Below are 72,089 nucleotides of genomic sequence, written 5' to 3'. Positions count from 1 at the left end.
ATAACTGCCCTGTGGTAGGTATTACAACTGACTTGTAATAGTATAACTGCTCTACGGTAGTACAACTGATCTGTAATAGTTTAAGTGCCCTGTGGTAGTACAACTGACCTGTAATAGTATAACTGCCCTGTGGTAGGTAGTACAACTGACCTGTAATAGTATAACTGCCCTGTGGTAGGTAGTACAACTGACCTGTAATAGTATAACTGCTCTACGGTAGTACAACTGATCTGTAATAGTTTAAGTGCCCTGTGGTAGTACAACTGACCTGTAATAGTATAACTGCCCTGTGGTAGGTAGTACAACTGACCTGTAATAGTATAACTGCTCTGTGGTAGTACAACTGATCTGTAATAGTTTAAGTGCCCTGTGGTAGTACAACTGACCTGTAATAGTATAACTGCCCTGTGGTAGGTAGTACAACTGACCTGTAATAGTATAACTGCTCTACAGTAGTACAACTGATCTGTAATAGTATAACTGCCCTGTGGTAGGTAGTACAACTGACCTGTAATAGTATAACTGCTCTACGGTAGTACAACTGACCTGTAATAGTATAACTGCCCTGTGGTAGGTACAACTGACCTGTAATAGTATAACTGCTCTACGGTAGTACAACTGATCTGTAATAGTTTAAGTGCCCTGTGGTAGTACAACTGACCTGTAATAGTATAACTGCCCTGTGGTAGGTAGTACAACTGACCTGTAATAGTATAACTGCCCTGTGGTAGGTAGTACAACTGACCTGTAATAGTATAACTGCTCTGTGGTAGTACAACTGATCTGTAATAGTTTAAGTGCCCTGTGGTAGTACAACTGACCTGTAATAGTATAACTGCCCTGTGGTAGGTAGTACAACTGACCTGTAATAGTATAACTGCCCTGTGGTAGGTAGTACAACTGACCTGTAATAGTATAACTGCTCTACAGTAGTACAACTGATCTGTAATAGTATAACTGCCCTGTGGTAGGTAGTACAACTGACCTGTAATAGTATAACTGCTCTACGGTAGTACAACTGATCTGTAAAGTATAACTGCCCTGTGGTAGGTAGTACAACTGACCTGTAATAGTATAACTGCTCTGTGGTAGTACAACTGATCTGTAATAGTTTAAGTGCCCTGTGGTAGTACAACTGACCTGTAATAGTATAACTGCCCTGTGGTAGGTAGTACAACTGACCTGTAATAGTATAACTGCTCTGTGGTAGTACAACTGATCTGTAATAGTATAACTGCTCTGTGGTAGTACAACTGACCTGTAATAGTATAACTGACCAGTGGTAGTACAACTGACTTGTAATAGTATAACTGCTCTACGGTAGTACAACTGACCTGTAATAGTATAACTGCCCAGCAGTAGTACGACTGACCTATAATAGGATTGCTGACCCGCGGTAGTACAACTGACCTGTAATAGTACGACTTTCCTGGATGATCAAATGTTCTCACAACAACAACAGGTTGTTGATAATCAACACTAGACACATCATCGCCATATTGACTGTAGCCCATGTTGGTATAATTTCTCACTGAATCACTGGGCATCATGTTTCTTGAAATGTTGTGAAGTGACGCCATACTACGTGACGTCATTATGACTGTCTACTTCGAAGAGAAGTTGATTGGCTGTAACCTCTCTGTACGTAGTGGAGCATTGGACTTTAGCTTCACATATTCTCCATATTTATCATCAACATTGAAATTACCACTTTCCTTTCTTCTGTTTTCACGAAACTCTGAAGACTTCCATTCTTCGACAACACGATAGTCATTAGCAACTCGTCTCTCGTTATTTCCACGACTCTCGTGGGAAACACGGATCACTTCATCGAAACGACTCTCTTTAGCTTCACGAGTTTGATTCGCTGATACATCAGCATTTTGAAGGGTTTCATGAGATATTTGTAACCTGTTCTATTGCCAACATTACTCTCTTCAACAGACCCATGATCTTCTAAGCCTAAAATATGAACTTTGTCAGTTTTTACGTTATATTCAACTTCGCCCTTGTTTGCACCACTATCAATTTCGTCCACAGTGTTTTCTCTCATAGTTTTAGTAAAAGTTTTACTGTATATGCCTCCTTAAGCAGACTCTTTTCCATGAGATGTTGAAACATGTTTATTTTAGAAAAACTGGTCGTTTTTATTAAAAGCGCTTTATCGATAGTGTTTTTACGCAGTTACGATAACGGTAATTATAGAGTTGGTAGCAATTGCCAAACATCTGGGATGTGACCACCATTTTCAGCCGGTGTAAGATAGAGGACAGTTTTCATTATTTTCTAAAGAATCTTAAACAAAATTGTGTTAACAACTTACCTCTCGAAAAAATATCTTGAAATAATTCTCTCTAATAAACTACCATTAAAGTTTGAAAAAGAGATAAACCAATAGCAATTACAAGGGGATACAGATCTTAAATTCTCCTTTTATTATTCCGTGCAGTCATTCTCGAGACTCAGTTCAACAAGTAAATATTGACATAGAAAAGATATCCTTTTTCCAAACTTCAAAATGTGAAAGTAGCCATATTCTTTGCAATATTGTACATTCATCCATGTTCTAGAAAAGTGGATAGAAACACGAAATTTGCCGATTCGAAACGAAGCATTTTTTGATAAATTTTAAGTAAAAGTTTTCGATAATTGAAATAAAGGTTTAGATTTGCAGACTCACAGATTAGGCTTCGGACACCGGCAAGAAAAATGTAAAGTCATTTCATACATAGGCAGTACAAAACTACGAAACTAGATTATTTACGATAATAGTTATCGTTAATAGACGATGAAATCATTGCATATTTCATTCGTTAAGGAAAAACATGTACGCCGAACGGTGGAAGATTTTCACATAAAAATAAGCATTCAACAAAGTCTTGTTTAAAGTTTAAAGTTTGATGTACAAGTACTGACCTGTAATAGTTTCACTTTCTTAGTAGATGAGAAGTTCTCACAGTAAGAACAGTTGTTGGTTTTGAACATTAAACACATTATAATCATGTTGACCAACATAGTACACCTTCTCACCAGTGTGTTTATTGGCTGTAAACTCTTTCTTTAAGTCATGGAACATTGGTCCTTATATTCACATATCCTCCATAATTATCATCAATGTTGCCATCATTGCTTTCCTGTTTTTTTGTTTTCATGAAACTCCAGGTTAGACTTACATTTCACAACATGGTCCTCGTTAAATACACGTCATCGGGAAAATAGAATTAGCTACGTCACCTACACGAAACGATAAGGTTTAAGCTGAGAAATAATGTAAAACATTTACGTTATCAACATAAATATAAACTAATTGATGGTTAAGTACTACAGTTGTAAAGTAACTTTGAGCATCTTTAAGTTTGTGTTGTAGATTTGTTCTATCATAATCGCAAATGAATGTTTTTATGCAGTGCGGTGTTTTGAAATTAAATGAGATATGATCTTCGCACTTAGCATAAAAACATTCACATGACATTCATTTCACGAGAAAACATGAGCCCAACAATATTGACCTGCTCACCACTGTGTGACTTCATAGCTCAGTGGTCAGAGCACTGCACCGGCACCGCAGAGGTCATGGGTTCGAATCCCGTTGAGTCACCTGATTTTTTCAGGTCCTGAGACGATTGCTTAAATTGTCCAGCTAAGTGCGAAGATCATATCTCATTTAATAATCGCAAATATCCATCAAATTTTATTTAAAGAAAACGAAGTTTCAACACCCTACATGAACTAAAATGAAATTTTTCCACCTTTACGATTGGCAACAGGGGTTTTATCGAGTAAAGATTGCTGCATTGATGGAGCCAACGACAATAATAAAATCTTCTATAGTGACTGATATCTTCATTATCAGTGTCTGTCTCAAGGCTCATCAAAATACCTTCAATTTCACACAATTTAACAGCGAATACATCCTACCCGAGATATTTCATAAGTCAGTTTTTTGATATTCATGTTCACCATGTTTAAGCTTTTTCCTTGAAAATTGTCGGCAAAAGAAATTATTTCTATTTTGAAGTTCTAAACTTTACATTGAGATATGATTTGGCTAATATCACCAACATATAAAATGTACATGAATATTAAAAGCCAAACATTTTACCACAATGTATTAATTTGTAATGCATTCATTTTTGTCTAAGCTTTAAGTCGGGAATAACTATAGAATCACAGTGTAAATGTCGCACAAGTGACGGCAGAATCACCCAGTACTTAATTCTTATACTCTAATTTTAAGGATATGAATTGACATGTTGCAATTCCTAAAATCACTTCAGACCACTTGCGATGCACTAAACGCGCGGTAAATACAAAAAGCTAAACAACTTTACAGTTTATCTAAATTTTTAAATCTCATCAACAAAAAAACAAACAAACAACATTTGTATGCCGGCCAGTATTAATCCCCGCCAGGGGGGTTGACCGGTCCAGGAACTTCATACAACACGCCATAATTCTAATTTTGATATTATCATCTTAACTTCTTGTTTAGATCTACTGAATGAAAACTGTAAGAAGTCGTGGCTTTTCATGATTTTTAGAATTGGAAAGTATTTTCCTGTTCTTGTGTCTACCTGTCGTAGTAAAATGCTTTAAAGTCAAAGCAAACAGAGTCGACAAAGTTTCAAATATTCAGACAAAGATGGTGCATTGTGCAATTGACATAACCAAACTGAGTATGTCGGAATTACGTAGAACATAAAGATACTGATGACAAGTGTGAACTATAATAACTAACCAACGTAACATGAAGTGTTTAAGAGTTTGAAAATATTTTCATGCTTTCATGAACATTTAACAACTATGATAAACGTTCTACTTTGTCAATTTTGAAATGTTTGTTTTTAGTTACATCAATCCTGTATTATGACTATTGTGCAGCAAGATATGAAATGAAACAACATACCAGAAACAAGAAACAAGGTATGTTTCTCATTTCAGGGTGATAGTTCAACAAACTTTTAACAAAAATTGTGATTCACTTTTCCACCTTAATACACAATTTCACACCCTGAGATTCATGACCAGTATAAAATGGCCTTTCAGCCTAGTTTATCAACAAAAGAATATCATGCCTTTAATAAAGTGAAGACAGTACATACATGAGCATTGCATTCATATTCAAAAACTGACAAAAGTCTGTTTTGATCAATGATAGTTGCCCCACAAAAAAAACATTGTTGCAATATCAGTTCATCATTGATAAATTTAAACACAAACCTTCATTTTCAACAACATAAACAACGACAAAATATGACAAAATATACGGTTGAAATAACCAAATCATGTTGCAATGACAGGAATGTCTTCAGGAAAACTGACCTGAAATCAGCAAATACTTGATTTAAGAAAGTAAAGTGCAGTTATTGTTTGACAAATATATACTGGCACATGATACATGCTTAAAACTCATCAACTATATAAATAGTCTTCAATACATCACAAGTGTATGATGTCAATCACCAACAATTTGCATATAAGCCATTCACCTTTCCTTGAGCTTGAAAGATATAATCACAAACAGAGCATCCTAAAACACTTCTCCAATTCTTTTCCAGAATTATATACCGAAATATACATGAAAAACATCATATGACATACAGTCACCATTTTTAGTGGACAATAATGTTGCGAACTTGCGATAAATAAATGATTAAGGAGACTGAAACTATTGCATTCAAATGACACTTGGTAACACCTTTCTGATGTCAAAACTTTTAAAATTACCAATACCAGCGAATATCACACAATTCTCATGACATTTTTTATTTTATCTGTGCATTAATCATGTCACATGATAACTTCCTTATACCTTCCCTTTGTTCAAGCTTTCCTTCATACAAAACCAGGAAAGGAGCCAGTCATAACTATGTAAGTCATAACGTTATAACCAATACGGCAATACTTACTAACCCTGAGAATCATTCTAAAATCCACAAATAACAAAACCTTTAAAAAATTCGCAACATAAACTGATATTTCTCGTTTGTCTAAATTAAAAAATGGTTATAAAACTATTTTCATTTAAGTTCATTTCGTAAATATTTATTATATTTCTACTAACAACGATGTTTCCATTTAAAAAATTAACATTCATGTTGCTAGTCCCCAGTCCACTTTAGACTCACCAACATTACCTTATTTATCTTCAGTTGAAGTCAGGATTTTCTTCTCCATTTCTAATAAGATGACCCATGTCCTCCCTCCCGCCCGCCTTTATTTCTTTCATAAGTAGTAGGTTCGGCAAAAAGGAAGAAGCTCAAATCGAAACCATCGAAGCCATATTCTTCGCCAAATTCTACATAAACCAAAGTTGTCACCCGATTCAAATAAATTCCCCTTGTCGAAATCTAAGAAATTGATCAGGAAATCATGAAAGAAAAACATTTATCACTCAACAACAATGATTATTTATAATGACCAATGACATCACCCCACGTTTCGATAAATTTACAAAAAGTTTACTAAGGTTTGTTTAATTTTGTTGCTCTTAATGTCACAAGGTTACACAAACAAGTTACAATAATGTTCATAATTAAATATTTAATTGCGACTCACCCCATCATGCATCACCCCACACCACAATAAACGCGCTATTGTTCATTTACAGATCAACAGTAGAAAAGCTGTACTGCAATAATGGTTAACTTAGGTGATGTCTTTCCGGATTTCGAGGCTGAAACGAACAAAGGTCCCATCAGATTTCACCAATTCTCAGGAGACAGGTTAGTGTCAATGACTCGAGTTATTTTCTTGCACAATCATAATCCACTTCAATTCACACGCACTAACGATCATCAAGCTAACTCTACACAATTACTTGATATAATTCTTGTCTGAACATAGAAGTGATTGTAACATACACTGTTTATGTCAACTCTTGAGAATTACAAGGTAAATCCTTCCAGCAATTTTGAACATTGAATCGTGAACTCTGTATTGCGAATTTATAATAATCGTGGAAACTCCTTTTGACATAAGCACATTTCAACGTTTCGTGAACATTTTTTTGAGTAAAGATATTCTCCTACCTTGACAAGATGATTGCTCTTGTCGTTAAATCCCCATATGATTTGAGTCCTTGTAATAGATAGCATTCGTGACAAAACATTAAAAAAACATTGTCGTATTTGACATATTTATATTATACAAAATAAAACTATTAAACCAAGCTTTGAAATGAATATGAAGTAATGAAAGTACTCAATTAATTTACTCAGAAACTGGTGTCTGTAAAACTTGACTATTTTTTCTTCTGTACCTTTATATTAACCACAGATGCAAATATAGTTCTATAGCTGTATTTAGTCTTAAAATACAGCTCGATCACTAATAATTATAATTTTTGAATACACGCTTTTCATGATATGTAGCGACGGAAATCATGTTGAAGATAAGGACATTTCTAAAACAAGTTCTTAGCTACAGTAGGAATTTTCGCAAAAAAAGTGCGCAAATGTTAAATTAATGAATAAATTCTAAACAAATTGATACCTGTAAAAATAATATATAAATGAACATAAGTTAAATGAGTACATAGGTTTTAAATGATGCATATATATGTTCTTCTCCACAAAGAGTAATCATTTAGTGCCACGTAAAAAGTCTTTGAAGGAGACATTTTCGAGAAGTCCCAAATTTTCTAAACCATCTTTTAATCTCATGCAAACATAATACGTCTCGTTTTTCTTGGTCACTGCAGCAACTCCATACGCAAATGGTATCTTTTTGTTGTTCTCATCATAATAATACACTAGGCAACCAGAATCTCCACGCCGGAGGAATTCGTTATCACTCTTTACTGCCACTACGTTACGAAACACTTCTTTTTTGTTGTCAAAAACGCTACGACTGAGGTCAGCAATGACGTTCAAGCCAAACTCGTCGCCAACTTTATAAACTTTCTCATTTTCCTTCAATAACAAATTATCAAACACAACATTGAAAGAACTCGGCATCTCTATTTCAGCCGCAGTAAATTCACTTTCTTTGTCATCAATTAAGATTGCCATGATGTCGGTTTCAAGATCAAATGAGTAATGAAATAGCTCGCCAAGAGGTATTTTTATGCTGTTTTTATGAGTATAAGAGTACTTGTTTTTTTGTAGAAATTTCTCAAATGCCAATTTATCATTTTCAATTTTGTCTCGAATGTAAAAGAATTGATTATTCATTTGTTCTTTCGGAACTTTTCCATATCCAACATGAAGACAAGTCAACGCGTAATGTTTTCCATCTTTACAGCTGAACAGAGTCAACGTCCCACGGGATTTTTCATTAGGCTCATCATCGCGCTTTGAGTGAACCATGATGCTGGATAGTGGCCGAATTATTATTTCGTCTGACGGGTTGACAAAACGTAATTCAATGTATTCTGAAGCATTCTGGTTTCAAATCAATCCCTCTCATTTTATTGTCCACTTCGAGGTACAAACGAAGATAACGGATCTCTTTGTTCGTTTGGTCTATGCCATATTTGCAACAAAGCCAAGAAAAACTATGAATGGGAAAACGTCATGGTGTTCGACAAAAAATCAGCATGATGGCGGCTTGTCAAGCAAAATGAATCAAAATTATACTAAATCTGATAAAAAATCATTACCTTTTCAATTTTTCATGCACACAATCTTTAATTTTGCAACCTTTGGTTAAAAACGTATTTTTGAAGTCACTCGTGTTGGGACTGGGAGCTTCATCTACGGAAAAAGACATATAGTAACTCTTGACCATGCACTGGACAAAAAATAAAAAACAAGTAAATGAAACTTACATTTCATTTTTGATTCAGAAGCAGCTTACGTGTTTATACTGACTTTATAATGCAACATGATATAGCTATGAAAGTTGAATCAATAGCTTATAAAGTCACACCAATTTTAAAGGAAGGAATTTATTCAATCTTTCTTTTTTCTGACTACATGCAAATTAGCTAATGTCTCCACATGGTCATCGTGTTATTTCCTGAATGAAACGTTTCAAATTTGATATTTTTTCTATAAAACTGCTGTAAAGAAACGCTTTGCTGTCTTGAAGAATTGAAAAATGCCATCTTTTTAAATTAATTGCTCGTCATCGACCAAGCGTGTTATCCCACAAATAAATTATAAAATCCTTCTTTTAAAGATGAAATGAAGAGAAAACGGACTATTTTTTTCAAAACTGATCAAATTTGATGTGCTTACTTTTGTGAGGTATTGCAGACGACAATTCCTTTTCATCGGTATAGCCTTTGCCGACGCTGTCACCTTTACGCAAAATATAAACACAGATTTGTCAGAGGCCTTATCAAAATACAATAATAAAATAACCCAACGTAGCTCAAATCACCTTCAACATATTGTATAGACCGTTTTAAAGAGATGCGACCTTAAAGGAAATTTTGGTCACAACGACGTCATGTCGTAAAGATAACTTTAAATTTCGACAAGTCAGGGAAGAAACAACAGTTGTTTTAGTCCAGAAAACCACACAATGAATGGCTTGCAAAACCGGCAACTCTGACTATTTTTATTTCTCAAACGTCAAAGTAACTATATATGAAAGTCATCTCTGAAAATCTTAAGTCTTTATTATAATCACAGCTATATAATCATGATTTTTTTAACTAATGAATACTTTCTAATTAGCAAAAATAATAGACTCGTCCCTTTAAAGAATGATGCAATGATAAAACTGTCACTGTGGAAGAACAGCATTTGTCAGGTATGTCTTGTAATTGATCTAGTGGACAGTAATCTTAGCTAAGTAAATCATGATTATCAGCGAAGAGTGAAGACCTTCTAGTTTGAAGTTTAGAAAATGATAAAAGGATATGTGACGTTACACAAAGTGACATTTGTATGATGTCAAATATTATACAAGCTTATACATACATATCTATAAAATGCAAAACAGTTTGAAAATTAAAAGTTCAGTGACTGATATGTATATAGCTATAATATATATATTGGCGATTTTAATTTCGTAGCTAATTTCCAAAATATTCAACTGCGTTTAAACTTCCGGCAACGAAATCTCACACCGTCGTATAAACCATATATATACATACAACAGCTTGACTGTTCAAACGATAAAAGTTGTATTATAATCTGGATTTAAGGTTTGCATGGTAATGAAATCCATTGTGGAATGATAAAGAAAAGAAAATCCCTATTTCTGCGGAAATGTTTTGCTCGCCGTATCGCCATTGCTTATAAATTAATTCTTTAATGTTTTTTTTTGCGATGGCGAAAAATTAAGACCCTGTTAAGAATTAGTTTTGTAAGAAGAGGTAGAAATAAGATAGAGAAACAGACTCTTGGTGATTAAATCAAATATTGACGCTATATAATTTTCTAAAATTGTTATTATACACTATAAGAATTCAAAATTCAACACAATATTTTTTACTCTGTTACATACTCTTAATAAATTATACAATCAATTAAGTGTATAAAACTTACAAAAAAGTTTCCAGTCTTTTATTGTTTCATAAACTTTTAAATTCTTCGCTGCTGTTTGTTCACTGCGGATTTCAGAACATTCTAAAGACGTAGTCGAAAAATACATATATTTAAAAGATGTAAGCAATTTCAAAAGACCAGCAGGAAAGAGATCAAAAGAATCTGGGGGCTACTATTCAAAAATTAAGTCACAAACGTCATGTTTTTTTCTCAAACCTAAAAGTATTTATCTGAGTTCGTATTTATCTTTACCAATTTCTTTAAACATCTATATAACTAGAAGGACTTCACTCTTCAGTGACAACCTTAAATTTTGCTATATAATCGTAATTTACTCAATTAATAATAGCTACTTTCTAATTTGCTAAAATAACCCCTCCCTCCTCTCCCTTGCAATTATAGGAATACAATAATAAACTTGATTTTGAAAAAGAGCTACTTTTGTGAGGAAATACATTTAAATTGCAGAAAATTCCAGGTAATTTTCAATCTAAAATTATCTAAAATGGTAGCCTTTGATGTTCTGTTCATCAAGTAGAGATGTTTTTGTTGAACATGAACGATTCTATAATCATAGGAAATATCAAACACTAACTACATGTAAATATCAAACTCAGACGTTACATAAGTTAGCTACTTCGAGCAGACTTTAACGAACGAAGTTACGAATGTGTTCTGCCTGATTTCTAAATACCTTAGCTAAGTCATGGCAGTTATTTGTTCACAAACCTCAATTATGCATTAGTTATGTATAATTATTAAGTAGTGTCTCTTTTGTTTGACGAATGACAACCCAGGCAGTGATTCTGTAATGTTGCATTTTGATTCTTGCGAGAGTTGAAATTAAGGTTGAACATAAGTTTTCAAGAAGGAATTAGGTTTAGACAATTTACTAACATTTTTGTTATTTTTGGATACCTACGACACTCACCAGGTTTTTGCCAAAGTTGATTTGTTAAAGAACTTGTACGCATTAACATGATAGTTATTGCCAGGAGACATAAATCATATTGCTAACCAAAAGTTAATAAAAACTGGAAAAAAGTTATTCTTTATTATTCATGTATAGTGACAACGTTTTGCTTATCAATGATCGAACAAAAACCAAAAATCATACAACTTGGTCATTTATAATTATGAAATAGACAAATAACATGTATAGTAACGACAATTCAATCGTTAAGTGCTCTAAAATTATTTACGAAGAAAAACGGATGGGTTATTCTCACTTTTTCTATTATCCTCGTTTCATTTATGAGAAAAAAATCAGAACGTCAGCGGTAAGATATGTAAGGCTTTCATTTATGTGATATATGGTTAGTTACAGCTTGTTTTTTGCTCAATTAAGTTACATATTCATAATTATTGAACTATTGGATTATTACATTATTGATAAGGAATATGAACTTTAGGGAATATAAATTATTACGTTAAAATAAAATTAAATGCGGAATGCCATCTTTCATGCGGAACATTGTCAACGTGCCAGTGGATCGCATGTAAGGAATATCATCGCGTTCCACTTCGAGTCACTTGTTGGAGAGAGGTCGAACCTTCCACACCTTTGACGGGTCGTTTGGTCGGAATGCGATGTACTTTGAAGCTTGCCAACCAAGTTTCTCGTTGATTTCTTGTTTCATATTATGATCAGTTATTCCGTTAGCGTAATCAACGACCATGTACAAGTGAAGATATGGCATCTGGTCAGTTGGACCCGCTGTTCCACATTTTCCACAAAACCAATCAAAGCTGCAAATGTGGAAAAATCACGGAAAGATTGAACAATAAAGCAGAAAAATATCTTCGCGTGGATAAAAACTCAACTGGAATTGAAGGAATATCAAAAAAACACAAATAGTAAGATTTACCTTTTCAATTTCTTATGCACGTCATTGCTCATTTTGAAATCGTCGGTGAGAAATTTTTTTTTGAAGAATTGAAAGTCATCGGTACCTACATATCCTCAGATAGTTGCATAAAATTAATATCAACGGTTAAACATGCAATCCATAGTAAATAAAGTGTCGATTTTACCTGTAATTTCCGATGTCAACGGAGCACCAGTTGATGTGACTGGATTCTTTTCTATCAATACAAACTTATGATTTTTAGTTGTTCTGAGTGTGCACTGTTTTCAAGTCTAAGATATTTGCCATATTTGGTATGACGGCATCCATGTTTTTGATACCCAGCCGCGTGTTAATAAAATATAGTAATTTGGATGTGGTTTCCCGTTCGGGTAATTAGTATACAGATCAGTGACAACAACGCGCTGAATGCAATATTTGTTTTATGTTTTACCACGCGTGCATAAAGGTACCAGAGGGTATAAATATGCTATAAATACTGCATTTTATACTCATCTGAAAGGTAAAAGTTGTTAACATAATTGAAATTTAGTTTTTTTAACATATTTTAGTATGTGGTATCATATTTGATACCAGCGGTATTACAGTAAACTACATTAATGTAAATTGCTTTGCAATGTAAATAATAAGGTTTTATTGAACATTACTTTGTTCAGGGGAAAAACTTTTTACTTATAAAACTATTTGTTATTAATACATCGTAAAACGTTTATATAATTAGCTTCTATAATAAATGAAAATACTAACCTTGGTTAAGGTCCATAGGTTCTGCAATGTAGAGGAAAATAAATATTATTTTCACATTGACTGAAGACATGTCAAATTAACTACCTTATTGTTGAAAACTGAGACTATATAGACAGAAAAGCTTTCATAAAATTAATTAATTTTTCTTCAATTTATACAAAAAAAGATGCACAAATAGCAATAAACATTATCGATATTGTTATATTGCATGACTATACTACGAACAAGGAAAATATAACTGAGCTGTAAAACTTTTCAGAGAGCTGTACAAATATACTACACAGAGCTGTCACTAACTGACAATACTATTGGTTTATTATTGATCTTTTCATTTTCCTCGACAGTTCCCAGTAAAAAGTTGATCACGTGCTAGAGTTGCATAGTTGAGCAATTTTATTTCTGCAATAATTACAGTGTGCAAATTAACGGTGTGCAATGTGCAATTTGCACATCGTTTTAGCTAAAATGAAAACAGTTGCACATCACTTTTTCAAACGATGCGCAAAAATCTGCGGTTTTAAAGAAAAACACTGTCGTAAATCATGAATTTGTTCACGTTTAAAAATATTAATTTGGCAATTAGCGCTATATAATAATCAACGTAATATCGCTTTATGCCTATAAAGAAACACTTTTGTCAAAAAAATTGCACATCGTTTTTTCTGAACTAATTCGCACACTGCTAGGGACATAACAAAGTATACCAGGCATGCCAGATAATTTACAGTTGCAGTCAATCTGAAAGAACAACGTTGAAAAAAGGGGAAAAATCTTTAAAATGTTGTACTAGAGAGTACATATAACAAAGTATAAAAAAAGGAAGGCACTTACAGTTCCTTGTATTTCTGAAAATATGGTGGAGCCCTACACAAAACAGAAAATTTTAGTAATTTAAACATGCCATAAGTTTTCAGTTCGTACATGTCCTTAGTTTTAATTTAACATTAAACAAAAACAACAAACATATTTTTGTCATACATCTTCCACAAAGGGAACAAGAAATCCACAGTATTATAATGTTGTTACCTGTTTATCAATGATGGCATCAATGCTTTCAGCTACATCAAAGTAAATCTATAACATAAATAGAATTAATTAGAAATACTTAGGACTAATTTGTGATAATTAGAATTAATTGGAAGTAATTATGAATAATTACAACTAACAACTAATTAGCAATATTTATTACAACTAATTCATAAAAGAAAAAAGTTCACTCATCACATTACAACTAAAAAAAGCATAAAAACGGATTTTCTTTTTAAATTTCTTAATGGAACAGTGTGAATATAGCTACGTACCTCATTATTTGCATGTTTTACACCACTTCTCCTCCATGGAACATTGGACAATTGACCAGTTGGGAGATGACTGCTCATACTAGGAAAATATGAAATATTTAACTTAAATTATATGTAGAATGATCATAAATGTGTAAACTAAAACAAATTTAACTAAATATTGTAGTAAGTTGTATATAAATAACAACGCAAATATAGAAATGTTTAGTGGTTTTACAGATTTGCTTCATATTTATATCTGATCCTTATATGAGCAACAAATAGATCACTACATAAAAACATGGCTTGTATGTTTACCATAAGGAAAGTTCTTACTTGCTATCTCCAGTCACTTTATTAACAACATTTCTAACTATACTAGGAGGTCTTATCAACTCTTTAAGTACATTTGACTCTGTAGCAAGAGGGAATCCATTATCCAACATCTCTTCCAATAACTGAAGAATATAAAGATATAATATCATATTTTACATCACACACAACAGAAAAAAATTGAAATTCATCTATCAAACAGCTGGATTCTCTACAAAATATACTAATCTCAAACCTCATATACAATGACACAATTTTCTTTAATGATTGTTTCAGTACAGTCAGAGAAATATTCTTTGATTAAGTCAACCACTTGATGAAGAAATTCAATCACAAACAAAGGTGGAACTGGAAAGGAATGTTTTCAATTCATCAATAATAATAATCATTAAAGTGTTCACCACATGTTCATGATATGAAGGCTAAATTATTTTTATCTACCACTAGGAATGCCTAATGCAATGTCCTTTGTTGAGTGATAACACTTCTTTGCAATGTAATGCATACTTTTTAAATTAAAACTAGCAATCAATCTCTTGATTGGATTAGAGGCAATTGATTCAAAATAATCATTAATAAAACATTAACTAACCTTCAATGTCGGAATTATCGCAAAAAAATTGCTTTGCAACTTTTTTCGAATAAGTTCGTACCGACCCCCCCGTTCCGATCGACCCCCCCCGATTTACTTTCCTCTCGCAATTTTTACAATGCACATGATTATGCCAATATTTTTTATTAATATTAAAAACTATAAACTAAAATCCTCGCATTCGTTCTCTTCCAAATCGGAAAGCGTAGCTGCTGCAATATCAACAACGTTTGTAGATGACGCTGACTTTGATTGCCTTTCTGCTGGATACTTTCTTGGTTTTGCACCATTTGGGCGTCTAATCTTTTGCTCTAGCCAATATTGAAGAGCTTCCTCCGCATTGAATTCAGCTAGCGGGCATCCTTCTTCACCAATTCTTAGCTGAGCGTCGAGTCGTTGTGTACTCAAACGATTTCGCAGAGTTGTCTTAATTCTGTTCATTCGGCTAAATAAACGCTCCACCTTGGCATTCGTGAGTGATGTTATGAGCAACAATTCAATTATATGCAGTACATTTTTGCACTCTTTTTGCATTATGACATTTTCCCAGATGCTTTGCCATACATTTACATATTTTTCCTTTTTTTCTGCTCCAACTATGTAGCTTTTGAAGTGGCACTAGCAGAAGAAATATTCAGTTATCCAACTGTATAATACGAAAGCAAAACGATGCATTTACTATTCAAACCTTCAAACGATTCCATTCTGAGACGACTTTGTCAATGTTGCATCCATTCTGAACAAGTAAAGCGGGGTAAAACTCTTTCAGTTCTAAAATTGCCTTGTCGCCATACCGCTTAAGTGCTTCGTCGTCCTTGGGCCACATTGCAAAGTCCAATATGACTGGCAGATTTTTAAACACCACACTTTCTCGGAACTCTTCAAATCTTCCTTGCACACTCCTAGACACTGCATTAATCATTTTTTCATAAGTTTTCGTTACTTTCCTCCGGGACGCATTAAACCCTTTTAGCTTTATTTTTTGGTAAGAAACATCTTCAGAAACAGAAAAGGCAATGTTACGACATAAAGTATTACATTTACAAAACACTAATTACAACATTTAAAAGTACCTGCTTCATCTTCATCGTCTTCAAGTTCTTCCACTTGATGCCTGGTAATTTTTTGACGTTTTGTCAAAGGTTGGTGAGGTTCTACTGTGTAAAAAAACATTTCAAGCGTACGTAAAGTCAGGGACTCATTCATCAATTACTTACCGTCGTTGGACGTTGTGGCTTCGCACTCCTTCAAAAACCGTGTAAAATTAATAAGTTTTTCGGAGTCGTCCTGAACGCATTTATTGATCAATTCTTTTAGTTTGACCATAGTCCACTCAAATTCATTAATGCGCTTCACCGCTTTAACAGGGTCGTGAACTTCCTTTTGGAATCCCAGGCTAAGAACCTAAAAATAAAAGTCACAACTCTTAATTTTGCACCAGATTATATATGTTGTGATGAGACAGCAAATCTGAACATTGAAGCGTTATACTAATTACCTTCAAAGGCGTCAAAATGTCAATGTATACTGTCATCAGCATAGGATACTTTGCATACGTCCATTTTGACAAAAAAACCTTCAATTCTTCTCTTTTTGCTGGCACCGAATCTGTTTGGGACAATGACTCAATGTGTAGCATGTATGCGCCATAATTGGCAACAAAGGTCTCCATGGCTTTCAACTTGTGGGTGATCCATCTCGTTCCAAAGGCTTTGGCTGGCTTTGCTATGCTCTTTTCGAAAATCTCGGTGAATCCCTTCAATTCGCGATAGCGCTTTGCCGACTTTTGGTACAAGTCATACAATTTAGTCAGGAGCTCATCCACTTCGTCAAATTCTGATTAAATGAGTAATGTATATATTATGAACACATTATTCTGAAATTCAACATCTTAAACAAAAGAAGTGTCTAATTGTTGTGACACCATACCTGTTCCTTTAAATGCGTCTTTAACAGCCAGTTCAAGGCGATGGTTGAAGCAATGAATAGTAGGCAGCCATGGTGAGTCTTTGCGAAGTTTGGCTGCAAATCCGTTTATGCTACCCAAATTTACCGAAGCTCCATCCACGTTTAGCGCTGCCAGTTGTCTTGGGAAATTGTTCATGTGAAACCGGGAAAGCAATCCTGTATCATCTTCTTACGGCCATCTGCACTTGTTGATGTAGGTGATTCAATTGCTAAAAACCTTATTTGAGGGATACCTGTCCATTGAAAAAATAGAAATAACACATCTAAAGACAAGAATCGAAATAATTCAGTTCAGTGTATTGCATTTACCTTCACTGCTTATAAAAAGGAGATACAAAACTTCCTGTTCAGAAACGCCTTTGTCAGTGCTGCCGTCGGTCAACAAAGAAAAATAGCGTGTTTTCTTCAATTCAGACATCAGCTTCTGCTTGAGTTTGTCAGCAATTGAATCAGTGATGTTTGCCATAGCACGCTCGTTTCGTAATTTGGAACTGCGAATCATTCCGTTCATTTCGTTTAACGTAATGATGCCCTCACTATCGCTATAGGGTCTTTCTGAAGTGGCTAAATAGTAGGCAGTGTTGAAACGAGTAATCATTACTTTCCTGTCAATCTCTGCCATTTTCATCAAACCTCTTCCAATTGGAGATCGTTCAACAACTTGTGCGCCAAAAGTTTCGCCCAAGGACTTCTGATCAAAAAGACGTTTTGCATGTTGATGTGCTTTACCTTGGACATGTTTTTTCAAACTATCTAATTTGACAGATGTTGTCCCATCTATCCATGCTTGCGAAAAACCAGCTCTTTAAGAAATTGTTGAGGAGAATTCCACACAGACAGAACATTTTAACGCTTCTACTTTTTTCTTATCTGTACTAAGACTTTTGATCAATTTAACGTTTAAATCTCGCTCCCAATTTTCTACAGTCTTGCTTTGCTATCGTTAACGTATGCAGTGTGTATTTGTTTGTGACTTTGTCACTTCGCGTTTTCAGATAATATTGAAAATGTTACGTTTCATATTACAATTGACAGCGATGTTTTTTAAAAAGTTGCGACCATTTTAGGATAAATTCCTGTTAGTCACATTCCTGAGGCATGATGTAATAGCAACGCTTTGAAATTATGCAAATAGTGCAAGAAACTTGATCATTTGATATTTCTTTTGACGTATTTTAAAACTTAGGGACTGGTCGCAAAGCATAATAAAAACACATCCATCACAGCAATATAAAAAGAGTGCTTTCAGTAAGCAAATTTACATTAAATAACAAGAAATGCGAAATGAGCTTCGCAATTTTACGAAATTTGCTTCGCAATATTTTGCCAAAATCGAAATCACTTCGCAATTTGCGATTTGCGAAGCGCTAATTCGGACCTTGACCTTAATATAAACACAAACCTTCATTTTCAACAACAGAAACAAAGAAGAGATCATGGCGAAATATACTGATGAGATAACTGAATCCTGTACAGGAGGAATGTCTTCTGGAGAATTAGCCTGAACATAAAAGATGATATTTAATTTGTTTAGGATCATTTTTGTCAGACAAATATAACATGAAAACCGTTCAAGAAAGTACCTTAAAACTTCTCAACCAAACAAGAACAAACAACAATTTACACATAAATTCATTTACCTTTCCTTGAGCTTCGAAGAAATAATCACAAACAGAGCATCCCAAAACACTTCTCCAATGTTTTTCCAGAAATATATTCCTAAATGTACATGAAAAACATCATATGACCTAGTGACACACAGTCACCCATTTGGTGTAAAGTTGTGATAACAAAAAAATTGAGGAAGCTGAAATCATCAAAATGGCATCATCTAACTGACTTCAACACTATTGAAATTACAGATATCAGGTAATATCTCACGATTTTTATGACATTCTTTATTTTTTCTGGGTATTAATCCTGTCACATGATACTTCTCATAATCTACCTTCATTGGCTTCTGACATTGTTCAAGCTTTCCTTTAATATCTTACTGAAACTAATCTCATTTTACCTCATTCAAATAATTGTAAAGTACTTCTCACAATAATCACAAGCTGATACGTACAAAACCAAGAGAAGAGCTTTGAGAGCAAACAAATATAAAACCAATACATACTGTCACTATCGACTCACCCTGAATGGTTGATGATAAACAAACTGTGAATCGTTGTAAAATCTACAGATAATAAAACCTATAAAAATGTATTTCTCCTTTACTTAACTAGCTTAATGGTTATAAAACTATTTTCATGTAAGTTCATTTCGTAAATATTTATTTATATTATTGCTAACATTTAACCAACATTTAAAAGCGATGTTTCCATTTAAAAAAAATTAAGATTCATGTAATCATTTTACTTGTCCCCAGACCACTGAAGACTCAACGGCCTTTACCAGCTGGCTTACCCAACTTATCTTTAATTATGGTCGTGAAGATTTTCGTTTCAATTCCATGATCTTAATTGATAACAGGGCAATGAATTGGAAAAGTCCCAAACAGTTATAAAATATAACGACGGATGAAATACCATGCACTAGGTACAAGGAGAGATGTTCTGTTTTAGTCGATTTTAATCTTGTTTATAAAAACGTATTTCGAGATAGGAATGGACCGTGACTTCCTTCAGTTTTTTATGCACATGCTACAGAGTCTCCGAAATCTACAAACTTGCTAAAACCTTAAATATAGACTGCATTCTAGAAAATAATTTTGTTCAAATCCTGAGTTTAATAAATAAGTCTCATTCTACTCGCTACGAACGGATCGAGAAGCTCTTTCGTTTCTCTGGAAACCAAAATATCAACTTAGTTGACTGTACCAACGAAACTAAAAACCTCTGTGTTATTTTATTACTAGCAAGTTTGTGTTTATGAAAAGGAAAGGAAAATGGAGAGTGAATTTCTGTAAAGAATAAAGAATTTTGAAGCATTCATTTTTGTACCAACTTATTGTAACAAATAATTATGGAAGTATCAAAGTATGAAATGAACGATAAATACAAAGTTATTTGCAAAGTCCATTTCATTATCAGGTATTGCTGACAACTTGATTCTATTGCTGTATGAAATCTTTTTTAACTTATCATTAACAACAAAGCGTATGTCACTTAATTTTATCAGCTGCTTTTCCACCCAAACTGAAACTCGCAGTCTGGCACTGTAAAGTATTTACTTTGCTCTAATGTTATAAAATAGATTTGACTATGTTCTCGTGGAGTTTTAAGAAAACATATATTAAAGAATAATTTTCTACTTCTTTCCAGCAACCCAGTAAATACCTTTGCATTGATGCAAGAAAAGAGAGGGTCATAGCTGAGCCATCAAAAACACAATTGGTGACAAAAACTGGTTCACGTGATCTTCCATTTAATGTTAAACTAAAGCATTCACGAAACAATGAACGACCAATCAAACATATGATTAAAAAAGTGAGCATGTATTTTCATTTACACTACGATACTCTTCAGTATTAAGAATTACAGGTCGATCACGGTTTGTGTCAGAAAACGATAATCAATGATTGATTAATGGTTATTGATTACACATTTAAGTGTAGTGTACAAAGAAAAGTTAAAAACAAACGACAAACCCGATTGCTAATTACAAAATAACATTTCTATTTTGTTTTCTTCAGACGACCGACCCCAACAGCCATTGCAAGTTGAAAACAAGACTAGCAACAGAATATGTTTGTAGTCTTCTCCCAGATAAACCACCACAAGATCGTCCCGTATCTCGACAAAATAGTTTAAGAAAAATGGACCGTTGAAGACTCTCTTTTTCCCGGCAAGATTTCTTTCTAAGCCTAGCGTTGCCAAATGTCTAGGCATCCAAAATGTAAATTCCCAAATTGAGGATTACGCTTTTCTTGAAAAATCTTATCGAGGGCCTTTTTGGAGAGCTAAGTAATTTTTTATTAGCATCTCTATATCGAGATGAGCAGATATTTCTACAAATGAAATGTCGCAAAGTTTTATCATCATGTTGTTTAGCTTGGATTTTTTGTGCTATTCACTTCTAGATTGCTTCAAGAACTCTTTCGATGGTTTTCAAGTTTATGAAAACGTCCAAAGTCCGGATGTACCAAGGTGTTCTTCAGCCAGCCAACGAATCTCTCAAAACATTTTGACCGTTGATCTTCGTAGGCTGTTGCTGGCAGAACAATGTGAGACAACTCAACTAGATCATGGTGATGGTGTAAAAGGGCATGATATAAATGACTTTGCACAAAATCAACGAATCATTTCTGTAAATGAAGAAGCAAATGACAATGTTATTGATATTCATGATTCTAATGCTTCCAAACAGGCAGCTGGTGTTGTTGTTTGGACTGGTCAACTTTCTAAAGGTGAAAGGGATTTAGATAACAGGAAATCATGTAACACAGATCCTTTAGATAGAATCTATGATATTCATATAGCAGATATTCATAATGTTAGTTGCTTACATGATGATAACGACAATCATCTAAAATCAACTCACTGTAATGTGGAATTATCTTCCGGTGATAGCGTAAAAATCGACGATGATGTTTATAAATATCTAATCATTAAAAAGTTATCAGTTTCTTCAAGAACGGGCTACTTTTTGACAGAAAATGACTTTAATTTGCAGGAGAATCGTGCTTCACAAAACAACACTAAATGCAGAGTAACAAACATGTCACTTATTAATTCAACAGAAGAAAACAAAGATGACTCTTTACTACTCCAAGTTCCAAGAAGAACATATTGAACATGATCGTTATTCAAACTTAGATCGACAAAATACTAACTACTCAGAAATGTTACAAAAGAAGTGCACAATACAATCGTCAAATTCAAGAAACACCATTTATTCAAGGAAAAAAATACCAAGCGTCAATCAGACGAGGACAGTGTCCACGCGAGAGATATTTGGAAAGCTTTGGTGGACGGTGGCTATGACGTTTCTAGAAAAAAAATCTCAAAATACAAAGTTGAGTTGACAGATTCAAGACAAAAATCCGCACCCTCGAAACGAAACAGTTTTATAAACCATCAAAAGACAAATCCTGTTCTTCGAAATAAGTCTGCAAATTACAACAAGGAGAGCATTGAAATTCCTGTGAATAAATGAATGGGTTGCTTTTTGCCAAATGATAAACACTTCAATGTTTTGTCCCCAAAACTAGATGACAAAAAAGAGGTACATAAAGCTAAAATGTGAGGTTGATATTTTTTAGTTTATGAGTTTAAATCAGCTCAACAAAAAGACTTGGAGAGTGAAATGACCATCTGCTTCACTTTTTGTAGTAAGAACAAAACAAAGGAACTTTTAAAAACGGTGAGACAATTCAGCTTGAAATTATTGCAATAAGGAAACCCGTGAATAAGCTGTCAAGGTAAAACTTTAAATTGAAAAACAAATAATCAGTAAATTTCATAGAATATTTACAAACCTTGTTTTTTATTTAGAAATGAAAAAGTCTCCGATTTCTCTCCATGGAAGTTTGAAGTCAACACAAGCCCGAAATTTGGTCATTTTTTGTACTTTGCATATGGTTTGAATGTGAATCAAAACAGGTATAATGATTTGTATCTACTGCCATCTGTACTTAAAAGAAAATATCTTTTGATTTGACGAATTTGGGGCTTGCATTTAGGTTGTCTATACAACTACGGTGCAAAATAAGATCACGTCTTTGGGGATTGCTATTTGGCAATAGACTTGTTTTTAATAAACGAGGTCAGAAATAACAGAAGCAGTGTCTTTAAGAGAGTTTTCAAATCAATTTTATTGCCATTAAGTCTTAGGTGCATTTGGTAGTGACATGGGCTTTCCAAACGTAGTCCAAGATCCTGAATGTTCCGTAGAAGGTTGCGTTTATGAACTATCGTCAGAATATCTATCGCTTTTGAATATATGTATTGGTTCTCCAAAGGTAAACCAACCAATTTTAAATTTTCCCTTGACACTTAATTTGCTAGTCCTCTGTCTTCTTTCAATCAGCCTAACGAAAATTTTTTGCAATAATAACAGGGAATCAGCATTTATATACGTGCAGGCAATATATCCAATACAAAAGTTGAAAATTCAACCATATACTGTCCAATTTGAACAATCAAATAAGCAAATATAATGTATAAATCTATATCAATGATTATGCTTCTCTAGCATTAATGGAGATTGGCTCTACCGGTTTGGATGTGTGAAAATCCTGCTCAATTTGAGCATGGTATATGTCAACAATGTGTTGCTGCAGTTGTTTATGTTGCTCAAGAAAAATATATCTCGACAGGTGAGTGAAGCTTTCAAAACTTCCAAATGATTTTAGTGATGATGTGGATGATTCCCTTGGTAGTACAAAGTGTGGTGAAGTGCAAAATTATGGTTTTGTTAGTGGCAGAAACCATCCTATACACAAAGATGCAGTTTTGACCCGCAGTCAGTCCCTTGTTCTTTTGATGTCATCTGTCATCAAACACCAACTGACAGATGAAGCATTAAGTGACTTTCTGAAAATCATGAATTTGTATTTACCAAATGTTGAGCCTGAAACAAAGTACCTCTTTAACAAGAAATTCAATCACCAAAGTTTTGTGAGGAGTGCTCCATTTTACTTTGGCCCAAGTGACATGTGTGAAGTAAATAAAAAGTGCTCATGCAATGTGCAAAGAGATGTGAAAAGTGCAAAGAACAATAAATCTTATTTTTCTTACTTGTCGTTACAATCACAACTTGAACTAATTCTTCGGAATGATACTGTTGCCCAGTGTGTACTTAACTAACCTGTAAAGCATCATGATAATGACTTTATAACTGATGCCACGGATGGACATGTGCACAAAAAACTTAAGGAAGTTTATGGTTATGGACCAAATGATATTTCTCTGCTGTGGAATGCTGATGGTATTCCTGTATTTCTGTAGGTAATTGTCTTTGTTTAATTGCACGTTTGTTCGTATTGCATTTGATTACGTAATGCATCTGTTGTATGAAGAAAAGAATAATCCAAACTTCATAACGTAGTGATATTCGAAGCTAGTGATTTGAGCATTTGCAATTTATGTAAAATGTGCAAATCATTTATAGTGTATGAATAAATTTAATTAGTAAGTGCTTGATCTGCTTAGCTACCTTGAGATATGTTTAAATTGTCTTTGATGAGAAATTTCTGTGAACTATTTTATGAATTGAAAATGTGCTAGCTATAATAAACTATTTTATTATCTCATAAAGATCATTTGCTATTTTTGTTTAAAAATTTTATTGCTTATTTTATGGGTCATCTAATAAAGATCTATGGCTAATTCAGTGTACCATTTTAGAACTGCCAACAGATCTTCGTAAAAAGCATATAGTCATGCCAGCATTATGGTTTTCAAAGTGCAAATTAAACACAAATCGTCTTCTGCAACCTTTTGTTAAAGAAACCGAAAAGCTGGCAACTAAAAGTAACAACATCATGTGCATGTACCAGGTTTCAGTTATATTTGGGCAGTTTAGCGATATGTTAGACCAAATAAGCACAGCACCAAAGAGGGAGCTTGATTGACCCATCCCCCCCCCCACTACTTTTTCCCTGAGGTAATGTTCATTCTAACATTTATATATTTTAGCCTAACTTGATGCAAGGTAAGACTCAGTAAGTTTGTCCACAGTAAGTTTAGCCCTACAGGTTCACTTTTGTTGCGCTGTTTTTACCAGACAATGAAAGTTACTCGCCCCTTTATTAAATGAATCAAAAGATTATTTTCGTGGTTGTGATAAGTTCAATCCATACTAAAAACTGTATCAATTTGTCTTAGGATTGTTATTCCATGGTCATCGTTTACGGTTTTTTGCCCCTATTTGCTCTGCTGATCCCGCCGCAAGACCTAAACTAAAAAATTCGAAGCAGTTTAATGGCATTTGTGGGTGCGATTGGTGTCTCCATGCAGGTATACTGTGTTTTATTTTTATCATATGCGATTTAAACTGTGACATTTGATTCTAACCAAATCTGCAAGTTTACTCTCAACGACATTTCTCGCATAATCTTTCTTGTACAGACCCAGAAATGTTTGTCATTTGAAATGTTTGCCACTTGCCAAATACAGATACGGCTTAACTTGTTTCCTTTAGAACTTTCAGACAAATCTTGCCCTTTTCAACCCGTTTTGCCATTGTGAGAATGAATCAAATTGTGCAATGTGCACAGGCTCAAATGACTGACATTTCTGCGTCAGTCGTCAATTCAAAACTAGAGTTAAAGCCATGTGACTTCATTTGATTTAATAAACAACTTGCAAGCAGGATTATGCTATGCTTTGTATTCATATTATTTGGATACGTTTCGCGTTTTAGGAATACAGGTAGTGCGTGGTAGAGGGAGCACGCGAGTTTATCCATTTGACGAGGCACCCATCATGAAATGGAATTGTGGGCATTAGAAGCTTTGAAAAAGAAAACTGCAATAATGGATGTGAAAGGGCCAAGTATGCTTTCAAAGATTAGTCACTTTGACATGGTTAATGGTTTTGTTCCTGACTTTTTAAATTGTGCTCTACTTGGAGTGGCACGTCAACTTGTATCTCTTTGGTTTGACAGCAGTAACCATGAAATCCCATGGTTACATTGGACAGCCTTCCAAACAAACAATTTATGACAGTCTAATCAAGAACATCGTTGTTACAAAAGAAGTACGACGGCTTCCAAGATCTTTAACTACACGCGAACACTGGAAAGGTAATGAATACAAAACGTTTGTTTTGTATTACTCACTTATAATATGCAAGGAGTTCTTCCAGCACCGTACCTCAACCATTTTTTCGTGTTTGTGTGGGGTCTTCACAAGCTGCTTGATAATTCTATTTCAAAAAATGACATGGCAAAAGTTAAAGCTGCACTTGATCTGTTTATTGTGAAGATGGAACAGCTGTATGGTGTTTCCCATTGTACATCTAATGTTCACCAACTGTCTCACCTGGCTAAGAGTACTGAGATGTGTGGACCGCTATGGACTGTATCAATATTTTTGTTTGAAAGCAACAATACTACTCTGAAGAATATGATCCAAGGAACACAGTATGTTTCTGGTCAGGTTTGCCAAACGTACGCTGTTTTGAAAACGTTACCGTTGTTCATGAAACAATGTGTGCAAAGAAACGAACTGGTCTCTGAACTTTCTAAAAAACTGGTACATGGAAAGTCCTTGACAAAAAAAGCAGTGAAACTGTCGCAAAATCTTACAGCGTTGTGTACAGCAAAAATTCGTTACGTTCCCGTGGAAGAAAGAGTACCATTAACAGTGGCTGCTGGTGGAGTGGTCAACCGCGTTGTGTACGAATACAACCGATTCATTGTTAATAGAAAACTTTACGAAAGCGATCAATACAACAGATCTATGAAGCGGAAAAACTGCTACGTTAAAGTAACACGTCAAGTTAAAACATTTTTTTGTAAAATAACTGAATTGGTTTCTTTGAAAGATGCAACCGTCTAATACCTCATCACGAAGAATGTGTTTGTCCTAAATTGAACGTAATTGCATGCACCCTTTTCAACGTTGTAAGAAATCAAATGTATAGGTGTACTGTTTTGAGCATTACGTCTGATTTTATATCAGAGATGATAGAGTCACCAGAGGTAGTTATATTGAACTTAAATGAAATCGTCTCCAAATGTATCAAAGTTGTCCAGAAAAAATAAATTTATCTGATTAGTATGCCTAATATGGTTGAAATGAAGTAGTTATATTCCTGTCGGTCGGTTATATTTATTAATTGTGCACAAGGTCTATTGTGCCGTAAACAGCACGTAAGCTTTGTAAATATAAGATAAGCCATGTTAATAGGATATTTCTTGCAATATTCCTATCCAAATATAATGTATTCCCATAATATAACAATACATAGATCTAAGATACATAATCTTTTCTACTATAGTGTTGTTTTCTCACCGCTTGTTTCAGATGAACTATATCTTTCTCCTATACACATATGAACAATAGTTGTCTCCTACACGCTATAGTTTCTTATAAAAACTGTAATTGTCTCCTAAACGCTATAGTTTTCCCAGATAAACTATAGTTTTCTCCCGTACACAATAGTTGTTCCTTATATAAACTGTAGTTGTCTCTTAAACGCTGCAGTTTTCTCATAAAACTATAGTTGTCTCCTACGTAAACGCTATAGTTTTCCCAGATAAACTATAGTTTTCTCCTGTACAGAATAGTCGTTCCTTATATAAACTATAGTTGTCTCCTGAACGCTGCAGTTTTCTCATAAAACTATAGCTGTCTCCTACGTAAACGCTATAGTTTTCCCAGATAACTATAGTTTTCTCCTGTACACAATAGTTGTTCCTTATATAAACTATAGTTGTCTCAAAAACGCCACAGTTTTCTCATAACTATAGTTGTCTTCTAAACACTATAGTTTTCCACATAAACTATAGTTTTCTACTATACACAGTAGTTGTTCTATATATAAACTATAGTTTTCTACTATACACAGTACTTGTTCTATATATAAACTATAGTTGTCTCAAAAACGCCACAGTTTTCTCATAATAACTATAGTTGTCTCCTAAACACTATAGTTTTCCCAGATAAACTATAGTTTTCCTTGATAAACTATAGTTTTCTCCTAAATACTGTAGTTTTCTTAAAAAACTATAGTTTTCTCCAAAAAAATATATTTTTTTTGCAAGGGACATGTCTTTCAAAGCATTACACACAACTTAAAAATGAAATGTTTGTCATTGCAGGATTTTTTGAGTATTTGTTGGACAGACGAACAGAGAATGAGAAAGAAGGCCAAGAATTGAAGTATGAGGTTATAAAGAAGATCACTGTATGCCCAGATGCTTCTAATATATTTGACAAACCAATGGTTCTTAAACTTAAACAATACATCCTTGATGGCCCATTTTACGTTGGATCCGACGTTTCTGTAATAATGGACAAATCCCAGTTAAGTTTCTTTAAAGCAAAATGTTATATTTGTGAAATAATAAAGAATTCGAGTTGCTTGGTAATTGGGATTTTGTTGGTGTTTACATCTCTATTTATGACGTAATCATGGTTCATGAACACTATTTTTGTGTTGAAGTTAGTGAACGAGATAGAGTGCAAAATGCTACTATCAAAAGTAGATTTTTATTGTATCAACGCGACATCAAATTAATCAATCGATTGATTTATAAGTTTGTTCAATTAATGAACCAATTAGTTTTATCAACAAAAACTCACGAAAATCAGAAGTAATTAGATGCAAATGACAAGAAGGAAGTTGTGCACGCTAGCTGGATAAAACAATATGATAACGTTTTAAAATCTTCGATCTAGTGCACTTTTCTCGACTGGCTAAGTCTGACAATTAATTCATGCAATTAACAATTCAAATGAAGCAATGTCGTAGTGCATAGTACATACATTTGTACTAAATACAATGAAATAAGTAATAAAAACATTTCATGCATTCTGTTACACAGGCAAAATTTGTTCAGCAATTTCAAATTTATATTCATGGTAATATTCAAAAAAAGATCTGTGAAAAAATCTTTTGCAGTTCCTTCAGCCTAAGACAAACTCTCTCATAACGTGCAGGGCAGCTGAGTCAAAGCCAACAATATCAAGCATTCCAGAATCATTTGGATCAGCAATCGTGAAACCATTTGAAGTCATAGCAACAACTATGAGTTTTGCTTGAATACCAGTATGCTCACGATACCTTTTCAAGGCCTTGCTTGGGTGGATGTACCCAGCTTTTGTTTCACTGTCAGTATAAACAATAAAAACATCCACCTCTAGATTGTTCTTAATTGCATACAACATTGGTTGAGCACAATCTGTCCCACCATTTGGTATCTAGAGAATGGAAAACAGGAACAAGGTTATGTTTTTAAAGTAATAAAAACGATACAAATTAATATAAGTTCACACTACATACCAATTCCATAAGTTCTAGCACCTCATTGAAAGTCATGTCACTGCTGATCATCAGCGGAACTATTTCATGAGAGAAAGCAACAAACAGATGTTTGCTTTCGGTCCGAGCTGTAACCATGGACATGGCTGCAGCAGCCACACGTGGCGTTAAACACGGTGTACCAGCACAACCAGAATAAGACATAGAACCACTGACATCCAATGCCAACATGTATCTCTTGTTTGTTGGCTGAATCGACTATGCAATAAAATAGAGAAGATGAATTTTCCAGTGGTCAAGTTAAGAAGGGCTGTGAAACTTCAAAATCTAGGTTATTTAACATGTAGGTCTGAGTTGGCTGAATTCACCTTTCATTTTAGTGCGTCAATGTTATTTAATTTAAATTTTTTAGCAAGCATAGCCATAAATTTACATTTTAGACTTCTGCGGTTTAATGCACCTATTCAATGAACAATTTTAATTTAGAAAAGTGACTGGTCATGGTATTTGCTGATATATTCATAATTATTTTAGACTGAAAAACAAATTCACAACAAAAAATTAAAAGTATTTTGTGATTTGATCATAAGACAATATTTAGTCAATCATGGAAGGAGACATTGCAAACCTTAAATGATAAGTAAAAAGCTTCTTCCAATGCATTAACAATAGCTTCATTTGGGTTCCATGTCAGTTTTCCCCTTTCACTATGTCCATCCAAGTAGGTGTTTAGTGCAACCAAAACATTGAATGGGTGAATGCGAGCTCTCTTTAACTTCTCTTGATTGAGTAACTTCTCACATACAAGGGACAATGCCAACTGCTCGTCTAGTAGTTCAACTATTGTCATTTTGCCAAGATTTCGAAGCATTGCAGTCATTGGCATTTTTTGAGCAAGAGCCCTCCAAACCTTAAAAAGAGGATATAATTATAAATAATAAATATGTGTTTATTATGATAATGATTAACATAAGCAGTCTCTTAGAACAAAAATATTATGATATGTTTTATACATATTTGAAAAACTTGTATCTAAAATCATTCCAAATGATAAACACTGCCCTTGATTACACTTTCAAAACTGTACGTAGAAGGGACATAAAACATGAAATGTTTTTACCTCTTTAGAATTAAGCCAATGTGTTGGAATATGTTCTCTAACAAGATTATATTGATTTATCAGTTCAATCACTCTTGCCTCCTCTTGCGCTGTTTTTATATCTTCAACTGCCCTAAAAAATTCCAACATTGCACTGCCATTCACTCCAATAGAACGATGCAGAACTGTCCTATCTTCTGGAAAGAAATATTCAAAAAGTTTCTTCCAACCACAAACAACATACTTCATTATAACAAACAACTCATCAGAAACATCAGTTCCTTCTGACTTGAAATGCATTAACCTTGCAACATCTCGATGTGACCATCCTTTACGCTTTTGATATTTGGTGATATCCATGGCCAGTTTCTTTGGCTCTTTTTCTTTGTACCATCGTTTTATGGCATTCCTGTGAGCACGACCCCAACCTTTGCCAGGCTTACTGAACAACTTGCAGAACTCAATAAACATAAACAAATGAGTCGGAATTCGACAGACCTTGGGTAAAGCCTTGTATGCTTGTCTTTTTGTGGCAAGATCTCCCTTCCGTGCACAAACAGCGAGAGCAAACACGATGGTCTGCTGTCTTACGGTTCGTCCCTCAATGCTATACTTCTCTATTTCATTGACAACTTCAACACCCCTTCCTGCTTTTAAAAGATTCAAAACGACTTGCTCATTTTCTGAGTCTAACGTTCTTTCGCAAATATAGAAAGTGCCTTTATCGCTTCCCAACACCAAAAAACGACGAAACCTATCCATGTCACCAACCTTCCACCCAAATCCGCCCGCGCTGCTTTGTATTGATGATTTATCGAAAAAATCCAGCTTTTGACTATGAGCAACATCTTCGTTCTCTTCCATATCCAATTCATCTTTCAAAAATACTAAATTCGATGTATATGTAAAAAAGCAAACAAAATAAATTCTTAACAAAACAACTTTCACAAAAATAACGATAAAAGTTTACTAATTTAGTGATTATATTGTCTACCAAGCTGAACCAAAAAAAGTAGTACCTATTGGTAGGTAAAGAGCGCACACTTTCCTTTACAGTTTACATGAAAACTTTTTAACAACTACAACAGAGACGGGCGAGTCTGTTGCTGTTCCGTGTAACTACTTGTAGTGTTTACCATTGTACTGTAAGTAACGCTTAACGCTACGGTAAATACAACAAATCAACACACGCTAGACCACCATGTTACAATTCTATATGACAGATAACAACCACGAATGGAACATTAAAATTAAGTGCACAACTCGTTTGTGTTTTAACAGACGCTCTACACCACGAGAATAACTATTTAAAACACGTTTTAAAACACCAACCACATTCCCGAACATCATCGAATGACAAATCACAACATTAATTGCAAGGACTCGGCATAATTCATCACATACAGCACTGAATACAGACTATTCACGTTAAAAAGTTGCTATTCTAACTCAGAAAAAACCCATTATGAAACTGAACAGATCACAACCATTACAGGCACCTACAAACGACTTATTCACAACTTTGAACAAATGAACAAATGATAAAAGCATACCACTTCAAACTAATCCACGAAAACAATGCACAATAGACCCCTTCCACAAAAACAAATAAGTTTGTTGCTATCAAATACCGTCATGGCTTGGGTTTTCTTTGTTTTTCTTTCCATTTGCTCTTTCAATTTCTACTAGATGGAAGCAAAAGGAAACTATTTTAATTCAAGCAAACTCAAATTGCAGCCAGAAAGACGAAACTACTTTCGAATGAGAAATACACAAACAAAATATTGAACTTTCTCAGATATAAGTTTAAAACACAATGTACACAACTGAAGTTGAATGGAGTTGAGAGAAATAATGCAGAGCATTTATACGATACCGATAAAAAATTTTAATTAATAGAAAAATTTTTAAGCTTGCAGGTATCTCTTGCATATTGTCACGGAATCATCATTCAGTGAAATCATCAAAAATAAAACTGCACTTTGGAGCTTAATGGACTTTCCTAATTCAATGACTAAATATACAACCGTATCCTTTCAAACAAACACATCAGCTCTTCTTTTCGTCTTACCTCATCATTTTGCTTATGTTTCATTCTTATTCTCCTACAAGCCTAAGATTTATGATTTAAGAGTGACAAAGCAAGAATTATATTTACCGTCAAGATCCATATCGTAATTTATGTCTTCACTTTTATTTCCATTGATTTCTTCAAGTTGTTCAACCAACTTGGTATCTAAGAATGCATGGTTGCAAGGGTAATTTGAAATAAAGAAATGTTATAAGGCTGCCAAAAATACCAACTTTACCCCAAATAAGAAATAATGAAATAGTAAGCGTCTTGACAGCATGCATAAAATACAAAAAACTAAAAGCAGTTGAGAGTTGCGAGAGGATAATTGAAAACTCAAAACAAAAATAATCATTACCAGAAATCAACATCAAAATAGTACATCTTAAGAAACGAATGTACGATTACAGGGAAAATGACAAATAAGTTTGAACATTATAGTGTAATGGAACCATTACCTTGTGAATGTTTCAACTCCAGTTGGTTTCCCATATCACACAGCATGTTAATTTTCTCTTCGTCTGATTGTAGATAAGGGTGCTTTAATGCCTTATCGGCAGATGGCCTGTCTCTGGGTTGTCGTTGTAGCATCCATGAAAGAAGATCTTTAAGTTGAACATCCCTGATTTCTTTCAAACCAACGGGTTTTCCCTCCAACATGTTTTGTAGTCTATACGCCTCAGGTCCAAAAGGATGTTTTCCCTTTGTTGCAACATAATAAGCCACCATTCCGGCATTCTATTTTCAATAAAAAATTGTCATAAACAGTCAGTGGTGGATATTAAAACCTTAAAGATTAAATTTATTTGCGATTTGCAGAACTCAACAATAAATGTGCAGCTTAAAAAAATCTAAAAAATTTTCTCCAGATAGAATTGTAGCCATATATATGTATCAAAAGCAATCTAAATATAGAACATACAATTGTAACTGACACGTTTATCGAAAATTAATTTATTTTTATTTAAATTTAAGGTTGACACTATATGACGATACAATCGAGGTAAAGAAAAAAATTGAGGTAAAATCAGTATCACTACCAAATACCAATATTTAATTAAATGCAAATAAAACATTGAGATGTAATTGGACCTCTAGTTCTACTTCAAGAACTTACCATAACATCAGACTCTTTTTTGTAACGAACTTTATCAATTGATTCATCTGATGCGTCATATGACTCTGGAGCTATCCAATATTTAGCTCCTCTTTCTATGCTCCGATGTGTCGAAGTTTCATCAGATAACATATGACTTATACCAAAGTCAGCGATTAAAAAATTTCCTTGTACATCTAGAAGAACGTTCGAGGGTCTCAAATCCCGATGAAGAATAGGGCGCTTACCGCTGTGAAGGTGAACTAGACCATTTAAGACCTGAATAAGAACTTTAGGTACGACTTTTTGAAGATCTTGCAAAGAAGATGATTTCACATAACTCTCTAATGATTCTTCACACAAATCTAATATCATGTACAAATACTCTTCGTCAAGGTTCTCTTTTAAATCCCAAAAATTCACAACATAATTTGAACGCTTTGCATTCAACTCATTAAAAATTTCTTTTTCTCGCTTTGCAAAGTCTTTGCCGCTGCTATCTTTGTGTATTCGCTTTACTGCTTTTCCATAACCATTATTTCCCAGGGCAACGTAAACACGGGTTCCATCACTTCCCTTGCCAAGCAAAAACTCCTCCTTGAAAATTACACGCAATTCGTTGAGCAGTGTAACTTTTTCTGGATGTTTGCGTCCATATTCCTCCATCCTTTTAAACTTTTCCTGATGCATTATTGATTTATCAAAACATTTCCATGGTTGACGCAACAATTCTTGAACTTAAAGGTGAAGTACAAATCAGGAACGATTAAAAAAGGACTGATAAATTCAACAATTCACATTTTTATTTGTTTTGGCAATATCACATAACATATAACATTGCTTTGTTTTTCTCTGGATAAGAAAAGACAGATGTTTTTACTTTGATATGGAAATAACAATTACTCCGGTAGAAATGAGTTGGTTATCATACAATTCACGCGCAATAATCGACGTTCTACGATTAGTTCATTGCATGACTATAACAACCTCTAACTCAATAAATCCAGAGGCGGATCTAGGTTACGTCAAAATAAATTGCTGCAGCTCATGCTTGGATATATTTCCATTTCCAAATACATAGAGGCAAGTCCATTGATAAAGTTTAATTTTTTTGAAATTCAAATTCAATAGTTTTGGTTTGAATTTATTTTGAATTTTAAATTGAGCATCTATAATTCATTTTGAGAAACGCTAGATCTGTTATACTAGATTGAGCAATTATGCAATGGATAAAACACGCATCGTTTTCACATCAACATAAAATATGAAATTTAGTATCTGAATGTTGAAAGTTATCACCAAAAATCTTCTTAAAATAAATTCAATTTACTCAATGATCTCTACAAATGTTTACAAAGCAATGATCCTTTCAATAACTGACTTTGTTTTAACTGGGAAAAACAACAAATAGTTAAGATGGTTGCTTACGACATGCTGCACTTTACGTTCAGACACGGACATTTTTATGCATGCAATGAAAAGAATTTTTAATGCTTAATTAAAAGTCATTAAAAAATTCTGAAAATTGAAAAAATTTACACAGCATTTTCTAACTCAAGCAATTGAGAGAAGTAAAATAATTAATCATAATCCTTTACGAAACTGAAAATAATTTGTTATACCAACCTTCCAAACGTTGTTTTCCCTCTTCTGCATTATGAAAAATAAATATTAAAATAATATTAAAATGTTATAGTGTTATAGTGACAAGCAACTAGAGAATTTTTTGTTTTATTTATAGCACAACAAAACAATTTAATGGGCTCTTTATCATGAACTATGAACAATGTTAATGTATGGGCTTTTTTTAAGATTTGGTCCAAACATAATACCACACCGACTATAAATATAAGAAAATATAAAAATTACAGAACCACAAATTACAATTTTACATTATAAAAAGTATTTTTGATTGGTTTTTCTCTTCAACAATAACAAGTTTGTTTCTGTATTGATTACGAGGAAAATATCCATTGGTCAAGATATTGGTCGTCACATGAGTAATGATGTAATATGTGGAAACAAATGAAAGTATTTTTATATATAGCCATCATTATATTTTTAAGGTTATTGTAGACAAGCATATAGTTTGTACAATCAACTTTGAAAACGACAATTTTATTACCGTCGTGTGCAAGCGCAATAGCAAAAAATTATTTTAGTTGCAACACAGTGAAAGTTGAGAACGCTTTGATTTATTGAGAATGTTGAGAACGCTTTGATTAATTGCGAATTTTCAATATGAACATAATAGCCCAACATAAGACTTTAAAAAAAGCCATCGCAATAGTAAAATAAAGAAGTGTATCCCACTGGTACATGTATCGGCATACTATATGGACTCCCTAAAATTCATAAATCCTCCATCCCTCTAAGAGCAATTTTATCTAGTATTGACAACTACTCCTACAAGCTAGCCAAATTCTTTATTCCTTTCCTTACACCAATCTCCGCCAGCTCCCATGTTATCAAGGACTCTTTCTCTTTTGTCCAAGATCTTTTACACAGTGACATTAACGCCAATAACGTTGTGATGTCGAGCTTTGATGTTAAATCATTGTTCACCAACATCCCAGTTGATGAAACAATCGCTATAATAACCAATCACCTCTTCTCCAATAACACGTCCTTTCAAGGCCTTCATCGTTCACAATTCACTCAACTTCTTTCCCTCTCCGTCAAAAACTGTCATTTCATCTTTAATGGTCAAGTTTATTAACAGATTGATGGTGTGGCTATGGGCAGCCCCCTAGGCACTCTATTTGCTAATATATTTATGTCCTTCAACGAGAATTCATGGCTTCACAATATTTATCTTACCATGTTTTCAATTAACCTATTAGTGGAGGCACTGAGATGAAAAACTCTGTAATACAGCCTCTGTTGAGAGTTTGTAGATTTGAGTAACGAGAGTCTTAAACGTTACCTTTTGGAAAGCATTTGCCTTGATCCATTTGAGTCGCATGCAAGAAAGATCAAAACTAAAAAATCTGTAATCATAAAATTTATGTATTAAGACGGTACGACAATTGTTCAAAAAGCAAAAAATTGAAAGAGTGCAAAAGCTCATTGTGTGGCACGATACCATAAACATGATCTAATCAAATCTGATCACAACCATTAACAATTTTGAGATAACATGCACTAAAAAATATTTGACAGTTGCATGACGTCTCAAAATGATATGTGGAAATTCCGTTTAGTTTTAGAAGCAGTTTAAATTTATTTTATGCTAAGTTTAATTCACACGACATAAACAAACCAAGTTAAACCTTGGTTTAGCTCAACCCATGTCGAATGAATTAAACCCAGATCTAACCTGAATCAGTAGTGTTCACACACAAAAAATGACAAACATGGGTTCATTTGAACCTGGGTTGAATCCAGATTAATTTATGTCATGTGAATTATGCTCTAGTTTCCATTAACTTATAGTTTGTTATATTTACTTGTAATGAAGGATGAACTCGTGTATACTTTGTTGAATAATATCCTGATTGGTAATAATGGACATTAAAGAGTAGAAATGTAATGTAGGAAATTCAATAACAACCTCAGCTGCGAAAAAATACCGATACACACACAAATATTTGAGAAATTAAGAATAGTATGTTTCCCATATGCAATTACCAAACAATATGCTCGTGCTGCTCCACGTAAGGACGCCTTCTTTAAATAAACTTAAAAGAGTGCAAACGCTTAGGCATATATAGTTTTACAGTATTTCCAACTGATTGTCCAAAAAAAAGTGGAAAGGTTTGCTAGCAAAAATGACCTTGATTTTGCATCAGTGATGGTAGATAAAAATTTTTGATTAACAAAAAAGCAACTAAAGAAACAGTAACTAATTTAAAACCATGGCCCGTTGTTGCCCCCAACGTTTTAGTGAGGAATATGCAACAGCGTTTTATAAGGCTCTTTTCCACTCATCGCAAAATGCTCTCGCTGCAAGATTGCGAGTCTATTCGCACGATCAAAAATTTTTGTTCAATTAATTTAACTATGCTGCAAGTCATAATAAGCTCGCTGCGAGTAACTCGTAGGCACTCGCAGCGAGCTTGCGAGTACGTTTTGCGATGAGTGGAAAAGAGCCTTTAGGCCACTAAACACACTGTTTCCCAGAGGTGCTGTAAAATAGTTATAAGTATGTTACAAAGTATTCAGAAAGCATTTAGCTACTGCACTTAGTTGATTCAATTTTATAATTTGCTTTCATTACAGCGTACATACATGCTTTATAGCGATTAGTCCGGAATCGTTAGATTAGAGGATCTCAAGATTGAGTTGAATTAGCATTTATCGTGATTTTAAGAAGCTATAAAAAAGTGCATAACGCCACGACTCATTATTGCGACAAATGTGACGTATAGTCATGATTTTTATTTAGCGCTGTAAAACTTTATTTTACAAGGAGAGTTATTATGCAAGTAAAAATTGCATTTCTTGTATATATCTGTCCCATAAATTACCTTTACAAGCTTTCAAGATTCATCGGGTAAGTCTATAGCTACGCCTTTTATGTCGGGCAAAATGGTCCGTCACCCTTCAAAGTCTGTACCCGAATCTCGGCCCTGCCTTCATCTAGGCCACAAAAGATAAAATTTTCCTCCGGTCGATTATGTAGCAAATGTTCATAAATTCTATTTAACTATGTAAACAAGTTATTTCCATGACCCTGATGTAGGAATTTTAAGTATATTCTATATAAAGATTGCACATACAAAAATTTTGGACGGAACTGTTTATAGTTGGTATTCAAGATCATAACTCATATAAATAGTCAGATATTAAAGGTACTTTCCAATATGTTTTAAACATGTCAAAGTAAAGACCGACAAGTGCCGCTATCATATAATACATGATGCAATAGAGCTAATCTAATGTTTGTGAAAACTGCGTTGCAATTCATGTCTAAACTATAAAAGATAAGATAAGTGATACGACCATATATTACTCATATTGTAATCATATTGCAAAGAAATTACAATTGTGAAAGAACAAGTCATTTTAAAATATTCGGCATTATTTGACTTCCTGTTTTAGATTGCCATTGCATGCAAGTGTCTAATGAACCGGTAACTCTGGCCGAGGGACTGTGGCTACCTTCACTTTTAAAACGGTGATATTCGCCTACAGTCTTGAACATTTGTTGAAGTTGTGATTGACTTAACATTCACCAAGACTATCAATGCTCTCTTAAACATAAAGCTCCCCTATTCAAACGGCTATGAACATGCAAACGACAAACTTGAACAGTATGTTTATTTAAATGCTGGAAAATCCAGGTAATTTTTCATTTACAGAACTCTCTAACAGTTGTTAGTCGCTTGATCAAATAATTAAAAAAGGAACTGTTCTTTTTTGTAATTTTTTTTATAAATTTTCCCGAAACCGGTCTTCCCATGCAAGAAATAAGAAATTTGCTTGCGTGTCCATTTCCGCCTACGTAGTTCAAACAACTTTGTCATGACGAATGAACAAGATAAATTTTTAATACACAAGCTAACAAAGTTGCTCAGATGATATGAACTCAAAAATAGCCTTGTTATAAGGCTATTTTGTATGTATAGCTTTACTTATAAGTAAAAATGCAAGAAAACTGAGGCCTAATGAATCGTTTTGTATTGTTTTAGTCGGCACAGTAAGATCGTTCGATCCTTTCCAATTTTCCGTGATTTGTAGAAATCTATTGCTATTCGATTAAAAATATAGTATTGGGATTTGAACACATCGAAAGTACAAAGTTATGGCGATAGAAAGTCAAATTCATGGTGATAAAATCAAACGTCTGACGCAATGGAATTTTAACATTGTCATTACATATACTGAAAGAATTCGCAAATTTTTATGGCAAGGCGTACCAGTGTTAAATCATAAAGAGAATACGATACAAATAAAACTTACAATAATTTCAGTGCTTGTTCCACTACTTAAACGTTTTTGCTCCGTCTGATGAGAATCAACTATCAAAATAATACGTATGACTTGTTTTGCATCGCGTATAAATATATCTTTGGACAATGGAGCATTTCAAAAGATCACAGCAGCAAGAATTCTTTAAAAAATTCCATATTTTGTCTTGGCGGGGAAGGTAGGATAAATGAATTTGCGAATGATTTAATTCATATTTTATATCCACATAGAACTTGAAATCTGAAGATAAGGAATACACCGTAGCAATGCAGCAGCTATTATTAAAAAAACCCAAAATAAATTAACTTCATTTAACAGATATCACCTCTAAATTTTCTTCATATGATTCATTATTCTTTTCTTGATCTGATTGATTTCTTTCTTCAAAAATTTTCAAAGCAAATTTTCAAAGCTCTTCTAAAACTTGTAGTTATAAATGCTTTCTTCCAAATAAATACAGGATTATTGACAAGCCTATTATGGAACGCTGGAGGTGTTTCCCCTATAAATTTCGCATAGGAAATGTGCGCATCGTTTATGTGTAAAAACAGCATTCTTTCCAAACATTTTCTCAGAAAAACAATTAAGTGAACGACACTTGGCTGTTTCAAAAAATGTCAGAGCTTATCAGCACGCCTAGGAACATAAACTTTACGTCTTTAATTTATTCTTACGTAAATAGTCTTTTGAAATTTCTGTCAAGCCGCCCCCCGAGACCCACCATTACACTTCTACATATGGTACCACATGGGACAGTTCATGGACATGGATATGAAATAGCTCAGATTTCACACAAAAACAGGTTTTCATATTTTACAGGGGTAGTGCTAAACATCATGAGCGGTTTTACAGTGAAGCAACCAAACGTTGTGTAGTAAGTTGAAACAGTGCACACAAAAACTTAATTCAACTGTATTACTGATGTGTTTTGCTCAAAACTGGGGGAGTTAAAATGTTTGTTAGAGGGGTGAAAAATTAATCTAGGGGGGGGGGGGGTGAAATATGATGTTTGGGAGATGGCACCCCCTAAAAATCTATCCATGTTTTAATATTTTGATTCCAACCCTTTACACCTTCTCCTATTATCTTCTGTCAATCCTGGCAAGCTGTCATGACAAGTACACTGCTTGAAGATATCACAATAACTTTATGTGACATAATCAGTAGTGATATTAAATATTTTCTCATACAATCAAAACTAGTAATCGCAAATCTTAAAAAATATATTTTATATAGTAATGATTATCAAAAAAATTATCAAAAAAATATTAATAGTACTTGACTGTTTCACCCAAATTCAAGGTTTATATAATGCCTAGGAACACGTTTTCATTTCAAAAAAATGTTATTATGATATGGACAAACGAACTTCTGCCAAATATTCTTGTTTTTGCTGTCCAGTTAGAAAAGGCAAAAACAGGGCAATTTTGGAAATATGACATGACTCAGGTTTGAGATTTCACCACTGGAAATGGGTTTCACTGATTTCACACCAATCTATCTCAGTCAAAATATCAAAATTTATAGCTTCACGTGTCATAATCACTGGTCATAAAAAACATCTTCTCATAAAAATCAACATTAGTTATCTCAAATCTAGAACAATGTAATTCAAGGGACGAAAAAATTCGTGGCTATAAGGTAAACATGTCATTATTAAGCATAAAGTTACATAAAGAAACATGTCGGGTACTTTTTGGTTGATGATCATTTTTCAATGACTTATTGTGTTTATCTAGTTGCACATTACCGTTACACTTACAGTATGTCGCAAATATATCAATTTTGTTTGGAATTATAACTGGTCAGATAATTCATCTGTAAACTGTAATTATGCTTACACGTATTTTTAATTTTGTTTATCTTATGCACTATAAATTGGTTTTGACATATACTGAATTAAATGGAATTAATTACCCGCTACCCGCTTCTATAATAGGGAGTGTACAATTGAGCTTGGAACATATGTACCTAAACATTATTATCTACGGTGAAAATACCATCAAAGTGTTAAAAATCTCAATTTAAAATAATTGTAATCATAAGGCAATGAATTTTAATCTTAAGTCTCAAGCATTCTGTCTATGAAGACCCATAGTTGAGTTAAAGAATTTTTCTTTGATCTCATACGCAACAAAATAGTCATAGACATCACTGTCAATTTGACTTTTGCAGTCTGCCTGTTCACTATTCAATTGTTGAACAACACTTAAAAGAGTGATACTTGTCTTAATTGGCTGTTGGTTCCCATGCAACTTTAAATAACATTTTAAACTTTTCGCCATCCGACATAAGAAAAGGATGTTTCAATGCTTCGTTGGCAGATGGCCTATTTTCTGGTTTTACTTGTAGCATCCACGATAAAAGGTCTTTAAGTTCAGCATTCTTGATTTCCTCCAATCCAACTGGCTTTCCATTCAAAATGTTGTCCAGTCTATGCCGTTTATGTCCAAAAGGATGTTTTCCTTTTGTTGCCACATATTAAGCCACCATTCCTGCATTCTATTTTCAAAAAAAGGCACTGCTATAGCATGCTGTTTGATCATATACCAACCCCTATACGATGTACCTGTCGTTGTAATTTTGGCTTTTTGTCTTTTCACACAAAAAATAAACAATGAAAACATTATTTTTATGTTCACACATGTAAGTAAACTGAATGCTGTGTTTATTTGCTTCAGAAAATAACAAGCTAAAAGTTAGCTAAATATGATAGCGGTATTTTGTAATAGAAAAAAAGACAACATAAATTTCACATGTTATACACATGATAGGTTGATTGATTCACAGTAAAGTATTTTGTTAAAAAATAGGTACGCATTGCGTACATGTGGGTAATCTAGAAACTACGAGGCTATAAAATAAAGTAAAATAATAAACACAGTACATTTTACATTAAATATGCTTGACACCAAAGACGTTTGAGATTTAAAAAATTTGTGCTTTGTGCACATTGATCAGACAAATGACCCAGTAGCTTTCTAACCTATTCCGCATTTACCAAACGCTCCTTACTTAGATCGCATATCACGTGACTATGGTCACAGTAAGAAAAGTGAAGTCCCCAAGATTTCTTAGAAATTTTGATGATTAATTTATTATAATTTTCACCAGAGACCAATTTCACTATAAATACTCGTCAACAACTGTTTTAAAACACTTTTCGGACGCGAATATCTTCCACACAACCGATAATTCAAAATCATTACAATTTTCTTGTTTCACACATATATATGATAGCCATATTTCCGAGGATACAGCGACGATATTAATTAGTAAACAATGTTTAATAATTGAAAGCTAGTTAGAAGGCTTCGCAAATTTGCAAGTGATCGTAAGTACTTAAAATGTATTTCCTGCTTATACTTTCAACTACTTCGACTGCTGACACGTATCATATTACATAACTTTCATAGTCAATCTACGTTATATAAATCCTTCAGAAATAATAGTAGTAACTCGTAAAAGAGTCAAAAGCAAAATTAATGTCTTTGTGTTTTTCATTCAACTGATTAACTCGCCAACAGACTACGGTGATCTGCGAACCAAAGAGTTTACAAGCAAGGCTAATAAGTACAGAACCGGACTATAATTATGAAAAGTTATGATCGCCAACCAAGCCTGCATTTGTATATTATAAATCATTTGCTAAATACATGAATCAAATTCATGTTTCACTCCGTATGAATGGATCACTAAAGGTCGTACATGTGTATGTTTTATAATATTAGGGCCGCGTTGTTTTCTGATTAGCTAATATGCCTTCAACAATTTTTTGTCGATTGCAAATAACTTTTGTTTCATCGTTTGAACGAGGATAAACGTTTTACAAGTAGTAATATACATGGGGGTACGAATCCATAAAAAGTTTACTTTTTATGTATTCGAATCCCACATGTATATTACTACTACACCCGTGGGTAAAAACTATCTTTATAACAGCGTAAAATAAGACCATGGTTCAAAGACGTCCCTCTGGTAAAAGGTCATGTAAAAAAGCTGTGTAAAAAATCGTTATTTCAAAGCAGTGTGAAAAAGGCCATGTTTCAAAGGCGTCCCTCAGTAAAAGGCCATGTAAAAAAGTCATTGTTTCAAAATTTGGAATCTATATGTTTTAAAAACGGTCTTTACAAACAAGTGTTAATAAAGCATTGGTTTTGATGGGGCTCGGCAGCGCAGAGCACAAAGTGCTCGAGCAGGGGATGGAGCCCCATCAAATTCTAGGCGACGATGGGAAAATTTTTCACGAAGTGAAAAATTGGGGTCGCCTCCCATTGGATTCGATGAATATTCGAAGAATATTCGAGAATAACAGAGGCTTAAGAAATGCTCTTAAAAAACCGTCTTTAATAATCAAATGTTAATAATCAAGTGTTATTAAAATATCAGTAGCAGCGCGCGTGTCTTAGTGCATGTTTTTCAAAAATGGTTGTTTAATGTAGATAGCACATTTCATCAGCGCATGTATAATAATCAAGTGTTAATAAAGCATCTTTTTAAATCGTTGTGTTGGGCGATAAATTTCAGGCAACTAAGCCTGAAATTTTGAGCGCAACAATGTCATAGATGCTCTTTACAAAACTATGGAATCTATATGTTTTTTTAATTTGTCTGTCAAGCGTGTGTCACATGTACATGTTTAACAATGTTTTATATAATTTTTGTTAAAAGTGTTTTTACTAATTGTTTCAGGATTTTGAATCTTTTTGTATATCGCTTTTGTATTAATTACTTATTACAAACAGTTATGTGATATGTAGTCAAACATGAGGAGCAGGTATGTATGATTTTACTCTAACAGAGGCCCACGCTACATGCTTACTACACATTATAACTGTATATTAAAATAAGTTTTAATTATCATTTAAATAATGACCATAAGCTCTAGTAGTTATACCATCATCTAATATATACCGTTTATCATCAAAACAGCTGAGTGATACTTTATTAATTTCATAGCTACTAAGTTGATGGTTTACACTTCTAATTGTTTTCATTGTATGATGCATTTGTTTGTTTTCAAATAGTGTTGTTTTATAGTCTTCGTGTTTTATTTCACTCTTAATAATATTTTTCTTAATTCCTTTAGCTTTCTTATCTCCTTTATTATTGTCTTTAATATAACTATACATCTTACTTCTTAAACCAACAAATTCTTTAACTACTATTCCAGCGGCTTCATCTTTCATTTTACCAATAACTTTTTTATTAGTTTTATCATGATATTTATGGTATTCTGGATAATCACTGAAATCAAATTTATCTTTATCAGCCCAAAAATCTTTATAAGCATCTTCAGTTTCTATTTCATAACAGAGAGAATCGGTATCAGTGAATAATAATTTAGCTTTATCATCGTATTTCTTCTTGATATAGTTGTAATGAAAATCATACATCAACGTTTTACTTAAATCTAAGATACACATACCCACATATGCAGGTCTGTTGAGGGTTAATGTTTCTTTGATCTTATGCACAGCCACAAGGTTCTCATTGAATATTTTACTACTTACATAAGTAGGTTTTGAAGCTAATTTTAATAATTTATCTTTATTAGTTACTAGTCTAACATCTACTCTTTTCGTAAATTTTCCATCGTTTTACCAAACACCGAATTATTCATTAATTTGAAGAAGTCTTTTTCAAAAGAATTTTTGCATTAGTTCTTTTTGAGTATTAAAGTCTATGTATTTTTCAACCATGGAGATTGATTAAATTCAAGTACTCTATGTACTTTTTAATTTTAACCCGAGATCTAAGTATAATTGAAGATTTCTATAATGTAGCACATACTTCTCTTTATTTTGTAATGTAGGTATTAATTTTGAAACTAAACCTGTTGATATATTGTAATTAGAAGCAATTGTCTTACAATATTTTGATAACATATCACTAGTGACCTTAATTTTTTCGGGTGCTAATGGATAATCATTATGTAAATTATGTAGTTCTTCAGTGTATTCTAAATCAACTTCTAAAATTAGACCTTTTTTATTATCTTCTTTATATTTAGCAAGGTTTATGTTGTTAATCTGTTTCTCAGTTAACCATTTGAAACCACCAATAGGTAGGTATTGTGACATAGCCCACCCATATAAATTGTTAGCGTCTAAATACGTTAAATACTTCGATGGCTTCTTATTATCAAATGTTTTCATATACTTGTTATTAGCCTTACCATATCGATTAGAAATATAAGAAACACCTCCTCTCATACCCTTTTCAATGAATTGAAACATATCAATATCTGTCATTAGTTCTAATTTAATATCTGTCATCTTCAGCATAGCATCCCAAGACAACCCGGGTGATGTAAAATAATGACATGGGTCTAAGTTATAGTATTCAAGACATGTTTTTCGAAAGTTTTCGAATACATCAGCTAATAACAAAACGTCTGATTTTAAATACAAATCGTGGTAATCACCCATGTTTTTGAGATTGAATGTATTCCAAACATTTTGAGCATGATTATAAGAATCATCTGATATATTTTCATCAGTAAGAATACTATAAAAATCTTTTTTTGAAGGTAACTTCTCATCAAACTTTTCAAAGCTATCCATATAATCATATGGGTATATACCTTTTTTAGTCATTAAATTAAATTTTTCACTTTGAAACTGCTTAGAGGTGTATTTAAACGATTCTTTAGGTAGGTTACTAACAAGCTTTTCTAAACTAGAGCTCATAAATTGAAAACTATCAAGAAATGTTAAATAGTTACCTAACATGAAAGCCATATATTTTTCCATGTTATTAGGTATAGCATTTATATTCATATGCGTTTCCTCACCTTTTTTGTTTTTGTATGTATGCTTATTAACAATAGCTCCGATCTCTTGCATTATGAAGTGACTGTCATACCCACGTAGATTGTGAAATATTACTGGGATCTTTAATTTATCAGAGTCTATTCTAAGTTTTAAGTTACAATCTTGATGTGCCGAGCCTCTGTATTTGCCAGTGATATGACAATGGTCTCGAACTCGAATATCTTTGTTAGTATATTTTTTGTTACAGATGTGACATTCATCGGCTTTTTTAAATTCTTTTTCATCATCAGAGGTCATTTTTAATGGTTTATTAAAGTAGGTTTTCATAATATTTTTACAATATTTAACTTCTTTTAACATAGATTCCATAAATTTGTAAACAGCCTTTTCACCTCTATATATTTTAATTTGTTTAGTAAATTGATCATCATAGCAACAAACAACTTTATACCCATAACCACAGTCAGTATGTTTTTGATAGGCTTCAGTGAATGATTTTTTATTATTCTGATTACAACCAGATATCTTTTCTGTAATAGCTTCAAAATCAGCATATATAACAAACGGAACAGCTTGTTGTTTATGAAAGTTGTTGAATTTAAGTATGTTATTATTTTTATCAGGCATTCTTACTGATTGTATACCATTTATTAGTATACAGTTTTCTATATGGTTATTTAATATTTTTTCAGAACTAAAACATTGAAGACAGCGCATACAAAAGTGTTTTCTTTCCTTATGCTTTGTTTGATTGTACATAAATGCATTAAAATTTTTTATTAGAATATAATGTTTGTTTTTATTATCAGTTATTAATAGTAGTTCCATATGGTCTTCAAATTTTTCTTTTGATATATAAATGGGGTATGGTTGCTTATTTTCATAACCGAATACATTAATGTTAATTTTGTTTTGCTTTTCGATTTTATTATATTGTATAACATTCACTGGAAAATCAATCCCAGAGTAGTCTAATTTGTTAATATATTCTTTATCAGATTTTTTTATTCGGTATGGGTGTTTATTTTGTGAGTTTAAATAACGAATATGACACCACCTAAAACATTCATTATCTGTATTTTTGATATTAATTAATCCTTTTTTAGAGTTTTTAAGTTCTTGTGGTAAATTAATATATGAAGATCCTTGTAATGGCTTGTATTTAACAACATTAAGATAATGATTATCTATAGATTTAATAATCCATGCAGAACCTTCTTGATTGAATTTACTAATTTTATCTAATATATTTTGTTTTGAAATTTGTAGTGATTCATTGATTTCATTAGAATTTGTAATTGTTAAAGCTTGACTGTTGAAATAAGCTGTTTCTGTTATATGGTCAACATCACCACTATTTTTAATTTTGATTTTTTCAAATTCTATCTTTAAAACTTCAACAAATTTTAATCCTTTCATTTCTTCTAATATTTGTTTAATATAATATGTAAGATACTTTCTAGTGTTTTGTAATTGTTTTAATGGATTTTTATTACTATTAATATCAATTGTATAAGATTTAGTGAATCCTTTAAGAGCATTATCTTTTTCTAATATTTTAACTCTTTTTGTTGGTATTGGTTTTTTATTATTATCTGATAGTATTTGTATATTATTATCATACTCTTTAACCATATCTTTAACACTCTTTCTTGGTTTTGGGATTGGTTTTTTAACACTCTTTCTTGGTTTTGGGATTGGTTTTTTAACACTCTTTCTTGGTTTGGGGATTGGTGTTAATGCTTTGATTAATTCGTTTTTTCTAAGTTTATAATAACCTTTAACCTTTTTTTCTTTAGCAATAGCTTTTAACTGAGATACATTCATTTGTTTGATATTGGATTGTGATAGTACTTTTTGTACTGGTTTGGAAATTGAAGTATTATTACCTTCAACCCACGGCTTTTGATTTAATATTAAATTAATTAAATCGTCTTTAGTCAACTTTTGAAGTTCATCTTTTTTCATATTAGGCATACTATATAAAATACTCATGTCTTTAAGTACTTTATGTTTTGTTTTATCTTTATTCATCTTATGCATATTATATAATATAGGTTTGTCTTTAAGTACCTTTCGATTTAAATAATCTCTATTCATATATATACTATATATTTTATTTTTATTTTTTAAACGCACTAATTTTAATTATAGAAATAAATCTATATTTAAAACTTTTTTATAAAAATAATTAAATTAATCTATTTAACTTTTGAGTGTTTTTAAATATTTTGTAAATATTCTATTAATTTAGCTTTAGTTTTTATTGTGTTGGGTAACATTCCTGGTTCAAGACCGAAATACCATGGTATGAAATTTTTCTCGTGTATCCAGATCACTTTGTTTAATTTTTCTCTAATTTGTGGGTTATTAATAGCATCTAATACACTTGTATTATAATAATAATGAACCTCTTGTTGATGATTCATATAATCATCAGTTTTAAATATTAATAAATTTAAATGTTTATGATGTTCAACTAATTTTAATTGACGTTTATTTGCTTTTGTAATTAGTGTATGTATAAATGTTGGGAGATCTTTACATTTTTCATAACCGGTAAAATCAGGTGGATAATCTTTTTTTCTATCAGGTAGACTATCAATGAATATGAACAAACCAATTTTAGAAAATAACTCCTTATCAACCATTCGAAAATGCCAGCCGGCTCCGAAATAAGCGACGCTAAGAATTTCATTATTATTTTTTCTATTTGCTATCATATATATTATGTATATATATTTCTTTAAGTATATTTAAACGCACCATAAAATTTTATAAAAACTATATTATTTTTAATTTTTTGAATTTCTTAAATGTTTTCTAGTTTTAAGATGTAAAGTTTTATATGCTAAACTATATGTTTTATTACATAAATCACAATGCCATGGTTTTGACAACATATATGAAGTTCTATGTTGTTTGATTTGTTCTTTAGTATAAATTTTTGGTCTTCCTCTTAGTAGGTTATCTGAACACATATATACTATACTATATATATTATTTTTTTAAGGTGCGTTTATATTATCCTTTGTTTTATACAATGTTTTTTCAAAATCCTTCAAAACAACTTCTATATTAGAACTAGTTTTTTTACAACATAAAATAAAATTTCTAATCTTTTTTAATATAACTTTAAGATTCATATATAATCGTAAATGTTTTATTTATTTGACTGGGCCCAGTTGTTATAATAAGTACAGTTAATGTCTTTATCCCACTCAAGGATTTTATATACTTCACCAAACAATCTATTATCAAAAACTATTTTTGTCTTACTATTTTTCATATCTTTAACAGGGTGTTTTAATGCTATACCCCTTCTACTAGCTAAACGTATTATATAATAGTTATACATACTAATATTCTTTTTATTAATTAATTTATGTTTAATCATAGTACTAACAACCTTTATAAAATCACTAGTCAATGTCTCAACATATTCAAAAGTTACAAACAATCTAATTTTATTATAAAACCATTTTCTCCTTGAATGAACTGATTTTTGACATTTCCAAATCTCTGGTATCCATTCATTAACTACCTTATATGAGTGAACAGATCCACAGTTTTTGCAAACCATTTTATTGTTATCTGAAATAATTTCTTGATTATCGCAACATAAGTATGTCTTAACAGAACTATTAATATAACTATCACAAATCTTTTTATCACAAAAGCAACAATTTACGTAACCAAAAAACTCTTCTAACTCTTTATGAATCAATTTATTACAATACATATACTAGTACTATATATTTTATTTTTTTAAGTAATTTTATATAATAAATATCCAGATATAACACCAAGCCCTACCATTGTAATAGATTCATATTTTTTCATATTCTTCGATCTTTTATAAAAGTCATTTAGTTGTGGTTCTCTATGAAATGTTAATCCATTGTAATGTATCGTTTTTACTTTTCTAAGCGCATCTAAAGCTTTGTTCGTAAGTTCTATATCATTATCAGCATATTGAAGTTCTTGTCTTAGCTGTTGAATTTTATCATGCTGCTTGACTTCATTTTCATAGAACGCTTCTTTAGCCTTTTGTAGTTTTACTAAAGAATCATGGTATCTTTTCATTTCCTCAGTGTAACCGTTTTTATCAAGTTTATGAAATAGCCAGCCTGCTAGACTAAATCCTAGGCCATTAACAACAGCTCCAAAAGCTGTTCCAACCCCACTAGTAATAACACTTGTCATATATATTTATACAGATTTAAATGGATTTTCAGGGACCCATTTTTTGTCTTGAGCATATTTAACTAGCATTGTTGATGTTGTAATAGCAATAGCTAGTTTTGCAAAATCTTTGATACTGTTTGTGTCTGTTAATTTTTGACCTAGTTTTTAGACGCCATAGAAAGACCTACAGCAGTTGTTGTCACAAGCACTGCATCAAAAGCTTCATTCATAAATTGTTTCTTATTCATAGTATTACTCATATATAATAAGAAATATTTTATTCAAATGAGTCTAAATTATATTTTTTAATTTTTTGTATCAAAACATGTTTTTCACTAGTTGTTTCTTCTCTTGCTTTATCGTTTGTTAATTTTCCCTCCTGCCTTTTATCATTTTTTCTTGTATAATAGAGACTAACAATAGCAGTTAATACTCCAATAGTTCCAAATAAGAATCCGTAATTAATATTCCAGTTATTATCTTCAATTTTCTTTTTATTTTCTAATTCAATCCTATCTCTCATCTTCTTTTCTTTAGAAGCTTTTGATATAAGAGCTAAGCGTTTACCAGCTTCAACTCTAAGAGGGTCTTTCTCTTTCTTAACTGTAGTTATCTTTAGGTTTTCTTCAGACATGTTATATAATACTGTAGATTTTGTTCACAGATAACTCACAGATAACTCATAACTCACAGATAATCTTATAGATAACTCACAGATAACTCACAGATCTTTATATTTTTGTTATATTTACTCACCATACCATCTATAGTAGTACAATTGTCTATTATAATATCATCGATAACTTTTATGTCTGATAGAAATATCACTTCATCATAAGGTAATCCTTTAAATATGATCTTATATTCATAAGTATTTTTCATATGATGTATATGCAAATTTACACATTTCTAAGTTATTATTAATCTTACTCTTAACCATATAACCTTGAATTAAAGCACCTAGACCACTCAGGGTGGCTATAACTATCGGGTTCAGGGTTACGCTACCAACAATACCACCAGTTGAGACTAGAAAATACTTCCCATGTTTAATGATAGTCTAATTTTCTTTAATTTATTATACTTCCATTTATAACAGGTATACATCTTGTGATAGTATAAATACAACTTTTTAGCTTTTCAAATTCCTCTTGACTCAACTCACTCGAAATATGATTAAAATCTAGAACTTTTTCATATTATATTATAAAACATATTTAACTAATATGAATGATGATAGCGTTGATATACCGAGTAAAGCAATCATATCTGTTTGATGGGGATTATTTACTATCATTTTGTATGTTTATGTACTAATGGTTTTTATGAACTTCATCTAGAGTATCTAGGTGTTGTGATGGTGTATTATCTTGATGTACTTTTTTAGGTTCTTCCTTTTTAACTCCATAATAATTTATTTTAGAATTAATACCGAATTTCATATTTTTATTAGCTAATGTTAAAATATTATTATACCCATCAATCTTTTTATCTAATATGATCATACGGCTGGGTATTAAAATCATACCAGGGCTGATTGCCATATTTAAAATAACATTCGTGTCTTTTATAGCTTTCCTCATGTTAGATATAAATACAGTCGTATCATTCTGTACTATAGTATCCTCTAATAATTTCCTAAAAACGTTTTGAGTTTGCAGGCTCTTAGCTCCATGATTAACTATTGACCATCTTGTATTTGCTTGAGATCCAAGAATTGTATAAACAAAGCTTTCAATGCTCTCTTGCAAAAGACCGATTAATGTAATACCTTCAGAATGATATGCAATGAAGCTCCTATAATCAGTAGTTGAATATTGAAAATTAACATAATACCCATCATTGTTTTATCAAATTTTAAAATACCTTTATAAGGTATATGCTTTTTCAATTCCGTAAAGTCATATTTATCTAATAACGATGGATGCTTCATAAATTTTTAATCTGATAATATAAATGATATTTAACAAGGCTTTGTATAATTTTAATTTTATCATAATTTAAATGATTAAGCCCAATACCAGATAGAAACGAAGCCACATAACATCCACAAATCATAGCATAGTATGCTTCTTGTTTATAATTTAAATGACTTTTAATATTGTATCTTATACCAGTAGGTTGTTCTTTTTTACTTTTAATTTCACTTGACCATGTGGCTGTTATAGGTGGTAAACTACTCATAAAATAATCATTCTCTGTGACATACAATCTGAAGTTACAGATATCGACATTTACCGGCCTTTGAAATGTAGGTTTTACAATAAATTTGCTACTCCAGCGATGCAGCATATGATCGAAATAATCCTCATAATAACCTTCATCTCCATTAACAGCTGCTATTAGATTTGAAAACAAAGGTGTTTTAGTTGTTTCTAAATATATTTTTGGCCATGTATATATACATGTTTTAAATCATCATCACCTAATTTTATAGCATTTTCTTCTATTTGCTTTTTGACATATAATATAAGCTATGTTATATATGAAGTTCACTGTTTTTATAGACGGAGATAGTAAAAATTGACTTACAAGAAAGTATAGTAACAACTAACTATTCATATTTATATATCAAAAAGCTTATGTGTATTGGGAATATAAAATGTTAAATTAAATAATACTTTAGCTTTTACAATAGGCACAACAAAATATAATATAGATGCTGGTTACTGGACTTTTAAAATGCTTAAAACGTTTCTTGAGTCTGTTAACGTAAAGCTTGAGATGGTAGAAAACAACGGAACTTGTAAAATAACTAATAATAATGACGAGGTATTAGTATTATCTGATACTCTTATTAAAATGTTAGGCTTTAATGATACTATAAAAACTATTAAAAAAGGTATCGTACAAAATGGTGTTTCTAAAGTGGATATAAACAGAGGATTAAACTATATTCAAATTTCTTCTAATATTGTAAATTCAAGTTATAATTATAACCCTGAAGGAAAAAAAGTAATATAGCTTTAACTTTACCAGTAATAACAATTCAGTCGTTATTTGGCACTGTATACGAATACAATGATATTGAATCTAAAGTTACAATTATAAAAGGAGCCTTTAACGAGCTAATATTTAATATATTAGATCAAGATGGTAACCCTGAATGTAGGTAGTATTCTACTTGAATGTTATCTTGAGTAAGTTAAATGGATGAAGACATTAAAATTGAGCAAAGTTTAAGAGATATTTATTATGATCCTAAAACAGGGTATCAATCAGCAGAACGGCTGTATCAGAAGGCATTAGAAGAAGGTATAGATGTTAGTAGAAAACAGGTTAAAGAATGGTTAATATCTCAAGATACATACACTAGATATAAACCTATTATTAGGAGACATAAATTCAGACAAACAAGGGTAAACTATCTTGGTGAACAAATACAAATGGATTTAGTTGATATGGGTTCTTATAAGTATAAAAACAATGGTTATTATTGGATATTAACAGCTATTGAAATATTAAGTAGATATGCATTTGCTATCCCTGTTTATAGGAAAGACACAAATAATATGACAAAAGCTGTTGCAAAACTATTAAGTCAATTTAAAGATAGATTTAATGATTACCCGAAACTAGCTCAATTTGATGATGGTAAAGAATTTTATAATGTAGGTGTCAAATCATTATTAGAGAAACATGAAATTAAGTACTTTTCTACTAAAAATGATAAAAAAGCTGCGATTGTCGAACGATTCAACAAAACGCTTAAAACATCTATGTGGAAATATTTTTACAGTAAAGGAACATATAAATGGATTGATATATTAGATGATTTAGTATATAATTATAACAATACAAAACACAGTACAATCTTAATGAAGCCTAAAGATGTTAATAAAAATAATGAAGATGAAGTATGGAATACATTATACGGTCATGAAGTTGCTTATTTACCATTACCTAAGATTAAAATTGGTGATATGGTTAGAATATCAAAGTATAAATCTATATTTATGAAAGGTTATGAAGCAAATTTTACAGAAGAGCTTTTTAAAGTGACTAAAGTTATTAGAGGAGACCCTAATTTATATGAGATAGAGGATACAGAAGGAGAGCCTATAATCGGTAAATTTTATGAAGAGGAATTATCAATTGTTAATAAGAAAGATGATGTCTATAGAGTTGAAAAAATATTAAAACGTAAGAAGGTTAAAGGTAAAAAGATGGTTTTAGTTAAATGGTTAGGTTATGATAATAAACATAACAGTTGGATTCCTGAAAGTGAAATACAAAATATAGAGTAATCTATATAATGGCAGAAGGTTTTGATTATATTGAATTAAAAGATAAAAAGCAAGAAGATGATAACGATGATAATAAAGATATTGCTGAAACATCATTTCTTAATGATAATGATAATGATGATAATAAATATTGGCAAAATTTTAAATTTATTGATGATAATTATGGTGTAACAATAAGAAAAGAAACAAATAAAAATAATACTCTTCCTGATGTTCCTACTAATTCAACTCCTATTAATACAAATATTAATAGACTTGAAAATGAAGTTTCTTTTGCTATTGAACAGTTTATTACAAAAAATCATAAAAAAGAGTTTAAATTTAATAACCTAAAAGGTATGGCAGCTTCTGAAGGTTTAAATTTTAGATTAAATTTAGGTAAAACTAAGTTTAATAATATTACTTACAAACCATTAAATGCAATAAATGAGCGAGGTGCTGAAAAAATTGTTTTAAAACGTAATAGTAATGGTAAATTACAATACAATAAATCAGAAAGTGTTAAAGAAGCTGTTAAACAATTTAAAGAAGAAATTACAAAAATTATTAATTTGCAAAATGAATTTATAAAAACTGAAGAGAGTATGCCTATGGTTGATTTAAATAATCAATATACAGAAAATTTCAATCAAATAACTAATCAAGAGCTTAGAGAACATATAGGTGTAATGGCCCCCTTTGAAACTATTGATAAAAGAACAAGACCGCAATTTATAAAAGCACAAATAAATCACTTTTCTGAAGAGCTAAACAAAACTATAGCTAGAATAGATGAAATAGAAAATGAAAATGGTATTGACAATAATATTGATGAATTAACTAATTTGCACGAAACGGCCGCGGAATTAGAAATTATAATTAAAGAAGAAGAAGATCAATTAGAAAAAGAGGATGTACGAGATAAACAGGAAGAAGACATTACTAGGTTACAACAGTTTAAAGAATGGGTTAAGGAAAATATACCTGGATTATCAGCTTTAGCTATATCTATGGCTGGTATAATTACAACCATTGTCATAGGAGCTAGAAAAGCAATCCTTCAAGGTGCTCAATCTACTAGTAAATTTTCTAAGGCTTTAGCAAATATAGGTAAAAAATTATGGCCAGTGTTAGGACCATTATTGAATATTATCGCTCAGACTATATCCTGGGGAGCAAAAGGTTTAGCATGGTTAGCTTCTAATCTATGGATTTTAGCTATTGCTGCTGCTTTGTTAATATATGACCAGTATAAACAAAGAAGAAAATAAAATATGTTTTAATATATATGAACAGATTACAAGAAGAGCTTTTACCTAATTTTAAAAGAATTAATATGGCAAAAATTAAAGGTACCCGTACTTTTTATAGTATAACCTTTAATCCTAATAGTGTTAAACCTAATGAACAAATCTATGTTAATGTGCCCAAATTAAAATCAAATAGTTGTTTAGTTCCTGGTTCGCTTAATCTATCATTTGATCTTAAAATCAGTAATACAAAAAGTCACTTTCTAAATAATCTAAGTAAGATTTTACAGCATAGACTACAAATTAAAGTGGCAGGAGAGACTCTTTACGATTGTTGTGAACATAATATTATAAGTGTATACAAAGACCTGTGGTTGCCCAAAAGTGATCGACAAAGCCTTATTGAATATGGAATAGCTAACGAAAATTTAAGAAAACTTATTTCTAAAGATGATAGTGGTGCAACAAGTGGAAGTTCAGAAAAAGTATCAGATAAATTAATGTATGATATTTATAGTACAAGGCAAAAAATTAATATTGATACTATTCTTAAAGATCATGGTCTCTATTGCCCATTCAATATGAATAATAATTTCCAATATATAATAACCCTACCCCCGAGTGATCAAGTTCTTATCGCTCGAAGCGGTCAAAATATCGGTGATTATGAATTAGAAAATATTCAGCTAGAATATGAAACTATTGAAAATCAAGAAATTGCAGATGAGATAACAAATCTATATTCTATAGGTAGAAGCCTATTTTACCATCATATAACCCTCTTAAAAAAGGAAAAATGGGATAAATCAAGCACATTACAGAATATTAATGTCAATGTGCCTCGTAAAAGTATGAAAGGCATTGTACTACTATTCACAGAAAATTCAATTAGTGATAGTGAAAAATTTTTATATCCATTAATCGATTCAGTTAAAATCACTATTGAAGGTTCACCAAATTGTATTTTCGCCCAAGGTATGGATAAAAAAGTATTTTATGAAGAATCAAGACGGTTTTTTGATAAAACTAACCCAATAGATTGCTTCATGACAATTGAAAAATTTTATAAGGATAAATTTGCATTAGTTATCGATCTACGCACCTTTCAAGAAAAAAATATTGCTGGTAACGGAAAACGAATCATGAATACTCAAAACGGCATTCTTCTTGAAATTAAAAAGAGAGCATATACAAAAGATTTAAACTGTTACATATATGTTGTTAGTGATGCTCTTATTCAATTTGTTAATAATGATTTACAAAGTATTCAATACTAAAATAACCAGTAATATATAAATGAACACACCCTTTAATATGATTATATTAGGTATGACAGCTTGCGGCAAAACCTTCTTTCTTTTAAGAATGTTAGAAGAAAACTTTAATAGACATTTTGATTACATTATTTTATTATGTCCAACTCTCTCATATAATAAAACCTATCAAGAATGGAAATATATAAATGATTCTGATTTAATTAAAGTAGAATGTGACCAAGATCAAGTAGATATTGTTTTAAAATATGTTAGTGATGTATATAAAAACACTAATAGCCTTGTCGTTTTAGATGATTGTGCGAGTTGCTTAGATGTTAAAAATAGGACATCGGAATTAGTACGATTAGGGTTCAGTGCTCGTCATTATGGGCTTTCTACAATTGTGGTGACACAGCAATTGACTAGTATTTCTAAACCTTATCGTGAAAATATAAGTTATTTAGTTACATTTTATAATACAAACCGCAATGATATGAAAACCATATTTGATGATTATCTTTATGGTGTTGAAAAGATGATATAGAAGAAATAACCAAAAATTGAAAAATAATAAGTATGCACATTTAGAAATCAACTTGTATATCCATACCAATGGAAAATTGTTATTCCGCAATAAAACATGTGTTAATATATATATGCCAAAGCGTAAAGAGCCTGAAACAATTGATGATATAATTAATGAGATTGATTCCGCAAATAATACTATCAAAGATGCTGTATGTGATGATAATATACAAGATAAACCGCAAGAAAGTTTTAATAAAAGAGATCAACTACTTAAACTAGCTGAAGATGGTGATTTAGACAAGTCAGTTGCTTACATTAAAAAATGTAGTCAAAAAATTATTGATAAATTGTACACTGAATACGAGAAAAAACGATTACAAAAAACCAATGAGTTTTTAACTGATTTAGTTATATCAAAATTTTCAGATGTATTAGAAGGGTTTGATGCTATTCAAGACTCCAAAGAATTAACAAAACAGCTTAAATCAGACGACCTTTTAAAACGAGATGTGTACAGTTTAGTAGAAAAAATATCTCCCCTATTACCATTTTTAGGGTTTTTATCTGGGGGTATAACAACCGTTAAACATGTTTACGAACATAAAAATAATAAACCGGATATGAAATCTAAGGAATAATATAAATGAGCTTATTTTATGGACATGATAAAACAGATATTAATGTAAATATACAAGGATCTGTAGATAAAACACATCTATCAGATAACTACTATACTAAAACTCAAGCTGATGGTAAATTTAATGACTACTATACTAAAACACAAGCTGATGGTAAGTATGCTTTGATTTCTAATTTACTAAAATATTATACTAAAACACAAGCTGATAATAAATATGTTTTTGTTTCAAGATTAGCTAACTATTATACAAAGAATGAAACAAATGGTAAGTATGCTTTAAGTTCTAATTTAAATAAATATTATACTAAAACCCAAGCTGATGGTAAGTATGCTTTGACTTCTAATTTAAATAACTATTATACTAAAACACAAGCTGATGGTAAATATTATACAAAGACTGAAACAGATGGTAAGTATGCTTTAAGTTCTAATTTAAATAAATATTACACAAAGACTGAAACAGATGGTAAGTATGCTTTGACTTCTAATTTAAATAACTATTATACTAAAACACAAGCTGATGGTAAGTATGCTTTAAATTCTAATTTAACTAACTATTATACTAAAACACAAGCTGATGGTAAATTTAATGACTACTATACTAAAACACAAGCTGATGGTAAGTATGCTTTAAATTCTAATTTAACTAACTATTATACTAAAACACAAGCTGATGGTAAGTATGCTTTAAATTTAAGATTAGCCAACTATTACACAAAAAATGAAATAGATGATATAGTAAATAGTAAAGTAGTATATCAAAGTAACCAATTAAATTATACCACAACTGTTGATAGCCAACGAAATATTATCAGAATTGTTTTTAATAATATTAAATTTATTGAATTTACACTTTTATTAATAAATCCATCTGATAACTCTAAAACAGTTAAATTAGATATTATGGTAGATAAGATTAACAAAAAATTTATCATTCAAATAATAAATGATAATGAAAAAAAGATAGCTAATGCATTACTAGATTTATATTACGTATACTGTGCTGATGATGATCTAAACTATATTTATATTATTATTGAACCAAAAAAATCTTCAGCTTCAATTGATTATGACATATGGAAAAGAAAATGGCTGGCAGCATTTAATGGATTCACTAAAATTCAAGTTTATTCACACCATCAATCTACATTATCTATGAGATATAATGGTTATTCACAAAATTTCGGAGCTATTATACAAGATAATATTCTAGCAACTAAAAAATCTGTAAATGATGAAATCGAAAAATTAAAAAAATTTATTAAAGATAACTATCAAGCTAAGCCTAAAGATGAAGGTGATCATTAGATATATTTGACTACATATCACATAACTGTTTGTAACAAGTAATTAATAAAAACGGTCTACCGCATATATACCTTTTATAATAACTGTTTCTGGAGGTAGTTTATAAAAATTAAATTATTAACACTTGATTATTAACACTTGATTATTATACATGCGCTGATGAAATGTGCTGATTACATTAAACAACCATTGTTAAAAAACATGCACTAAGACACGCGCGCTGCTACTGATATTTTAATAACACTTGATTATTAACATTTGATTATTAAAGACGGTTTTTTTAAGAGTATTTCTTAAGCCTCTGTTATTCTCGAATATTCTTCGAATATTCATCGAATCAATGGAGGCGACCCCAATTTTCACTTCGTGAAAAATTTTCCCATCGTCGCCTAGAATTTGATGGGGCTCCATCCCCTGCTCGAGCACTTTGTGCTCTGCGCTGCCGAGCCCCATCAAAACCAATGCTTTATTAACACTTGTTTGTAAAGACCGTTTTTAAAACATATAGATTCCATATTTTTAAACAATGACTTTTTTACATGGCCTTTTACTGAGGGACGCCTTTGAAACATGGCCTTTTTACACTGCTTTGAAATAACGATTTTTACACAGCTTTTTTACATGACCTTTTACCAGATGGACGTCTTTATACCATGGTCTTAATTTACGCTTTTATAAAGATAGTTTTTTACCCACGGGTGTAGTAGTAATATACATGTGGGATTCGAATACATAAAAAGTAAACTTTTTATGGATTCGTACCCCCATGTATATTACTACTCAGCATCGGCACTCTTGAGGGTTGACAACAAGATCCAACGAACAATGGCCACATTCACACCTTTAATATTGGCCAAATTGTATGTTTCCATAAAGTCATCATAGCTAACGGCAGACGATTCAGATCAAAGTAAAACACTAAGAATGACATCTTACCATGAAGTAACATCAACACGGGCATCAAAACGATCTTACAGCATGTCTTCAACCCGCCGTTCTTCTGCGACTGCAGCTTCGTACTCAGCAATTTCATCGGGCGAAGCAAGCGGTTCAATATTATCGGCAAATGGCAAAATTTCCGAATTAGATTCGTCCGAATTTGCCGTCATGAATTCCGATGAAGAAATCGATGCGTTTGTCTCGATCGAAGACTCAGAAAGCGAGCTAGATCTCGATGAGTTTGACATTTTTTTGCTCTATTTATGTATTACTTTGTATACTTTCCAATGTGCGCTTCTTGCCGTGTTAAGACTATGACGTCACAGACCTTTGCTGATTGCAAATATTCAAAATGGCCGATTTTAATGGCGGACATGAAAATTAGACATTTCAAATGTTCATAACTCCCTCGTTATACTATTATTTTTGCTTAAATTTTACGAAAGCAATAATTGATATGTGTTTAAACTATTGAATGCTAAAATCGATGATTTTTTAACGTTCAGTTTTCGTCTTAGTACCACTTTAAATTAACTCAATTTAAATTCTAATTATAGTCTGGTTGCCAAATGCCACTTTAAGACAGAACGTTGCTGTTCAGGACCCCAAGCAGGTTTTTGCATTTTTTGTATCTTTACAAAATATAAAATTCATAATTTTAAGAGTGTCAACTTAGCACCCTTGGTGAAAATCTAATTTACGAGCTCATATATTGGCTGACACATTCTATTTCTAGATTTCAGCCATCCAAACTGTCTCACCTCTGCTTTTTAGCACGTTTAAATAAATTATGAAAGTAATACAGACTGATACTGGCATGCTATCTTGTAGAAATGTGTATATATACAAAATGAGTTACAAAGATTTTATAAAACAAAGAGGTTAGGAATCTAAAATTTTATTATTTGGCTGTTATTGAACATTTCCACTGACCGAATAAAAAATGCTGCAAACGATTGATTGTCGGGTTTTGTGGTGATTTTGACAAAGCCATGAACATTTTCTAAATTACTGTAATTTAACCCGATAACAAAAACATATTTTAATACTGCTTAAATGTACTCTTTCAGTCATACCTGTTTTTATGACTTCTTTTTACATTTATTTCCTGATCTTTCACCGTATTTTAAAAATAAGGTCATTACTTTTGACATAGAACAGACATATCCAGATTTTTAAAGTATAATGATATCTAATGACTCATATATGATAAAGACACACGAAGCGTAATGGAACATTCATGGAACATTTTTGATTCTCTCCAAGACGCACAGCTTCATCTATCTTGACGAATCTGGAGCAATTTCGCCAGTTACGATATTAAATAAACTCTCACAATGGCTTTCTGGATTTAGTGGAACAATACACAATTGCAGCTTACTCTCAATTTCTCTTGATCTTTTGCATCCGAAAATATACGTGCTGGCATTTCTTCGTTATGGGTAGCTACATCGTTTGATGATGATTCTTCATCTTTCATTTCAGATGCGCATTTAATCAGATCGCTGCAATATGAAGACTAAATTCCCAACGAGATATTGCTGAAAGGTTCAAAGTTTTACCAATATAGCCACCTGGCCATTACCATAACGCATAAACGTTGTTTCGATAAATATATCCGACCAAATTCATTCCATAAACCAGGCTTATGTCCTATTACATGCTTCCCTTTCATAAATCTATCTCTAAGTTCTGCCGGAAGACGCTCCTGTGAGCGCAAATAATATAAACCATATCTTCCGTGGTTGAAATGCCCAGCCGCGAAAAGTAGGGCATCATAGCCTCCACTGCTCCAAGATGTAAAGACCAGTCACCCTCTCTCTTTGCCCGAACACACATCATCATGATGAACACTGGTTTAAAGAAATTTTCTAACAAAATTTTGGTTGTCGTTCTTTTTTCTGCCTTTTCTCCCATTAACAAAGTCAAGTGCTCAGAGCACTGGATATCTTTCATAACATTTTGTAAAATTTCCTTTGCAAGCATTCGCAGAGCTCGGACATTCTGAGGAAATCGTTTACCAGAAAGCTTACGGTTAACACCAACAAAAGCCGCTTGAAGGATCTCTTTAAAACCCGTATCAGACATCAGTGATCCAACGCATCTAACAAAACCCATGAAGATATGCATTACTCAATGTCTCGGAATGAATTTCTCGAACATATGCGGATACGCCAAACGGATGTTTACCATTACTCGATATAGTTGTTGATCACAAGTAAAGCTGTGTAATCCTAGACAGTTTGCATAACAAGTTTCTTTACTTCAACCATAGCAGTCATCATTGTGTTTGGGTTTGACGGAATATTGTTAATCAGGGATCGAAACACAGCTTTAGTTGCAGGATTCAATGTCTGACCTTGTTCACGCGCCAAATTTGTGTTAAATCCAGAACATTCGGGCATTGTCGAATTTGAAATAAGGGGCCATGAAAATTTTGAAATTGAATGTCGCGTGGTATGCTATCTTTAATTTCTTGTCTATTGAGACGGTGGATATTCTGTGCACTAATGCTTTGATCAGTGGATTTCGTCGATGTCGGCAGCATTATAGGGAGCGTGTGTAGATAGCTGGCAATTCTGGGATGAAATGTTGGCATCAAAATTATCAGCCACCACCTGGAAAAAATTTGGGGAAGTATTTAAAATCCTCATCACTTTACAATTGTCTAATGCTGCCACCGCAGCAGAGGTTTTTAACCTCAAAATTTCATCATATGAGCAAGTGACTCCAAAATCATACAACTTCGATATGAGGGATTTCTCTCTCGCAAGAAAATCGCGTGAAATTTGAAGGGAAGTTGGCCGGTTAGAAAAACTGCTAGTTACTATATTGCCAATAAGTATTGCAGGTTAAGTATTAATCAACTTAATGGAGATATAGGATAACAGATGCAACAACGTAGGGCTTGTACTTTCGGCAGCAATGTTTTTATCCACAGACGTCTTGTAGTAAGTTTCATTGTCAGGTTTAAGAGTCTTACACTCTGAAACGATACGCTCAGCAATGGCATTTATATCAGCGCTGCCAATTTCCTCGACGACTTTAAGAAATTGTGAAGCTTTCTCCCGAAAAATGTTTGCAACTCCAGGAGATGGCAGGATTAACGAATCGTTACAAAGGACATTGTTAAGATTCTCCAAAAGTTTACGTCGAGAAAGTTGGACTCCACTATTAGAAATGTATATATTGTAAATTTCAACAGAGTTCCAAACTTGGGAGTAATCGGGTGTTATCTTATTGATAACAGTTTGGAAAGCCTCATCTTCGTCTTCTTTATTCTGACTTTCCTTTGCATTTGCTTTGGATATTTGTCGTGGTGCCATGAAATTTGGTCGGCAGTCCCAGTGGTATCTGGCATCGGCAGCATAAAGGTCACTAACTGCCCCTAGTACTCTGGTGCTTACTTGCTCTGCTCATTTATCATTACGTATGTCACACGCATATAATATCGTTTCTTTAAATGACTTTTGCCCCATACCACGATCTGCTCTTTCGAGGGATTGATAGGGGCCAAAACTTCAAGGTTATAAATTAGAACTGTTTTTTAAATGCCGCAATTCATTCCTGTTGTAATTCTAAAATTAGGCCAAATTGGTTGTTTTAATTTCAAATGTTACAGGTATAGTTATTAAATCAGAATATTGTGAAATGACTCGAGAAGATTTATCTGATGAAAAGTATTGAATCGTTTCCATTTTCAAAAATCATTTAACGCTTGGCTGAATCACGGCTACCCGGGCTTTTGTAATCAGCCCCTAATTGGAGCCAAAATTTTAACCCAATTAGCTAAAGCAGGGTTGAAATTTCAGCATCGGGCTTGAACTCAGCACAGGGTAGTAAATTTGGCTTATAATCGCGCGTTTGATATAGCGAATGATTTGTATTAAGACTGAGCTGAATTTTAAACTCACTTAACGGAGCTCAATTCAGCACAGGGTTGAAAATGCTTCATGGCTGTGCAACTGGCTGCTGTATATTTAATTAGTTTTCTGGCTGCCGTAAGCCATTTCATCATTCCTATTGGTCAGAAATTGCAATTGACTTGCTGCCACTATGGTAATTACATGGGAAATAAGATATGCGTGACACAAAAAATTTCAATAGAGTTACTATACTGTATATTTACTATACTGTAGCTGGGCTAAGCTTCACTCGTGAAAAATGGCGTAAGCAAGTTCCTCCAGTGTTCGGCGGCATTTTTGAGCGCTTTCCGGCACGCGTGTCATATTTGTCATGATATTCATCATGTTGAATAATGTTGGTCACGAATGAATGTTTCCTTTAAGTGTGCGCGCATGAAAAGCTATCACCTCAGCAAATGTAACTCTACGCATGCGCAAAGTAATTCATTTTATACTTTGGACGAAGATGGCGGCACAAAACGTGATAGCTGAAATAATGTTAGAAGACCAAATTCATTTATCAAAAGCGGTTTTGTCCAATCTACGATACTTCTGAAACTGCTCAGCATCTTCAGCATCCAGCTCAAGAACAATATTTGTAGCTCCCTGTGTAGGCCGTCCAGAAATCCCACGCTTTGTTCATGTAGTTGATTTAGCTGCTTTCAAACGCCTTCGCCGTAGCCGCAATAAAAATGGCAAAAGCAACATTTCTTTGTCTTCTACACCTGACGACGAATCAAACATACCATAAGCAGCAGCCACTTTGCTTTGATTAGCAAATTTTACAGTAGACAGAGCATGCGTAAAGGTTACATTTGCTGATGCGATAGCTTTTCATGCGCGCACACTCGGAGGAAACATTCATTCCTCACCGAAATTATTCAACTTGTTGAATATCTGGTAATAAAGACACGGGTGCCGGAAAGCGCTCAAGCTTTCATTCATTTTGCATTTTATCTAACACAGACATTTGTTTTAATCGATTGTTGTTTTCCAACTTTATACATACCATTCTTCGTCTGCAGATGGCTTGTCTTCTGGTTTTAGTGTGGCATCTTTGATTTCACCCAAGTCCACTCCAAGTAGTAAGAAATGTCAGTCAAATTCGTAGAAATGCCCGGCTAGACTTCTACAGTAGAAAAACACAGGACTGCGGTCTATACGTATATTTTAGCGATATCTTAAATAGCTCTCGAGATAATTTGATGCGAACGGTAATAAACTGTAACACGAGTAGGACTGAGAATGACCATAACAGGCTTGCAAACAAAAAATATTCCGATTGTAGAATGGAATATGGCAAATCTATGGGTGTTTTTCGTTTACAAAGAAAGCGGAGAATTATCAATAAAGCATTTTGACATGATGTTGAAATGTGGCAGGTGTACAAACAGCTTGGATATATTCAATAATCAAAAGCAAAAGGGAAAAGGAAGATTTGTCAAAAATTTCTCAAATTTTTAAAGTGAAGTGAAACATCATCTGTATTTCATTGAATAAATTTGACAAATTTCATTGCATAAAGTGTTACTTAAATAATTGACTTCAACTATTTGCCAATATCAACTAGCTTTCATACTAAAAACATTTAGGAAAAAATAAAAACCGTTTAGGTCCAAAACGATGTTTTCCATTTGTTTCAACGTAAAAAGCTACAATTCCTGCATTATAAAATCAATAAAAAAACATCATAACAGTTACAAGATTACTGGCGGTGGATACTGAAACGTGAAAAATTGACTTTATTTGTTATTTGCAGAATTCAACTACGTTTAAATGTCCACAACAAACACTTATAATAACATCAGACTGTTTCTTGTAGCAAGATACATTGATGATTGGATGTTGGATAGATCATATGACTGGAGTTATCCAATTGTTAACTCCTCGTTGTATTCTGCGATGAGGTAAATCTCCAACGCTCAAAAATCTAAATAATTTTGAGTCGCAGCCATGCTTATATTTAACAAAATACGAATGACGAACATACAATTTTATTTCATTTAAGAAGATGAATGCCATGTATTGCGAGGGATACGTTGCCACTACATGACTATACATTCGAATTAATGAAACAGAGACTTTGTCGTGGTGACAAACTTAAAGATAGGTATCAAAATAGCAAATACCATGGTGAATGGTGATAATAACTATGTAATAGTTCTTAAAAGAACTGTTTTAACCAAAATACTAACCAAACAATTCAAAGGAACCGTTATTTACACTTAGAAAGAGACACTATGCATTTCGGCAGAATACTCATCAGGTGTCAACGTCTGCTAAATGAGAACCTCCAAAGCATGCTATATTTATAACGTTAGAAAAGGTCAATGTCATCCCTATTTTTAGAGATGACACTTAAAACAGAGACAGATTAAACACGTAATCCTTTTGTCGGCAAAGGACAGGATTAGTCAATTTAATTAATACCGACTCCATGACGCGTAGCTGGAATAACGAGCGACATTTTTTAAATAATTCTAAAGTTTTCATCAGAATAAGCATTGGCACAGCGAGTGTTGCTCAAAAGATGTTTTCCAATCGCTGAATCACATAGAATCGGATTTTCACTTTTACACCCACGTTTTGGTAGTTTTCGTAAAGGAACAGTTTTATTCCTGACAGAAGCTGGTACATGCTGTTTTATTCTCTCACTCAACCTTTGAGAAGTCCTACCTACATAGCGAGCATCACACTCACATTTAAACTCGTAGACTACATTGCTTGATATTTGAGCAGGGAGAGACTCTTTGGGAGTGGGTGGAAGAATAGTTCTTTTTGAGAATATAAAGACCACATTGCATGCAAAAAACAAACTCTCGGTGAGATTTTTAGTTTCCTTCTCGATGTCATTAGAGGCCTTGCCCATCCAGGGAAGTTTAAGGAAAACTGGGCACTTGGCCGGCCCGAAAAGTTCATTCCGTTCATTGTTAGTGGATAAGAAAAGTTTGTCTAGCAATTTCTCCGGATATCCATTTAACACAAAAATATTCTTCAGTGAGATAAGATCACTATCAATAAACTCTTTTGAGGACAATCTATACGTTCGCTTTATCAAACACTTCACTAAAGAAATCTTTTCTCTATGCGAAGAAAAAGAGTCAAAGCGTGTGTACAAACCAGTGAAAGTTGCTTTGCGATGAATGCTTGTTAAGAACTGACCATTGCGTTTGTGTACAAGAACATCTAAAAAGGCTAATTGATTGCTTGACTCTAGTTCAGAGGTGTAATTTAGTGCAGGGTGAAGAGAGCAAAGTTTATTAAGAAAAAGTTCACGATTTTTATCGTTATGAAACAAAGAAAAGGTGTCATCCACATAACGCTTATACCACAACACATCCGGACAATCTGAAGATGCAAGCATTTTGCATTTATGATAGCCAACAAAAATATTCGCAACAAAAATTTTGCTATTTTGATACCTATCTTTAAGTTTGTCACCACGACAAAGTCTCTGTTTCATTATTTAAGAAAGCGCTATAGTGGTGATCAGGTTCGTGACCTGAATAAATTGGTGAGGCTTAGGGGTAAGGTTCGCTCGGTTGAAGACAGAGTTTCTTTTCTAGTCGGTTGTTTAAATGTAGGGGTCGTTCCTAATGATGTGGCTACTAGGATAGCAAGGAGTAGGGCAAGGCATAGTTTATATATGGAAAGGGCTTTTCTGATGGATGATATTAATAAGGAGAAATGCAAATGTATTATTTAAAGAGTTGTCTTGTGAAACAAATGGTGGTTGTTAAGGGTTTTCTATCAAAGTATGATTACATACGGTATTGTGCGTATTTAGGAGATATTAGATTCAAAAAATGGACTGTTGAACGGGCAGATAACGAAGAGAAATTGAAGCGGCTATCACGCAAAAGATACGGTCACATCGATGTTGCTGCATCACATGTAAGAAATCTTTCGTCGTATAAACTCTCTGCAGTCGAATTAGATGTACTATCTAGAGGTCCTAAATTTGGAATTCTCCCCCGTAAGTTAAATAAAGAAGATATATTTTTTGAGTTTAAAATGTTTTGGTCGCAGTTGGGAAAGTTTCAGCCAAACGATAGCGAAGCAGTGCCGGGCTTTAAGAGTAAACTATCAAGTCTTGCACACGTTTATTCTGAATGCAAGGTTGATTCGAAAGAATTTTCTCTTACAAAAGAGCACATGATCGCACTGTCTAATTTAAATAAGAATAAGAACATTGTTATATGTAAACCAGATAAAGGCTCTGGTGTAGTAATTCTTGACAGAGAAGATTACAACAGCAAAATGCTAAATATTTTGAAAGACAACAACAAGTTTTGCGCGCTTGGAAAATTGCCAGAGTGCGATAAAACTAGTACATTAGAAAGGAGATTGCAAACACTTCTTCTAAACTTGAAAAAATCAAACCAAATTAATGAAACTTTTTATAATTTAGTCCGCCCAACGGGGGCAGAGAGACGTATGTATGGTTTGCCAAAAATTCACAAGGAAGGCGCTCCACTTCGACCAATTCTAGCCATGATTAACTCAGCTCAACATGAGCTAGCCAAACAACTGTCAGTGGTACTTTCGCCCGTTTTGGAGAGGTTTTCAACATACGCTTTAAGGGACTCTTTTACTTTCACTGATGAGCTTAAACAACAAAATTTTTCAATGCATTCTAATCTAACGGTGTGTTCTTTCGATGTAACTAGTCTCTTCACTAATGTGCCCCTAGAAGAAACCATTGAAATTTGTGCCCAAAATCTTTTTCACTCAGACATGACTTTGCCGGACATGTCTGAGAATGCCTTTAGAGAACTAATGATGGCTGCTACAAAGGGTGTAGAGTTTAGTTTTGATGACAACATGTATAAACATATTGACGGGGTGGCTATGGGTTCTCCACTTGGACCGGTTCTTGCGAATATTTTTGTTGGCTATCATGAATGCATAATGCTTGCATCTTCAGATTGTCCGGATGTGCTGTAGTATAAGCGTTATGTGGATGACGCTTTTTCTTTGTTTCATAACGATAAAAATCGTGAACTTTTTCTTAATAAACTTTGCTCTCTTCACCCTGCACTAAATTACACCTCTGAACTAGAGTCAAGCAATCAATTAGCCTTTTTAGACGTACTTGTACACAAACGCAATGGTCAGTTCTTAACAAGCATTCATCGCAAAGCAACTTTCACTGGTTTGTACACACGCTTTGGCTCTTTTTCTTCGCATAGAGAAAAGATTTCTTTAGTGAAGTGTTTGATAAAGCGAACGTATAGATTGTCCTCAAAAGAGTTTATTGATAGTGATCTTATCTCACTGAAGAATATTTTTGTGTTAAATGGATATCCGGAGAAATTGCTAGACAAACTTTTCTTATCCACTAACAATGAACGGAATGAACTTTTCGGGCCGGCCAAGTGCCCAGTTTTCCTTAAACTTCCCTGGATGGGCAAGGCCTCTAATGACATCGAGAGGGAAACTAAAAATCTCACCGAGAGTTTGTTTTTTGCATGCAATGTGGTCTTTATATTCTCAAAAAGAACTATTCTTCCACCCACTCCCAAAGAGTCTCTCCTGCTCAAATATCAAGCAATGTAGTCTACGAGTTTAAATGTGAGTGTGATGCTCGCTATGTAGGTAGGACTTCTCAAAGGTTGAGTGAGAGAATAAAACAGCATGTACCAGCTTCTGTCAGGAATAAAACTGTTCCTTTACGAAAACTACCAAAACGTGGGTGTAAAAGTGAAAATCCGATTCTATGTGATTCAGCGATTGGAAAACATCTTTTGAGCAACACTCGCTGTGCCAATGCTTATTCTGATGAAAACTTTAGAATTATTTAAAAAATGTCGCTCGTTATTCCAGCTACGCGTCATGGAGTCGGTATTAATTAAATTGACTAATCCTGTCCTTTGCCGACAAAAGGATTACGTGTTTAATCTGTCTCTGTTTTAAGTGCCATCTCTAAAAATAGGGATGACATTGACCTTTTCTAACGTTATAAATATAGCATGCTTTGGAGGTTCTCATTTAGCAGACGTTGACACCTGATGAGTATTCTGCCGAAATGCATAGTGTCTCTTTCTAAGTGTAAATAACGGTTCCTTTGAATTGTTTGGTTAGTATTTTGGTTAAAACAGTTCTTTTAAGAACTATTACATAGTTATTATCACCATTCACCATGGTATTTGCTATTTTGATACCTATCTTTAACATTCGAATTAGTAATATTTTAAGTCCCATTATAAATATTTTAAGTAATCATATCCATTTGCGGAGATTACAATTTTTTACTGTATATAATACATAAATAATTATAAGACTTCAGCATCGAGTGAGAAAATGTTTAAATGAAAAGTCAGAAGATAGTGTAAACAAATCCTGAACAATCGCACGATGTTCTTAATTATTCTTGTGATCAGTTTTAGTTTTCCTGTGAGTGGACCTAATGACTTTGTGCACCAGAAGAGGAAGTTCAGGAAAACGTTGCAGGAAATACTCTTTATAATTGCCTTGCTTCACATATTGTGATAGATGCGGACGAGGCTTATTTTGCCAATGTTGGTCAACGCTTCGTATAAATCTTAGACATCCTGCCCATGTAGACTCGTAGTTTAGAGTTCTTATACTGTCGTTTGCTTCAAAGTTGAACAAATCTTTGACGACTTCATCATCGATACGCTTCATCCATTCTGTGGAACCATACAACTGCGTATGATCGTCTGAAGGGGGAGAATTTTGACCTTGTGAATGTTTCACTTCAAGTTGGTTCCCCATATCACACAGCATGTTAAATTTCTCTTCGTCTGATTGTAGATAAGGGTGTTTTAACGCCTCATTGGCAGATGGCCTGTATTCCGGCTCTAGCTGTAGCATCCACGATAAAAGGTCTTTGAACGTGGCATCCTCGATTTCGTCCAAGGCAACTGGGTTTCCTTTCAAAATGTTGTCCAATCTAAGCCGTTTATCTCCAAAAGGATGTTTTCCCTTTGTTGCAACATAATAGGCCACCATTCCTGCATTCTATTTTCAATAAAAAATTGTCATAAACAGTCAGTGGTGGATATTAAAACCTTAAAGATTAAATTTATTTGCGATTTGCAGAACTCAACAATAAATGTGCAGCTTAAAAAAATCTAAAAAATGTTCTCCAAAGAGAATTGTAGCCATATATATGTATCAAAAGCAATCTAAATATAGAACATACAATTGTAACTGTAACACAATAACAAAAATTAATTTATTTTTATTAAAGGTTGACACTATATGACGATACAATCGGGGTACAGAAAAAAATTGAGGTAAAATCATTATCACTAACAAATACCAATATCTAATTAAATGCAAATAAAACATTGAGCTGTTGTTGGACCTCTAGTTCTACTTCAAGAACTTACCATAATGTCAGACTCTTTTTTGTAACGAACTTTATTAATTGATCCATCTGATGCGTCATATGACTCTGGAGCTATCCAACCTTGAGCTCCTCTTTCTATGCTCCGATGTGTCGAAGTTTCATCAGATAACATATGACTTATACCAAAGTCAGCGATTAAAAAATTTTCTTGTACATCACGAAGAACGTTCGGAGGTCTTAAATCCCGATGAAGAATAGGACGCTCACCGCTGTGAAGGTGAACTAGACCATTTAAGATCTGAATAAGAACTTTAGGAACGACTTTTTGAAGATCTTGCAAAGAATAAGATTTCACATAACTCTCTAACGATTCTTCACACAAATCTAATATCATGTACAAATAATCTTCGTCAAGGTTCTCTATTAAATCCCAAAAATTCACAACATAATTTGAACGCTTTGCATTCAAC

The 72,089-nt window shown here is 32.7% G+C and overlaps 5 protein-coding genes and 5 long non-coding RNA genes across 13 annotated transcripts; 2 read left to right on the top strand and 8 right to left on the bottom strand.

Moving 5' to 3' along the window:
• Positions 1–2,783: 2,783 nt before the first annotated feature.
• On the bottom strand, positions 2,784–4,223 carry LOC124437929. The gene is made up of 3 exons (XR_006945915.1): positions 3,919–4,223; positions 3,174–3,234; positions 2,784–3,081 (listed from the first exon to the last, which is right to left on the bottom strand). It is a non-coding gene; the product is annotated as an uncharacterized LOC124437929 (long non-coding RNA).
• Positions 4,224–9,182: 4,959 nt separating this feature from the next.
• Positions 9,183–9,393, bottom strand: LOC124437934. Its single transcript, XR_006945919.1, has 2 exons — positions 9,328–9,393; positions 9,183–9,245 (listed from the first exon to the last, which is right to left on the bottom strand). It is a non-coding gene; the product is annotated as an uncharacterized LOC124437934 (long non-coding RNA).
• Positions 9,394–11,972: 2,579 nt separating this feature from the next.
• On the bottom strand, positions 11,973–12,528 carry LOC124437930. Its single transcript, XR_006945916.1, has 3 exons — positions 12,477–12,528; positions 12,311–12,395; positions 11,973–12,191 (listed from the first exon to the last, which is right to left on the bottom strand). It is a non-coding gene; the product is annotated as an uncharacterized LOC124437930 (long non-coding RNA).
• A 1,223-nt stretch (positions 12,529–13,751) lies between these two features.
• On the bottom strand, positions 13,752–14,113 carry LOC124437933. Its single transcript, XR_006945918.1, has 3 exons — positions 14,084–14,113; positions 13,889–13,921; positions 13,752–13,795 (listed from the first exon to the last, which is right to left on the bottom strand). It is a non-coding gene; the product is annotated as an uncharacterized LOC124437933 (long non-coding RNA).
• A 129-nt stretch (positions 14,114–14,242) lies between these two features.
• LOC124437936 (AP-3 complex subunit mu-1-like) lies at positions 14,243–19,197 on the bottom strand. The gene is made up of 6 exons (XM_046987896.1): positions 19,179–19,197; positions 18,633–18,698; positions 14,906–15,018; positions 14,674–14,795; positions 14,359–14,437; positions 14,243–14,248 (listed from the first exon to the last, which is right to left on the bottom strand). Exons 1-6 carry the CDS (start codon positions 19,195–19,197, stop codon positions 14,243–14,245), a joined length of 405 nt encoding a protein of 134 aa, XP_046843852.1.
• On the bottom strand, positions 15,934–16,477 carry LOC124437923. The gene is made up of 2 exons (XM_046987888.1): positions 16,336–16,477; positions 15,934–16,258 (listed from the first exon to the last, which is right to left on the bottom strand). Exons 1-2 carry the CDS (start codon positions 16,466–16,468, stop codon positions 15,945–15,947), a joined length of 447 nt encoding a protein of 148 aa, XP_046843844.1. The 5' UTR covers positions 16,469–16,477; the 3' UTR covers positions 15,934–15,944.
• A 9,118-nt stretch (positions 19,198–28,315) lies between the features above and the next one.
• Positions 28,316–39,525, bottom strand: LOC124437924 (60 kDa SS-A/Ro ribonucleoprotein-like). Of its 4 annotated transcripts, none has more exons than XM_046987889.1 (12): positions 39,277–39,525; positions 37,842–37,953; positions 36,299–36,362; positions 34,999–35,022; positions 33,394–34,109; positions 32,735–33,014; positions 32,364–32,441; positions 31,837–31,890; positions 30,227–31,092; positions 29,735–30,016; positions 29,128–29,364; positions 28,316–29,045 (listed from the first exon to the last, which is right to left on the bottom strand). In XM_046987889.1, exons 3-12 carry the CDS (start codon positions 36,324–36,326, stop codon positions 28,752–28,754), a joined length of 2,859 nt encoding a protein of 952 aa, XP_046843845.1. In that variant the 5' UTR covers positions 36,327–36,362; positions 37,842–37,953; positions 39,277–39,525; the 3' UTR covers positions 28,316–28,751. The 4 variants fall into 4 exon arrangements, with proteins under 4 accessions (XP_046843845.1, XP_046843847.1, XP_046843846.1 ...); XM_046987891.1 differs by having other exon boundaries at positions 31,837–31,887; XM_046987890.1 differs by lacking the exon at positions 37,842–37,953.
• LOC124437925 lies at positions 38,550–61,965 on the top strand. The gene is made up of 3 exons (XR_006945908.1): positions 38,550–38,657; positions 60,954–61,009; positions 61,882–61,965. It is a non-coding gene; the product is annotated as an uncharacterized LOC124437925 (long non-coding RNA).
• Positions 61,966–67,988: 6,023 nt separating this feature from the next.
• LOC124437935 lies at positions 67,989–69,248 on the top strand. The gene has a single exon (XM_046987895.1). The coding sequence runs from the start codon at positions 67,989–67,991 to the stop codon at positions 69,246–69,248; it is 1,260 nt and encodes a 419-aa protein (XP_046843851.1).
• Positions 69,249–70,474: 1,226 nt separating this feature from the next.
• LOC124437921 (serine/threonine-protein kinase/endoribonuclease IRE2-like) lies at positions 70,475–71,819 on the bottom strand. The gene is made up of 2 exons (XM_046987886.1): positions 71,660–71,819; positions 70,475–71,285 (listed from the first exon to the last, which is right to left on the bottom strand). The coding sequence occupies exons 1-2, from the start codon at positions 71,789–71,791 to the stop codon at positions 70,665–70,667; spliced, it is 753 nt and encodes a 250-aa protein (XP_046843842.1). The 5' UTR covers positions 71,792–71,819; the 3' UTR covers positions 70,475–70,664.
• Between the last annotated feature and the right edge of the window lie 270 nt (positions 71,820–72,089).

This window comes from Xenia sp. Carnegie-2017, unplaced genomic scaffold (assembly GCF_021976095.1).
Source record: "Xenia sp. Carnegie-2017 unplaced genomic scaffold, XeniaSp_v1 HiC_scaffold_18, whole genome shotgun sequence".
Lineage (NCBI taxonomy): Eukaryota > Metazoa > Cnidaria > Anthozoa > Malacalcyonacea > Xeniidae > Xenia > Xenia sp. Carnegie-2017.
This window is presented reverse-complemented; position numbering and strand designations above follow the sequence as displayed.

Bases quoted from the DNA above. Each gene is read 5' to 3' on its own strand.
- LOC124437923 (XM_046987888.1), bottom strand. From the start codon at position 16,468: ATGAATGAGTCCCTGACTTTACGTACGCTTGAAATGTTTTTTTACACA. The intron at 16,259-16,335 runs GTACTTTTAAAT...CTGTTTCTGAAG, and splicing joins AGACGATGAAGATGAAGCAG to ATGTTTCTTACCAAAAAATA.
- LOC124437936 (XM_046987896.1), bottom strand. The intron at 15,019-18,632 runs GTTTGTGTTTAT...ATTCCTTTCCAG, and splicing joins TTCTGTTGTTGAAAATGAAG to TTCCACCTTTGTTTGTGATT. The intron at 14,796-14,905 runs GTTTGAGATTAG...TATATTCTTCAG, and splicing joins ATTGTGTCATTGTATATGAG to TTATTGGAAGAGATGTTGGA.
- LOC124437924 (XM_046987889.1), bottom strand. From the start codon at position 36,326: ATGGATCAAGGCAAATGCTTTCCAAAAG. The intron at 33,015-33,393 runs GTAAGTTCTTGA...TATTGAAAATAG, and splicing joins AAAAAGAGTCTGATGTTATG to AATGCCGGAATGGTGGCTTA. The intron at 31,891-32,363 runs GTAAATATAATT...GCTTCCATCTAG, and splicing joins TTACGATATGGATCTTGACG to TAGAAATTGAAAGAGCAAAT.
- LOC124437935 (XM_046987895.1), top strand. From the start codon at position 67,989: ATGCAAATGTATTATTTAAAGAGTTGTCTTGTGAAACAAATGGTGGTT.
- LOC124437921 (XM_046987886.1), bottom strand. From the start codon at position 71,791: ATGTTATCTGATGAAACTTCGACACATCGGAGCATAGAAAGAGGAGCT. The intron at 71,286-71,659 runs GTAAGTTCTTGA...TATTGAAAATAG, and splicing joins AAAAAGAGTCTGACATTATG to AATGCAGGAATGGTGGCCTA.